Source organism: Micropterus salmoides, unplaced genomic scaffold, assembly GCF_014851395.1.
Source record: "Micropterus salmoides isolate LMB-PRFRI ecotype aquatic unplaced genomic scaffold, ASM1485139v1 Ms_hic_scaffold_15, whole genome shotgun sequence".
NCBI lineage: Eukaryota > Metazoa > Chordata > Actinopteri > Centrarchiformes > Centrarchidae > Micropterus > Micropterus salmoides.
In genome coordinates this window covers 3,879,167-3,951,255 of record NW_024040596.1, presented here as the reverse complement: position 1 = coordinate 3,951,255, position 72,089 = coordinate 3,879,167, and the positions used below count along the sequence as shown (strand labels likewise).

At 40.9% G+C, this 72,089-nt stretch overlaps 2 protein-coding genes across 5 annotated transcripts in view; one reads left to right on the top strand and one right to left on the bottom strand.

The window, feature by feature from the left end:
- gulp1a (GULP PTB domain containing engulfment adaptor 1a) overlaps positions 1–15,015 on the top strand; it is a 78,902-nt gene extending 63,887 nt beyond the window's left edge. For 3 of the 4 annotated variants that reach the window (XM_038720073.1, XM_038720069.1, XM_038720070.1), the window contains 9 exons: positions 3,524–3,595; positions 7,819–7,917; positions 8,061–8,198; positions 8,399–8,515; positions 9,687–9,773; positions 10,650–10,880; positions 11,089–11,227; positions 11,401–11,495; positions 14,189–15,015. In XM_038720073.1, the coding sequence (XP_038576001.1) occupies positions 3,524–3,595; positions 7,819–7,917; positions 8,061–8,198; positions 8,399–8,515; positions 9,687–9,773; positions 10,650–10,880; positions 11,089–11,227; positions 11,401–11,495; positions 14,189–14,260 (1,050 nt within the window). In that variant the 3' untranslated portion in view covers positions 14,261–15,015. The remainder of the gene's footprint in view (positions 1–3,523; positions 3,596–7,818; positions 7,918–8,060; positions 8,199–8,398; positions 8,516–9,686; positions 9,774–10,649; positions 10,881–11,088; positions 11,228–11,400; positions 11,496–14,188) is intronic. The other variant, XM_038720072.1, reaches the window with a different exon arrangement.
- Positions 15,016–16,307: 1,292 nt separating this feature from the next.
- On the bottom strand, positions 16,308–54,316 carry col5a2a (collagen, type V, alpha 2a). The gene is made up of 54 exons (XM_038720068.1): positions 54,071–54,316; positions 37,240–37,461; positions 36,718–36,740; positions 36,571–36,603; positions 36,441–36,473; positions 36,091–36,144; positions 35,099–35,191; positions 34,553–34,624; positions 32,900–32,944; positions 32,723–32,776; positions 32,510–32,563; positions 31,994–32,047; positions 31,395–31,448; positions 31,070–31,123; positions 30,853–30,897; positions 30,570–30,623; positions 30,306–30,350; positions 30,030–30,083; positions 29,689–29,787; positions 29,520–29,564; positions 29,332–29,430; positions 29,171–29,224; positions 28,874–28,981; positions 28,279–28,332; positions 27,967–28,065; positions 27,791–27,844; positions 27,588–27,686; positions 27,429–27,482; positions 27,027–27,080; positions 26,883–26,936; positions 26,661–26,714; positions 26,411–26,455; positions 26,226–26,324; positions 25,593–25,700; positions 25,271–25,324; positions 25,020–25,073; positions 24,676–24,729; positions 24,542–24,595; positions 24,324–24,431; positions 24,082–24,135; positions 23,787–23,840; positions 23,111–23,272; positions 22,598–22,705; positions 22,293–22,400; positions 22,151–22,204; positions 21,963–22,070; positions 21,640–21,693; positions 21,368–21,475; positions 20,285–20,338; positions 20,048–20,155; positions 19,515–19,824; positions 18,945–19,126; positions 18,449–18,691; positions 16,308–17,521 (listed from the first exon to the last, which is right to left on the bottom strand). The coding sequence occupies exons 1-54, from the start codon at positions 54,159–54,161 to the stop codon at positions 17,375–17,377; spliced, it is 4,491 nt and encodes a 1,496-aa protein (XP_038575996.1). The 5' UTR covers positions 54,162–54,316; the 3' UTR covers positions 16,308–17,374.
- Positions 54,317–72,089: the final 17,773 nt, after the last annotated feature.

Here is a 72,089-nt window from a genome sequence, read left to right as displayed (position 1 = left end):
AGACATCTTTAAAATCAAAGCATGTTGTCCGCTTTCACCGATGAGTTGCCTGTCTGGCTAAATTTGCTGAGATCCGAGTACATCACACATCGCTGAAGGAAATGGAGGGAATGAGACGGCTAATGTGCTGAGACTGTGCTTGGCCTATTCTCCCTGCTTTAAAGCATCACAGTTGTTGAAAATAAGCTGAATTTACTGTACAACTGTCTTGCTAGTTAGAACTTTATGTCTCAGGTAAATCCAGAAGTATTTTGATGCATTAATTCAACAAGGTCGTGTGTTGAATCATTTAGATTTGATGGCACTACTAAATCATGTGCAATATTTTCCTCTTCTCGTGATCCCACAGGTTTCCTCCAGCCTTTCTGGAATTAACCCTAACATGAAGTTTGATCTGTGACAGATCCTACAGCAGAATGCAGGGCTGCAGCTGTGAGGACACTAAGATGGTTTTTTAAGATGTTTCTGGCATTTTGTGAGTTTTATAATCTACAGTTAAAAACATTTAATTTATTATTAGACTTTTCTTTTTAACGGAATACTTCAAAGACAACAAGAACACAACTAAACAATAAAGAAGTTACGGATTCACTGTTTCACATTAAGATTTTTAGTATGTAAAGCTTGTATTTAAATGTTTAAATGGACTAAATGGAATTTCAAAAATTGCGAATCACTGCCACCATAAGAGGTCCTGGACAAAACATCATAAATGTGCATAATAATATTAGGCCAGTGGGTTTAGTAGTATGCAAGAGTTGTGTAGCTACACACACACTTGACTTGAAGTGCATGATTATCAAAAACTGTAAAATTCTGTCAGTCAGATCTAAATCCTTCCTTTTACAGGTCAGTGAATTCTTAAACATTTTCTGTAGTTTGATGGAAAGACAAATGTAATTTTATGCTTAATCTGAGCTAAAGTTCTGGGATGTTTACTTTAGTCTATAAGCAGTTCTTGATTTCCAGAGAAAGAACTTTGACAGAATAGTTTAATTTTCTATATAAAAAAATATGGTTGAACAGCTAACTGAAAATGACATTAATGAAGAATTAAAGATAAACATTTGGGAGGGGGTTGGATTTGAGCAACTTCCACATGACCTCAGTTCCTCAGTAAAATCTTTGCCATGTTTGAAAGTATCTATTTCACAGAGAAGAGATTGGACAGGTGTGCTGCTGTGTTTCAGTGATGCGACACTGATATAAGAGCTGGAATGATTAGTCAGAGTATTTAGATAACTGATTCATCATTACAGTAAAACAACCTCTGCTAGTAAACTCAATATTGTTGGGCTTTGGACTGTTGGTTAAATAAAACAAGCTATTTGAATACATTTCAATTTTTAGCGACAAAGCCATTAATAAAGAAAATAATCCCCAGCTTAATCAATTAAATATTTGTTAGGTGTACCTCTAATTGATACTGAGGGGCCATATATATATATATATATATATATATATATATATATATATATATATATATATATATATATATATATATATATATATATATATATATATATATATATCTCTCAAGAAACCACAAGTTTCATGTTTATGCCAAATTGTCAGCATGTCATGAACTGATGAATGATTTGTCAGTCCAGGGGCCAGAGGTGAATTTGCGAGCCGCTGGGATAAGTGTGTCTAACATCAACATTCAAATCACATAACAATCTGGAGTCACTTCGATTGCACATGACACAGATCCTGCCCTTTCTGAAACTGCTTCGGTAAAATCCGAGAACCATTCCATCAGGAGGAGTGAGCTGTGCATAGACGATGGCGTGGAGCTCGGAGTGCAGTTTTCGCTCCTCGCTGTGTCATCTTGATGAAATTTACGACCTGCTGTGGGAGTGTGTTGTCTGCAAGGGTGTAGAATTAGATGGACACACAGCGACCACTGTCCCCAGGAAGGATTTTTGATTGTTTTGATGTGCAGAAAGTTTTGAACATGAGCAGAAAACTTGCTGAAACACAGGAGCTATTAAAGTCCTGGGGTTTATAAATGAATTCATTTATCACTGAGGTGAATAGGTGCCACGTGGGTATTTAAAGGACCCGAAGACGCCAACTTTATACGTGTCCCCTCCAATTTTGATATGAAACTTACGGCCTTGGTGTTCTGTGTGCATATTGAGTTTGGTTTTTGCATTTGAGGGTGCACAGTCCCTCGTAAGCTAAAGGGTGAACTCTCACTGTGTGGAATGAAGGACAGGAGTGGTTCGTTTTCCAGCTGCGTGCACCAGTTGATGGATGAGCCTCCGAGCTTGGTTTACCTTGTGAAACCTCCCCAGTCGTAGCCCAGAATGCACTGGTCAGGAACAAGTGCTTCTCCATTCTATTCTGGGCGTCTGTCAGCGGCTCTCTCAGACATGTCCTTAAGTAGGTGTAGAGTACATTTGTCACAGCGGTGCAGGGAGCTGACACTTTTGTATAAAGCCTCAATCTGTTTTCTGGCTCTCTGATGATTGCCATTGTTGTGTTGTTTCTCCTGCTTCATTAAGAAATGTGGAAAAAAGTCCCATGTTGACACTGGTCGTTCTTTATAATTAAAATAAAAACTCCTCTAATTGAACACCGAGCTTCACAAAATGTCAGTTCAAATTTCAGTTCAAAGCTGCCAACTTCATTAAATGCCCTGAACAACAGTGTGCTGGACAGACAACCATTCCATAAAAAGTATACACAGGGACAATTCATCTGCAAGCTGCAAAAGTAAACGGACATTAGCAAAGGCCAGTCATGGAAAGCTGTACGCAGATTATGTTGTGTCAGAAAGACAGTCCATGTCTGTCTGAGCCATTTGCTGTATTCCAGAGGGAGACATTGTTATTTTGTTTTTCCCCAACCTTTAAGGGGCTGACATCAGTGTTTATGAAGTCTGATATTGGAACAGGCTACACACATTAAGCTCAGGAGGCACTGAAGCAGTGTGTGTGACTGGAACAATTACTGCTGCTGCCGCCAGATGGAAAACACGATGTCCAGGCACAAAGGTTAATGGCTCCATCTGTTGGAGAGTGGCAGAAGTGCTGCTCTTGTGTGTGTGTGTGTGTGTGTGTGTGTGTGTGTGCGCACTTGTGTACATGCATCCCTCAAATGCTTTGTACCATAGCAAATGAAATGGTAGAAGATGGTAAATGAACGTCTCTGAAAGAGGTGAGGAGGAATAATTTAATACAGATGTTATCTACATTCAGTTGAACTTAAGAATAAGAAATACCCGATTACATTTGCTCAAATGTCACATGTGATTGGCGTGCTAATATAAAGGGGTTAATTCTTTAAGCAGATAGAAGTCTGCTGTCCTACAGTTTATGACCAAATTCCATGGTTTGATTTATGAAATACTTGTTTTTCAGGTCCATTGAAAGCATGCTTCTGTCATTTCTATCTTCTCTTTGTTACCTTTATTTGCCATTTATTGCACCAAACACTTCCATATGTGCATTATTCTATAAGTTTTTGTTGTGTTACTGTCATATCATAGATGTATGCCTTTTTGTTCTCTTTCCAGTTCCTTGGAAACACAGAGGTTGAAGCCCCAAAAGGCACAGAGGTTGTAAAGGATGCAGTCAGAAAGCTAAAGGTAAATCCAGTCCTCAGAATAAGCTGTAGCCTAAAGGATAGGAAAGCGTTCTTGAGTTGACCGGATTGGATAGGAGACTCAGAAGCAGGGGAGGTGGGACTGAGTTACCGTCATCAGTTACCAGCAAGGTGCCCTTTCTCAGCTCCCGAGTGTGGATGCCTCTAACTGCTGGATACACACAGCAGTCAACCTTCCCCGGGTAGATTAGTATCTTTATCAGTCATGAAACCTGTTGTTTCTTACCCTGACTATAACATTTCGTCTTGAATAATATAACATTTTTACTTAATGAGTCACTTTATTAGCACACAGGTACTTTAATATACACTGAACTCAGTGACACATCATAAAGACTCTTGACACTTAATATTCTCCACCAGTGGTTCCTAGTATGAAATTAGATCATCTAATTCGTCACTGCCGCCTACATTTGCATATAAATGGGGGGAAAATTGATTTCTTGAAACAATATAAGCCTTTAATACTAAATTACACTGTTAGCATCGATTAAAGCTGCATATATAAACACTGGTTTAAATCACTACGTGTAATGTGCAAGGCTTGTAGTAACTAACACAGAATTATCACCAACTCTGCAGCTCATCTCAGCTCTACACAGTATTTCAGTCTCCTTGAACTTGTTGTTTTAGGGTTTGGCTCACAGGTTCCTCTCACAGAAACCGTCTTGCATTGTTTGCACTACTAATGTTTCATGTAGATGCACTGCCACAAAGTTTCGGTGTACCCACATTTTTCACAGCACCGTTAGCACCATAACAGTATATTATAACGTTCTATCATTTCCCATACCAACAACCACACACACCTTAGTTCTCACAACAGCGCCAATCAGTGGCGAGGAACCGCCAATGTACAGTACCGCGTCATCAATGCTGGTGGTTACCCCAACTTGCACCTCACAAAAAATTTAACAACACGTTGCGGCGAGCAGAGCACAAGAACTGTGATCGGTCAGCTTGGTAACATCGCATTTTCTCCAAGCTTCCAGGACGTTTTGAAGCCAGTTTTCCTAGCGGCCAAAAACGCAGCTGTAAAGCAGTGGATGCTTTCTTTATCACAACCGTCACAAAATGACTCATTTCACTATCAGAGTTTGATCCATTCTGTCGATAACATTTTGAAAGTTTAAAAGAGCTGCACAGTTATTGTTTTACAGGGCTAAACCAGTTACAACGCAGTGGAACATAGAAACGGTGTAATTGCAGAGCAACACAGACACCAGCACAGCATAAATGCGAGGGTACGTGCGTTGCCAACGCCATAGCGTATAAATCTAGCGCTCCTCCTTTTGCTTTTGATTGGCTCGCACCTTCTTCCACAGGTGAGTTTTGGGGAAAGTACAGACAGAGATAAGGACGACAAAAAATTGTCCAGCGAAATGTTTGGTCCATTGGTGCGACCAAAAATTTTATTTGTCTCCGTGGACAGATTTTTGGTCACACGCCGGAGCTTACAGAGATCAGGTTGCCAGAAACAGAACTTGCTGATGTTGCTCTGTGTCTGCTAGATTTGTGAATAGGCAAGCACGCTTGGAACCTCGATATACCAGGCAGGAGGTACGGGTAGAACTTTTCCCCAATGGAAAACCAAAGAAGGCGAGTAGAGTCGGGGCGAGTTGAGCTGGTACCGTGCAGTGGAAAAGGGAGTTTAGTGACCAACTCTACTTTCAGCTCTGCTTTTGTTTCCACCAGCTCCTGAGGGAAATATCAGCTTCTTTAGCAGTTAAATGTTCCATCAAGTTCACCATCTACTCGCTAACTTGTCTGTCTGCTATATAGTGCTGGACAGATGGGTTTTTTCAGAGCTTTTGCTGAAAACAGCCTGCTGCTTCTAGAAACAATGCTAATGAGGCCGGTGAGACCAAAACAATGAGCTGAAAGACGATTAATATAAGAATATTGACTCCAGCAGCTTTAATATTTAATTCTCAATTGTTTTTTCCTACATAAATCAGGTCCTTAGTGACTAAGGACTAGTGATTAAGCCATGCAGTAAAATCAATTGCTTATAAACTTTACTTATCATTACAATAGCAAACGCACAATAAAACATATATGTTTGCCATTTATAAAGCCTGTTATCTTACACATAGGCTAGTGTAACTGTCTAACCCAAATTAGTCACACATATTCATAAATCAGTCACTAGCCTGTGGTCATTGCAGCATGGTTGTGTGCATGTTGCAATGTCCATGAGTTGTAACCAAACTAGCCTTTATGCAGGGAACAGCCACAGCCCGGACCACTTTTCCTTTCTCACAGCTTCTTGGTAACGTGGCTTCCCCCTGCTGCCTGCTGGCCTGTCCTCTGTCTTCTCCTGCCAAGAGTTGAATCTGTGAGGCCACTCGGAGGGGAGGACTGTTTTTCCCAAACCCATAGCTCTATTGTTACATTACATTTGATCTTGAAAGCCGGTTTTAGGACAGGCTTAGTTATCTTTTCAAAGACTCTGTAAGGGAAACGATGGTTGGTAGTTGAAAAATGAGAACTGAGAGACAGCCCTGGAAGGCATGTGCCCATGATTTAGGTAAAATACTGTAGTCTCATATCAGTTAGAATATAAATGCTTGTGTTTTAATTCAAGTAAGATAAATCTCACGCACTTACTATTCTCTCTCCCGGTCTGTTCGTGTTCGTGTCTGCATATGAATGAATATATGATTTTACTGTAAGCTTTTAAGTGTCAGAATGTTAGAAGCTGTAAAAATAATCTTATTGCCACACACACTCACACACACGCACACACACACACTGTCTTCACAGGGTTCCACATTAAAAAGTGAAATCAGACAAACATCTTATTTCATTTTCATGGCTATAGTTTAGGATAATATTAGATACTTCCTCAACATTTAACTCATAATAGGTCATGATAGTATGTATTATCTTACATGTAATGACACAGTGTCTTCACTTTCTTTTTAACACACATTTTCATTGATTATTGATTGAAAGTCATTGCCAAGTCCTGTAAGTATTTATGTCCATTGGCAACATAACTGAATGTTTTTCGCAGTGCTTAAAAGAGTGGCCATTTGGAAAAATCACAGATTTGTAATACTTTGTTAAACAAGAGCCCAAACAATATACTGATTTTAGAGGGGAAAAATTCACAGATTAAACATTTTGTTTAAACTGGGCATTTTTAAGATGACCTTTTTTAAAATCTAGTGATAACAGTTCATTTGAACTGATAATACAGAGGCTTTTTTGTATATTTTTGTATCTTAAAAGTAAGAAGCAATGTGTGAGCAGACATTAGCGAGTAGGCTATGTCACTACCTTTGCAAAAAACTCCTTGACCGCGCATTCACTGCGTCATGCATGCAGTATACATGTGCTAGAGTTAAAAAAGGCAACAAAATCAAGTTAAAAATAAGTGAACTAACAGCACTGACCCTACTAATCTACACAGTTAGACTGAATTGCTAGCCGTGGATCAACCTCATGGCATGCAGGTGGTTTGGCTTTGGAAAGACTGACGTTGCTCGGAAGACGTTAACCTGCAAGCTCATGGCTATAGCTACATATGACGTGTTTGATGTCAGTAATACTTGCACTGGAGGTTTCAGTGTTTTATATTGTTTTTACTTGAATGCTTCAGATTTAAATAAATAAGACCTGTTTCCATTAATGTCATTAGTAAGAAACACTTAACATCCTATTAACTAGAACTAAGCTTGTGCAGCTTGTTAGACTTTTACAAACACATTATGCCAAATACTGTCTAATTATTGTTATTGACAAAATCCCAGAAAATATCCTAATATCATTTTTTGGCACTTCTCTGATTAGTTATCAGCTGTGATCAACCCTCAGTTCTAATACTAGTACTAGTACTCCCTGATCAGCACCAATCAGCAGATCGACAAAGTTAGCGAGGAGCAGAGCAATTAGCAGCTGTGAATGTTGGACTTAGATATGCCAAAAATGTATTTCAAATAAATGCTAATGTTGCTTTGTGTCTGCAAAAGGTGCAAAATAGGTACTTGATTGCTAGCACATTTCTCAACACAACAACTTTTTGAGAGGACATTGTTGTGTTTTCTGCTTGTTCTGCTTTTATGGGTTATGTTTTTGAAAAGATTTGGAGCTAAGCTTCTAGTTGTACTGCTGTGCGTCATTATCATGTGTTTTTTGTTCCTTATAAATATCAGGGAGAACTGATCAAACGTTTCTGTTTGTGATTTCCCTCACTGGCAGTTTCAGAGACATATCAAGAAGTCAGAGGGACAGAAGACCCCCAAAGTAGAATTGCAGATCTCCATTTACGGCGTGAAGATACTAGATCTAAAGACAAAAGTGAGTCCAGATGTTTGAATTTTGTTATTCAGCAGGGGCACCTGGAGGGATGCTGACGACAAACACCACGTAAAGAAAGACATGATTGGTAGTCAACATTCATGAAGTCAGTACATAATGAATGCATTGTGTTTGTTTTCTAGGATGTACAGCATAACTGTCAGTTACACAGGATATCCTTCTGTGCAGACGACAAAACAGATAAAAGGATATTTACTTTTATCTGCAAAGACTCGGAGTCCAACAAACACCTCTGCTATGTGTTTGACAGTGAAAAGTGTGTAAGTGTCTCCTGCTTCTTTTCTTTGAACATGACGTGATTTTACAGAATGTAGAATTATCGTGTGCGTTTTATATTTTGACGCTGTGTCATTTGGATGGATATTTTGACATTATGTAGTCAAACCTCAGGGATTAATTTAACTCTAAATAAGCTGTAGTGACATGCAACATGAGCAAGTCTTTGCTCCCCCTGCTGCAGGCAGAAGAGATAACTCTAACCATCGGTCAGGCCTTCGACTTGGCCTACAAGAAGTTCCTGGAGTCCGGAGGTAAAGACGTGGAAACCAGGAAACAGATTGGGAGCCTTCAGAAAAGAGTAGGTCTCACGTCCAGTTGATTCAACTCGCTTGCTCTCACACAGACTTTAATTTACTTTGAAAACTTGTACCACCATGCTGACACATTAATATTTTCATTAATTAATGAATAGCTTGCTTCTATTGATTTTTGTAAATCATTCAGCGGGGACAATTAAGCTGTGTTGATGAAAATGGCAGTAATGAATATTAATGATAGCAAGCTCTGTTGTTACAGACCCAATCTGCAATTGAATTATTCTGCACCCTGCTGAAACTGTGGAGCTTTCCTATTGGTCTGGTTTAAATGGTGATTAATTAAAACATTTGTATGAATTATATGAGTCACAGGATGTGGTGGCTAAACACCAGTGGATATGGACTAAAATGCATTTGGAATAATTATTATTTGGTGTTTAAGCTACTTGAAAAAGCTTAAAGACTTATTTTCCACATAAAACGTGGTAGACTGGTCATTTAATGAGACACGGATCTACATTCGTTGTACATTCACACACAGTCTTTAATATTTTTGGATTTTTACATCAATGGACAATTTGTTTCTGTATTTAATTTCATCAGAAGCAGACATTCCCATCAGCTGTTTAATTTATTTACTGTATCACAGTATTAATATTGCAGTATAAAATAACATATTGTCCAGTGACAACCATGTTTCTACAAAATGTGGGTATTTTGAAATTTTCAATAAAATAATCAAATATTAAGCGTTCCTTTGTAGGTTGGGACTGTTCTCCTACTAACAAACCATTTAAAATCCCAATGCATTAGATAATGTAAATCACAAAAAAACTGGAGACAGACCTGTTTCATGAGACAGTGTTTGGATTTGTGTTGATATTCAGTTTCTTAGAGAAATTGTGCCCACCTCAGCTTAAAGCAGCAATCAATAAATCAAATGCTCACAACAACAAACAAAACAATACCTGTGGCTGTGTGCTGTAATGAGCACAGCTGGTCTACCTGCCTGTCTACCTGTGCGCACTCTGCCCGTGCATTCACTGTGCATGGACATGTGCTTTGGGGGAGTCGGATGAGAATTTCTCTAAAGCTGAGCAGTTAATTTGGGGTTTTCATACTTGATGTTTCAGTACGAGATGCCATTCTGCAGTCCACGCTTTCATTCGCCGTGGCTTCTAAAATGACCGAACTGATGTTGTTTTTATGCAGATTCAAGAACTGGAAACAGAAAACTCGGAGCTCAAGCAGCAGCTTCAAGATCTTGAAGAACAGCTGATGATAGCTCATGTCCCACCAGTAAGGACAAACTGCACGACACTCACCTCTTCAGTTTAGAGACTAAAGAATAAAATTGATACAGTCTACATAAAATTTTCTGAATTAACTGACTAATATGTGCTACATAGTACAGTACATACCTAAACATTAGCCGCCATAAGTCACTGGTCGTACACGGTACAAGGAAGATTGATTTTATGATTTAACCAGATGAAGTTTTAGTTCCCTATATGCTACTCACCAAAAGCAAATGTTATATAAAAACATGATATACATCGGATGGGTGATGAATAACAAGTCCTAGAAATAAAGCCAGACCATGTAAGTGTGTAGCAGCTAAACCCCTGAGTGTACTGACTTTAACAAGGGTACATTTTATAGCTTATGAATATAACTTTTTATTTCTAAGACTAAGATTATTAGTCACATAGTCTCACTTTAACTGCAGTGTCTGCAGACAAACTTAACAGCTTACCAATGTTACGTGACTCTCACATCATTTTGGGATTCAAATGTTCCACATCAGCCAAAAGTGCACAACCAAGACCATCTTTTAATTACGAAAGTTGATCAAATGTGGGGCATAAGGGTTAAGCTTACGGGATTTTTAAGTGCAGCTTGGTTTGTTGATATTGCTCCTGTGATTAAATGCACCGCAAGCTCGGAATGACCAAACCTACCTGGATGCAGTCAGTGGGGGTCGACGCTGTGTCTGACGCAAAGCAATTACACACCTGATTGGTCTGATGAGGAATGTGATACATTAATTGAGCCGAATGCCATTACTGGCCAAGTGACAGCCTCCTGCAAATGCAACTACCCACACCTCTCCTACTCTACAAGACTGAATAATTTTCTCCCTCTGGTCATTTTCTGTCTGCGATCTTTTCTTAGCCGCTGCACATTAACGCAGCTAATGAAGCGTACATGCTGCAGAGGCCCTCCTCTCTCTTCTGGTGTCACAGCATCAAGTCGCTCTCCTGTCTGGAAATCTCCTCTGTCACGCTCACTCCTATGAGCTCGCCGGAGTCCAACTTGTCCGCCGGGCTACTAACTCCTCCGCCTGCCAAACCCGCTCTCCTTCCTCCTAAGCCTACCGAGGGATGCAGCATCCCACGGCCTCGCGTAAACACCTTACGCTTTTTCTGTCTTTCTGCTCTGTGTGTTGTCACTGTCCCTAAGGCTGAGGTATCTCTGGCTTTTGTCTCTCTTTCACTTTTTGCTGCTTCTTCTCTTGCTTTTCTATAAACAAAGTACAAACATGTTGTTTGCCTATGTCCGAGCTTACACAAGTCTGACCTTGGCTTAATTATTTCCGTGACTTGACTCACAGGCAGGGAGTATCTCCACGAAGCTACAGTCTACAGATGTTTTCGACATGGTTCCCTTCTCCCCTGTGACACCGCTGGTCCCCACACTGTCCAGCAACGGCTGTCCACCACCCCCACCGACCACATTACCACCAGATATAAGTGAGTAGCTACTGCGCGACTTCCTCATCATAACACATACGGGTTTTAATTAGTTCTCCAGCTGACGAAAAATAAAATCTGCAGTTAAAAATACACTTGGTTTTTGTTTAAATATTTGTAGATTAAATCGCTGTCTGATGAAGCTGTTGTTCATCTGCTGTCTGTGTTTGTAGGGAAAGACCTGTTTGGCGCTGAGCCGTTTGATCCGTTCACCTGCGGGGCAGCTGACTTCCCTCCAGATATTCAGTCAAAGCTGGATGAGATGCAGGTGAGCGCCTGTCTGTGTCTGATCCCTCCACATTTAGTTTAAAAGACCTACAACGGAGGCTGGTTCAGCTGTGAAACCCAGCTCCCCAGTCTGTCTCATTATCAGTATCAGCACTTTGAAGATTCAAATTGCCTCTTGCTTAAATGAAGAAAGGCTTTGTGCATCATGCTGAATCATTTCTGGGCAGTTTTGGTCCTAAAGGGTCTGCTGTGGACTGCAAGAGAGCTCCAGTCCCCCATTTATTAAAATGATTAATGTTAAAATAGAAGAAGTTTGTCATACTGTTGTGCATAGAGCAGTAAAACAAGCAGATGTGAGGGATTACCCAATTCTGTATTCCTGTTTAGTTGTTTCTGGAAAAGCTGAGCACAGTGAGATTTCAATGTAATCTTCAGCTGACTCAGTGGTGAATATGTCTCACTTCTTCATTTATATATCAGGGACATGAAACCGGATACACATTCGTTTCAAAATACATTAATAAAAAGTCACTCAGTTATGTTTTCATGATCCATTATGCATTTCAATGGAGTGAAAACAAGTGAAAGTGGCCTAATATGTTTTTATGTAATTGTATATTTGGTCTGGTGAAGCAATAAATTCTTAACATTTTATTCACTATTCAGAAATAACAGACAGCTGATGATCTTGGCTTATCCGGAATAACATGCCATTAGCTTCTGCTGTGTCATTGCTGGCTCGGTGATTCTCAAACTGTGGGGCGGGTGTCTCTGTGGGCGGCGCAGAGAGGAAAAATGTCGAAGGCAACTTAAGCTGGATGATCTAATTCCTGCGGTCAGAACAGACAAATAAGGGTTGTCAAGATTTCTGTTATCATGATTTATTTGGACACAAAACAACATGCATGAGATCTTGACAGATGATGCTCATCAACCAAATACGTCAGTCAAAGTTGAAGTCGGGGAAAATGTGACAAATGTTCCCACCTCGCTCTCCGGCTCTCTCAGAGTGGGGCGTGTCAGCTTTCTCTCTTTTGGCAGCTTGGGCTTAATTTGCTCAACAGGAACTCAGGGTGAGGTGAATGGAATTAGGCAGCTCATGTCCACGGTAATATAATTCCAGTGAAATTACATTCAACAGGACTTGTTTTGTTGCACCTTTAAAACACTTAAAGCAACGTCAGCTTTAAAACGGAAGTTCTGCTGCCTTAAATACGTGAGTTCACTACATTAAACGAGTCTCATGAGTTTTATAATGTAAATTGGACTAACGCAAGTTCACTGAGCCTCACATGTGAAAACCTCATTGGCAGTCAGTCAGTAGCGCTCGCCGTTTGCTTGTTGAGGCTGCTCCTGTTGGACCCACTTTCTACCAGAGTTGGTACAAAGGCAGCAAGTGATGAAGGGGCCTCATCATGGCTGGCATTGTTTCTGTTATTAGTTGGGTTTCTGTCCAACATGTATTGACGGACACGTGTGTTCTTCACGTACAGTAAAGCTTGTCTGGGAGCTCTTTAGACACTTACTGTGAACACTCAGCAGTGAATTCAACTCATCATTTGAAGTCAGAAGACTTCACGTTCTAAAAATAAAACTTTTAAGGTGACCTGACTTGAAATATAAATTAAAAAATACATAAAAGTACATATTTACATACGTTTTTTAATAGAAGATTAGTTGATTCCACTAAATGTCGTTATGATGTTTACAGTGTACTTTTCCCCCAATATTGTTGATTATGGTTGATTCATATGGTTGAGGGCAATTCAGTGGGTTAAAGTGGGATCAGGAAGTACAAATATGAAGCATTTTTCTCTGCTTCCAAAGGCGGAATGAGAAATTGTTTGCGAAGCACTGCTGTAGCTTCAGTTGGTATGGATGCCATATCCACAGCAATCCGTCATTCTCTGTGGGTCTGTGAAAAGCGCGCAATTATAAGGTTTTGAATTACTGTATAATTAGAAAAAATGACTTCTGGAGCTGAAAATCAGCTGCAACTTCTGTGATTCTTCCTGCAGAATAACTGCTGAGCAAGCACTGAGTTTTAGCAGGGAATTGCCAATAGGAGGCACTGTTGCACTGACACACTTTAGTGCCCTAAAACGTTTCCTTCAATGTCTTCTTAATTACTAACAACTGAATTCACCTCTTGTCCTCTCCACTTGTAGCGTCAGAGATGGTTTGTACTCTTTGCTCTGATCTAGCTTCCGTCTGTGTCGTGACTCTGGCTGTGTCTTTGTCTTGCATGCGCTAACCCTGTGTGATGTAACTTCTTCATCTTCCCTGAAATGTTTTCCTTCCCTTTAGCAGAAATGTTGTGTTGTCTTTAGTTAGCAGTTTGTTTCTCAGCTCTCTTGCTCTGTAGTTGATGAGCTGCTGGGAGTTTGCTTTAGTGAAAACCAATGTCACACTGATGCAATTATGTATTTATAGAAGAGAGTGCATTAAAACAATTACAAGTAAACATAAAATTCATTTGATATGAACGAGTTTCACCGTGCTTCTCCCATCAAGGTGCATGCCGTCTTTCTACCTGAGTTTATGATCTTGCACATAACGCATGTTCAGCATTTCATTCTCTTTTACCTTCAGAGCTTTATAGTCTTTTTCTCCATTGGCTCTAATGTAAACATTATTCTGACTTCCTGTTTATCGGTAAATGTCATCTCACAGAGGCCATGTCGGTGTACACGGTCACTAAAGGTCACAGCTGTTCTCTGGCTTTTCTTCCAGGAGGGGTTCAAAATGGGACTAACCTTAGAGGGCACCATCTTCTCTCTGGACCCGCTAGACAGCCGCTGCTGATGCCAAGAAGATGCTCTTTGTCCCGTACTTTAAACTCGTTTGTATGAAGAAGTGCCAAAATCCACTCCACGGTTGAGTCAAGATGTCACAGTTTTCATCTTGAGGTTTATATGCATTTGCATTTAGATTAGATTGGTTTTTCGATATTTCAAGGTAAACTCAGATCCATTGTAGAAAAGAACTATTTTTGTAACAAAAAACAAACATATGGAAGGAGTAGTTTTGAGGTCCTTTGCTTGTACAGGCAATGAGAGATGTAAATAGTTGAATATGTCCAATGGTACACAGAATTTTCCGAGACAGTTTGTGTGTATATGTACCAGATGAATTCTGTATTGTTAACACATTCCTGTGTATGCCACAAGCTGGAGAAGAAAAAAAATGGAATCTGTATCATTAACACAGCTTGTCCATAACATCACATAGCTTATTTTACTCAGCATTCATTCACACATTATGTAGTTAATTAATCCAGTCAGACTATTTTTTTTATAATTACTGACTTTTCCACCTTTTGTTTTTGACAATGACTTCTTGTTGTTTGTTGTTTTTTTTTTATTCACAGGGTTGAATTTCCATTTCAGTATTTACGTGCCATATTTTTGTCATCATTGTAGTCTCCTCTTTTCTTGCACCAGAAGGCACTTTTGTTGGACAGCCTCTGTCCTATATACAGTACTATTCCCTTTATTTTCCTTTTTGGTTGCATTGACTTTGCTGTTACAGTTATTAAAGATAATTTTAATGCAAAAAAATGCTACTAATTAACTCTCATTTATTATTTGCGTGACTTTTTGGAGCTGCTGTGTATAGTTTTTGTGTTTGAAATGATTTTTTCCTTCACAACGCCAGCATTGCTTTTTATGGATATATAGCTCGACAGCCATTTTGTTCATTGTTCCCAGAGGATGAGTGCTGTTTGCTCTGGCGCCACCAGCAGGTCAATGCTTCCACTTGTTCAGTGAAATAGCTTAATATCTACTGGATGGATTGGCTCAACATTTTGTTCGCACATTCTTGGTTCCCAGATGAGAAATCTTGCTGCACCTCCATGAGGATGACATTTTGTTAAATTTAAAATTTGAGACAACTTTTGGATATATTGCTATGGATGGTGCAGACGTGTGCAGACATGTTCCCCGCAGGATGAATGGTCTTAACCTTGGTGATCCCCTGACTTTTCATCTAGTGCCATAATCGGCTCCAAATTTAATATCTCCAGCACGTTGGTTTACGACCAAATACGAGCTAAACTAATTCCCATGTTCGCATTCCTTTGTTTTTAGTGCTAATTAGCTAATGTTAGCATGCTAATATGCCAAACTAAGATAGTGAACCAGGCAAATATTACCTGCTGAACATCAACATGTTAACACTGTCACTGTGAGCATGTCAGCATGCTGACTTCTGCATGCAGTTCAAAGCATTATTGTGCCTAAGTAAAGCCGGGCGGAGGTAGACTCTTAGTCTTGCTCTGGATTCTTGTGTTATTTGTAATGTAGATGAAGTTTCAGGAGCAGTATCACTCTATCGCTGTCCTACTTCTTCACTTGCATCTGTGTTCAATTTGTGGTCCGACCTCACATTTTCTGGGTTTTTGCCTCAGGATTTCACACCCTCACGAGGCTGAAATTATTCTATTAGGGTACAAAGTTTTTAAAGGCCCAAATGAAATCTTCTGAGACAAGAACAGGCAGAGAGAAGTATTTTCAATATTTATTTTCAAAGGATGAAACGCATCTGCTTCCAGTGTGGAGAGCCCATTCCTCCTCCTCCACACGCCTCTCTGCCTCGGGGGTGTTAGCAGGCAGTCAAGCCTTTCAAAAGTTACAAATCTATAATAAATATGCTCAAATATGAACCAAATGGTCACAATAGAATTACTTGAAAGCACACTCATTAAAATTTAAATCAGACAGCTTACATTTGAAACAACTGTGAATGTTAAATACATAAATGTTTTTTTTTAAACTAGAAAAATATGTCTAAAAATGAGACAAACGTAAAGGACCTAACTATACCTGAATTAATATGACAAGAGCTTGGGGGGGATTAACAAGCATTTTGTTTAATTTGTTGCAGAGCAAGAAATACAAAGCAAACAGGCACTCACAGCCACCTTATTCTATAAAACTGATTATAAAAAGGATTTCAAGAGCATATAAGTCCAAGATAATGAACGGGGGGGAACTGACATGCATAAAAATAGATCATTCTGTGCTACCTTTTACTGTACGATATTGAAATTGAAGGAAAAACAATGTTACAAATCACCACACACCACTCACGCGACTCCTCATTCATCTCTCCGTCGTTGACAGAAAGATCTTTATTGGTTTGCCCAAACCCTGCCCTGTACCGCGCGGCCGGGTGAAGTGCACAAGGATCACACTACTTACAAAACAGCACCTGCGAAAAAAGATTTACATGTAGTGTCATGGTTTCTCAGTTTCGGTGACGAGGTAGCTAACACTGAGGAATCAACAGTCTTAGTGTCTTTAATGGTCTACGTGGTCGGTACAGAGTTTAAAAGACTTGGAGACAGACACTGGTTCATCAAAACTGTCTTGAGAAAATACCTGCACCAGTGAACTCATCACCGGCTGTATTTGTTTCCTCAATAGCACCACAATGTAGTTTTATATTCAAACATTTAAAACAAAAAAATTCAAAGACAAATCTGTAAAAAATAGTTTTGGAGGGACGATGCAGCTTCAGTTGGATTTTTCTGGGCCTATAAACAGCAGTTATAGTTACAATTTTAAAGCTTTCATATTCATAAGTCTTTGGCAATGTTGTTTAGTGAAATAAAATTAAAGATCTTTTGACCAAACTACATCATAGTGAGCCTGGAAATGCATGAAGCTTTAAGTCAAACATACACAAGAAGACAGAGGAATGATTTTGATTTTCTCCGAATTTTGTGAGGAAATTCCAAACATTCATCCTAACTTACAAATCTTCGATGTCTTGAACTGGGTTGAAAGGCACAATAAATATCTTGCCACAGGGCCAGAATAGTCCTCAGTACTCGTATGTACAACGCGGCTGATCGCCATCAGCTGTCAGTTCAATAGTCTCAGGATTCTCCCCGACGCATCCATGCTGGTGATTTTACAAGAAGCACACAGGCCCGATATCGACGCCGAACTCTTGCTTGGGGCCACCAATGTCCACAGGGGCAATATCCACAATAGGAAGTCTTGCTGTTTTCTGTGTCCTGTACTCAAACACTGTCTTGCCCCAGTTGCCATTTGCTTGCTGTAAAAGAGACAAATAAAAGTTAAATTAATTCTACTCTACAATGTAGGGCAATACATCTCAAAGAAATGGTGTACATTATTTTAATGACTTGCTGGATGTTGCTTTGCTCTTACTTCAGAATTTCTTTTTTTTGCATAGTAACTGTAGACACTCATTAATTGTTTTATATCTGTCGTATATGCGATAACTCCTACGAAAAGACTCAAACCATCAGTGAATAAATCGCACTAGCGAGTACTGGCTGCGTATCCTAACCCTGATCTTCCTCTGTGCCATTAGAGCTCCATTGTTGTCCAAAAACTATTAAAAACTCATCAGTGAGCCTCACTGTTACCATGAACACACACACTGTAGTTCACTTTGACTCAATCCCACATACCTCGTCCTGCTGCCCCAAATAGTCAACTAATGCGGCAATCTGGCTCATCAGCAGCTAAACTCCTCTATGTTTGCCAGCTAGCTGCCGACTTTGTGGGTCCGCTGTTTGTTGCTGGGCAGTTTGCGAAAGTGAGTTTATTGGATGTTTTCACTGAAAATAGCTGCCTGCTCTTGCTGGAAACGGTGCTGAGAGTGAACCAAAACAGTAACATGGGCCAGGTTAAATTGATGAAAGATGCCAAATGCACCATAGATGGGGAGAATTCCAGTCAGGTGATCATTACCTGTGTACAGCTGCAGTACCAGGCTATTTCAGGAAATAGATTTCCTTTTTTTTTTTTTTATATGAAACTCTGTATTAGTAACCAGTTTTGTAAACATTTTACTTCTCAGAAAGTCTTGAGGAACGGACTAACTCATCGTTGGTTTTGTTCATTTCATGGGATTTGTTGAGAACAGGAAAAATCTAGAATAATGCCAGCCGTACAGCGTCCTTTCGATAGGTAGTAAAAAGAGCAAAGCCACTGTTGAAATGCGGGAACTTACTGAGCAGGAGTCCTCCACCACTGTGTATCTGAACCGGTTGTTTCCCTCTGCTTTGAGCTCCAGATCGTTGGAGCCCTTGAGGATCACAGCTTTCTTTAAGTTGCCCGTCGCCTCGTCCTTATAGCCCACAGAGTTCTTGCAGTGGTAGGTGATGGTCTGGGCTGCCTCTTTGGAGAGCAGGCGGATGAACGTCATCTGGACTGTGACGGAGTTTGCCGACTGATCTTTGTTGCCATAAGCGAACTAGAGAAACAAATAAAGCATTCAACACAGAGCCTCTGAGATGCACCTCTGAAAACACAACATGGCCTTTTCCACCACTTTCCTCCCCAAATTTGAACTGTTTCTCACTCAGTCTGTTGTTGTCTTAATGTTTCAATTACAAGAACAGATTCTTTACAAGATTCTTGTTCCATGAAGCCTTTAACAGCTTCACTGGGCCTTTGCCGTACACAGCCCTGCTTCCCTCTCCCACCATCAAACTCTAACTGCTCACATGTGTTCCGCTGTTGATGTCCGCTCCGAACCACACAGGTTTGTTCCTGGAAGAGCTCCACCACACTTTACGAGGTATGCTGCTTGGGTTGGCAGAGATGCAGGTCTCGCCTGTGTCCATGTTGCAGTGCACTTTGATGGCGTCCTCCACACTGCCTTGGTTTGGATCCACCCAGTACTCACCTGCACAACAAAATGGTACTTGGAATTTTGGACATGTTGCCTTTGGCGACATCTTTGATTTATTCTGTTCTGCTAGGAAATAAATCACTTACATTGCATGTAAGCAGGTTTAGTTCACAGTTCAGAGGCATCATGATAAAATTTCTAGATTTATTACATTAAAGAGAAGCACTGAGAAGATGAACAGGAAAAACAACAGCTAAGATAAGAGTATAATAAAATAGAGGACAAAGATAGAGAAGGTTGTGATTAAAATTCATACTGTACACTAAGACTTGTCACTCCTAATGTGTGTGTCAGTTCTGTTTAGTACATGGAAAGTGTAGGATAAAGATTTCTGTAAGTGTTCTCCACACATAGAGGCCTCTTGCAAGAGTCTGACACTCACCGCTCTTCTTCATGGGGTAGCATCTCTTCAGGTCGTCACATGTCCTGGCAGGATGTTTCCTGCTGCCGTCGGGGCTCTTCATGCTGTCGATCTGGCTGCTGAGGGCCTTCAGGGTGGCCTGAACACCGGGGTCGATGGGCACTATAGTGGAGGAGTTGCTGTTGGGCAGAGCCTCGTCCTCGCTGAACTCAGGAGGAGGAGGGGGGCCGTCGTCGTAATCCTGAGGGCCGCCGAAGAGGTCATCCATGGCAGCAATGGGAGGTCCTGGGGGACCGGGAGGGCCTGCGGGTCCGGGCTCTCCTGGAGGACCCTGTAGATTTAGGAATAGTAGAGTATTTAACTTTTATGTAATATATATTTGTTGTGTTTTTATTTACTGGTCAAAACTCTATCCAGACAATAACAAGCAGGGCCCCGACTAACTGAACATCTGGTGAAATTATTTAATGACTGATTTTTTAACTGAAGCTTTTTATTATTTGAGCACACACGTTGCAAAGTAAGAACTTCCAATATGTGTCATGAGACAGTACCTCTGGTCCAATTTCTCCACTGATTCCACGAGTTCCAGGAGGCCCCATCGGTCCCGGCTGTCCAATGTATCCTTCCTTTCCAGGAGGCCCAATAGGTCCAGGAGGCCCCTGAATCATATTCCAGAAAAGACCGTTTTAAAACGTCGACTCCAAAATCCATGACAAACTCATTTTGTTGTTACAAAAGATGAAATTCAGGAAACCATGTTTTCCTTCTGAAACAAACGTAGCATTTACCCTCGGCCCACTTGGTCCAACAATTCCTGGAGCCCCCTGCTCACCAGTTGTACCCTAAAAGCAAAAGGTGAATATTCATTAGTTTGTTTATGAATATCATGTACACGTTAGATTTAAACGTTTTCCCAGAATGTCCACCGTGCACAGGCGCACCTCCACTTTAAGACTATGACCGGCTGGATGATACTCAGACTTCCATGTTGGTAATTGCACCTCACAGTAGAAGACTATTCCTAAATACAACAGAATCTGAGTGCTGCATAGGTTTCTTTTCTTTATTATGCAGCGTATAACACATTTGTTCTCCATTCAGATGCATTTTTAGAAAAAAAAAAAAAGACAACGTTTTGAGAATATGTGACTAAAACACCCACGTTCCAGTTTCCAAGAGAGCAAATGCGTGCTCAAAAAAGTTGTGTGTCCAAGTAATTCTGACTAAATGAGCAACAATCAAACTTCATTTGCACAGTAGCCTAATCAGCTTTTTCCTCTGAGCGATGGGGTCCTACATGAACACAAACCTTTCTGCCAACAGTTATTTCACGTGATAGGTTTTTCTATTTGTGGTTTTCTCTGAGCTCATCTCACTGGCTTGAAGTGGGCTAGGGGCTCAGTTGGAAAAACTTGACGTCACACGTTTCCACACACCACTCAGCATTTAGCAATACCTAAATCAAAATCAGATGACAGTTGTGGGGCTGTTATGCCGTTGTTGGCAGCACTGTCCATCAGAATTGATCGAACTCCACACACACAGTCCTGATGAAGCAGATTAGCTGAGTTGTAATATTTTACTTGTTGCTCAATAAGGTTTTCAGATTTCGAATAATTTACTCGAGAAACTAAAACTTTAAAAATAAACTTTCTGCAGTTATTTTTGTTGGATGCTCTGCACTGTTGCATTGTAGGTGTGTGAAAAGTTTAGAAAACTGTGTTAAAATAACCAAAGACCATTTAAAGTTCAGTCAGTGCATTTGCACTGATCAGTGCCGTCACGGCGCTAGTATTTTGGAACACAGCTGGCAAAAGTGAAGACAGGGGAGTAAAAGTGTGATCAGATTACTGAGAGCCACGTTAACTTACTGGGGGTCCAGGAAGGCCCTGCAAACCAGTGAAGCCTCGATGTCCCTTCTGCCCTCTCTCTCCATGATCCCCAAGGTCACCCTTATCTCCTCTTGGTCCTTGTGGTCCCTGAATTAGAAATATTGAACACATTTCATGATTGTTTAGAAAGGGGGGGGGGCGTTTTCATTGTGCTTCTGGGCTTATATCGGCTGCCATCTTCATCAGAATCTACAATCCATCTACAGTGTATGTGCGTGTTCTGTATAACATGTTCTTAGTTGGAGACTCACCACTAATCCTCTCTTTCCAGCCGAGCCGGGTGGACCAACTGGTCCTCGAGAGCCCTGCAAGTGAGTGAAACCGTTAGAAGGCCCTTGAGGGAAAGCAGACCTCTGCCAGCACTGAAAAACTCTCCACCTCCTTGTTATACCCAAACACATCATTCCTATCACTCATACACACATTCATGTTCCAACGTGGCCTCTGGGCTTAAAGCAAGTCATGTGTTCTTAGTAAATCGGTTATTGCAGTCTAGTACCCTGATGATTGGCTGACAAACAAGCAAACACACAGAACCAGAACAACAGAAACTTGTAGGAAAAGGTTCCCTTACAGCATCTCCTCTCCTTCCAGCATCACCGGGTGCACCAACAGGACCTGGAGGGCCAGGAAGTCCCTGAGGACCAACCAAACCTTCTGGACCAGAATCCCCTCTGTCCCCCTAGAAAAGCAAAACCCATCAGTTACTCTCAATATGTAAAACACAACACGGGTGACATTTTCCTTCTCTTTGTCTCTTACCCTTTGCCCAAGAACACCATCTTTGCCTGGAGGGCCATCAGATCCCGCAGGGCCCTGAGGACCAGACAGGAAACATTAAGGCAACTGTAAACAATAAAGACACACTTGGGAGATTTTACTGAGACCAACAACTTGTGCTTACATCTGGACCAGGATCTCCACGAGGTCCGTTAGCACCAGGAGCACCAACTGGACCTGGAGGGCCTTTATCTCCAGGTGTTCCTGTGGATCCCTGTTTTCCTGGTGGACCCTAAAAAATACCAAGAGAAACAAGCAACTCACAAAGCAGCACTAAAAGGACCCTTCCACATAATACACGCTAATCAAAATCCATATGAGCCATAGACTGTGGAATACAAGTTTAATATGATTCATCTTCCAAATCAGTCTCGGCATAAAGAAGCTCATCATCATATGCAGCAGAATCAGGACTTAAATGATACAGACCCCAGGTCCTGGAAGGCCTGGCATCCCGCGCTCTCCTCTCTGACCAGGAAGACCCACAATGCCTCTCTGGCCTGTAGTTCCAGCTGGACCTGGAGGACCATCAGGACCCTAAAGCCGACAACAACAGAGCATTTAGATTAAGTCCTGAGGGAGATCCTCGTGTGTCCCAACTTGACGTAACTCCTCAGGTCAAGACTCAGCAGTTTATTTACATCTGAAGGGCCGAGGACACTCGTTTGAGGACCACGAGGTGCAGATTTTAGACAGAGAGGATGGATGGAAAGAGGTGTCAGGGAAGCCATCTACACCCGGGTTGAAAAGCCAAACAGAGGAGGGGGTCTACGCCACCACTACGCCATCAATTCAAATATTGTTACTGCTATAAATGACAATTTTGCAACATACACTGATTTCTTACAATATGCCACATTAGAAATTGTAATTTGTGGTGTAGGTGTAAATTAATCTGGATGAAACTGACAGCTAAATGTCACAACAATAGCTTCAGTTTACCGTGGGTCCATCTTCTCCAGAGTCCCCTTTGTCTCCTGGGCTGCCGGGTGGTCCTGCTGGTCCACGCTCTCCTTGTCTTCCAGGGGCTCCGTGGTCTCCACGAAGACCAGCAGGACCCTCTTTCCCAGGAGGTCCAAGCGGTCCGGGTTCTCCAACTGGACCCTGCCATGGAACGGATAGCGTTCATGAGATAGATGCGAGTAGTTCATACAACATGCTGTCCTGCCTCATATGAGAGCAAAAGTGTTTCTGCACACTTGTGCACGCCTGGCCAAGTGCTGCGTAAAGCGTGCGTGACGGTTGCATTGTCTGTATCAGAAAGTTGAAAAATTGTCCCCAGCGGAGGGGTTCTCAGACGTTGTAAGATGATCCAACAAGCACTTTGAAACATCTGAATGATACTGAGGCCTACATACACATCAATACAATATGTACTGTACAAAGAGGTGGCATGATTAGTTGTTTGTAAGCAGTTGCTGTTGCCACTGTGTCATAAGTTATCTACATATCTAAGTGTAACAGGTGTAAATGTCCACTGTTCAATTTTTAAAGGAATTTTATCAAACTCTGATTTTAGACATTGATGACCATTACAATTTGAAACTTATGACTAATATTTCTTCTTCTTCTGTTACCCTAACTGTGTTTTCCATGCAAACTCAGGGGCAATACTTACAGTTGGGCCTGGTGGGCCAACTCTTCCTGCAGATCCAGGGAAACCAGTGGGGCCCTGGAAGCAGAAGATCACGCAAGGTCCTCAAATACTGCTTTACAAGTTTTATAACAGAATGCAATATCTACTGTTTGAAAACATGACGTGAGAGAAGACAATGTTTGGAGTTCTTATTCAAACACATCAGATAGTAAAATCTGAATAAGGTAAACTGAAAAATCCAGAGCGACACCCCTCCTGTCATCATGGAATCATTTCTACTCCTCATATGACTTCTGTAATTATGAAGCGATCTTACTGGTGCGCCCTGTGTTCCTCTTCCGCCTTTCAGTCCAGCAACACCAACTGGCCCCTACAAAAAATTGCAGGAATTAATGCATCTAAACTTCCAAACAGGGCAAAAACAAAAGTACAAAGGTGAATAATAACACTGTTAAAAATATCAAGTATCGCCCTACATACAGTTGGGTTGGAACAACTACATTTAAACTGATTTCCCATCTAGTTTTTCCATCCAGTATCTTTATGTGTGCAACTCACAGGAGGTCCGTGAGCACCAGCCAAGCCTTGAGGTCCTGATGATCCAGCATCTCCTTTCTGGCCTGGTTCTCCAGGCTCTCCCTTGACTCCGGGTTGGCCGTCAGGACCCTGTAATATTTTGGGTCATATTATAAAGAATACATCAAAACTAGTTGAATCACTTCTTGGAGCATCATTAACATGAACATGACACAAAGTGACCATGAAAGACGACTTACAGGAGGTCCAGCAAACCCGACAGCACCGATTGGGCCAGGGTCACCTCTTGATCCCTGTGGTGGGAGATAATTTATTATACTGGAACACACATGATGGACACTCATCACTGTTATCACTGAACAGGTCTACTCACTGGCATTCCTCTGGATCCTGGGGGTCCATGTGGTCCTTTGGGTCCAGGTTCTCCCTGTAATTATTTCACAAGTTTGCTGACAATCACTTCTACAACCATTCACTGAGCATGTGCCGTCCCATAAATAAAGTATTTTTATGTTTGCAAAGGCAATGCGAGCCAAAGACTGTCCTTCACAAGCTGGAAGATGCAGCTCAGAAAACAAGAAGCAGAAGGATTAACAGCAGAGGGGGCATCCTGGGAGCTGATGCTTTCCTGAGGCAGAATGTGTCATAACCTTGAATCATTGTGATGTGAATAGCAGCCTCTCCTCTTATGTGTCAGAAAGAAAAGAAAGACTCTACCTTTTCACCACTGGGTCCTGCAGGTCCTAGCGGGCCAACAGGACCTGGGGCTCCCTGTTGATAGAAAACAAATCCGGTTGGGGATCTCACACTTAAGCCAAGTCAGAGGACACATTTCTTTGAACGTGTGGTAACAAGTCTCAGGTTTGCATTAACACATCAGTTTTTTCATCCGTGTAAACTTAATTTCCTTGTTTGTGGTTGAGCCGAGACAAAATGTGTTTGCCGTGAGGGAAAGATATTTTGCTTACTCTTGCACCGTCATTTCCAGCTGTACCTTCTGATCCTTTCTCACCAATTGCTCCCTGTACGAAAGAAAGTAAAAAAACAAAACACGTGAGGCTCCTTAATTTTCTGTTATTGGAAGGTGTCTGCACCCGAGTTGGCAACATGTTCTATTCAGTTCAGACATGGACTGACCACTCAGACTCTTTGTAACTTAACAACGACCGTCTTCCAGAGATCGCTAGAACACTGGATTGTATTTCTTGCAACCACATAAATAAAATAATTTTTATAAGATAACATAACATTTTATACAAGAATAAAAATAAAAGATAATGATGAACTTACTCTGTCACCTTTAGGCCCAGGAGGGCCAGAGATGCCCCTCTCTCCTGGCATTCCCTGAAGGCCTGGAGGACCCATGTCACCAAGTGCACCAGTGGGACCAGGGCTGCCCTACAGTGGCAAACCCAACGGTTAGCAGGCTTATTGCTTAAAAGTCATGCAGTACAACCAGACATACTTTGTTTTGTATTTGGGTTGCCCACTTACGTTTATGTATATTTTCTTTCTGTCTCCGTGTATGCTGGTATGACACTGGTAGGGCAACCCAGCGAGGACAAGCTTTCTTTCACTTCCAGATATGTGATATACAGTAGTGTATTATCCTGTATAACTATAATTTTTACACAACGACGGTGTCCGTTATGGAAACAGTCTGGAGTGACTGCACTCCAGACACCAAATACTTTGCTCTGTTTTTAGTTATTTGCAAAGTCTTTACAACCATTGGGCCATTTAGTTGGTATATATATATATACACACACACACACCAATTAATTATCAATAAAATCTCTTTATAGTTTCAAATATGCATCCTACTGCCTTACAATGGTTAGTATGATTCTGCACTCAGTAGCATTATCCTTTAACCAAAAGAATATTTGGATGTACATACAGGTGGATGCCTCTGTAAAGTACCTTTGGCCCATCTGGACCAGGCGCTCCGGGGATACCCTTAGGTCCCTGCAGACCATTTGAACCCAGCTCTCCTCTCTCTCCAGGTACTCCACGCTCTCCCTGAGGAAGACAAAGCATCACTTTGACTCGTAGGTATTCAACTTTACCAACCGCCTAAATCATGTAGCAAAGTGAAATTCACCTACCCGTGGTCCAATTTGGCCCACAGCACCAAGCTCTCCAGGAATACCCTGAAAGAGTCAAACAAGGATATAATTTATGTTGTGTCAAAACTGACTCCTGATCAGCATCAAGCTACTGATTTGATAATTCAAATTATTTAAATAGGAGTCTGGACAGAGAGCAAAATGAAAGAGTAAACTATGTTGAGAGGAACATGCTTCAGTCACCAGTAATTTAACCCAAAGCAGCATGTACAGCTTTTGTCACACTCACTTGGTCGCCTGGTTTGCCAGGTTCTCCAGGAGGGCCTTGATTTCCAGGCAAACCCTAAGAACACAAGGCAGTCAAACACGATCATCAGAGGACTTCTTCAGCACTCACTGAGGTCTAATCCTTTTCCGTACCGCCACGTCTTCTCACGTCTACTGTATCAAAGTCAGTGTTTTTTTTGCAACCTTCTCACATCTTATTACCAACCAAAAAACAATTACGCACCTGGAATCCATTTACACCTGGAGGTCCCTGCTCTCCTCTGTCTCCTGCGACACCCTTTGAGAGGAGACAATAATTGTCTCAGTCATTTGTGATGGCAGTAAAAGAAATGCAAGGAATGGAACAAAAGAGAAATCAGGCACTTACAAGTGGGCCAGGGGGGCCAGCAGGGCCAACTTCTCCATCTTTCCCAGGAGGACCCTGAAGACAAAGTGACAATTAACCAACCTGCCTATTTCACATGGGCATGGAGGGCACCGGAACGCTTGATTTCCTGAAGGTGTGCGAGGGTTTTAGGGAACTTTAAATGATCTAATTAAGGATTTCTGTGGAAAAGTGGATCATTGTGCAGTCAAAGAAAATGAAAAATTATACAGAAAAATGATGCAGAAATGCAAAATGCCAACAGAATGGTCCCTGCAGTGTCTTTATTATGCTGATGTGCTCTGTTTTCTTGCTATGCTTCCTTTTGACAGATCTCTGAATCACCCGCATGAGTTTTATCTAAGTTTCTATGTCATCTGATTCCAATGCAGAATCAGTACTCACTCTTTGACCTGCCACTCCCGCAGATCCTTGTTCACCTGTCTTTCCTGGGTCGCCCTTTGAGTGTAAAAAAACAAACATGTTTGGAATTAGAAACAGAACAGGAGATAAACAGACTGACTGACTATAAATGAAAAGTTTCGAGTAACTCTGCAGCCTTACAGCAAAGCCCTTGGGGCCTGGCACTCCCATGGTTCCCGCGGGCCCTCTGTTTCCAATGGACCCTGCAGGGCCTGGACGACCATCTTCACCTGGGGCACCCTTAACAAAGGAAAACCATACTTTGACTCAATAATGCCTGATCATTTATTAGAATTGAAAGCTAACTATCTGAACTGTGAATGTGATTGAGCACTGTAACCTACCAATGGTCCTGGCTTGCCCTCTGCTCCCTGGACTCCAGGGGTACCCGTGAGACCCTTTGACAAAAAGATAAAAGAATATGCACATAAGCAATGGAAATGTGGGATACAGACATAAACATTGTAAATACAGTGATACAGTAGATCAAAACTAAAATGCCAAGCTCTTCAGTGTTTACCCTTGCACCTGGCAGACCAGGTTCTCCTGTACGCCCAGGGTCTCCCAGAGAACCTTTTGGCCCTGGTGGGCCAGATGTTCCACGATCTCCTTGAGCACCCTTTAGAGAGAAAAATGATTCTAGTTGATGATTAAAAGTTGTAAGTGCCAAACAAAACCCCCACAGCACAAACCTAGTTAAAATCTGTCAATTAACTGCTAATATTAGCGACTATGGTACTATAACACACCTAGCCCCGTTTCTTTAAATAATTACTATAATATAGAGTAGGAGACCAATTTCAAGAGACAACATGTCTAAAATAAAATGTACCTTAGGTCCTGGCAACCCATCGGCACCAGGGAATCCTCTGTTACCAGGAGCCCCCTGAAAAACAGATCATGAGTTAGAGTCATATTTTTATTCTTACACACAAAAAAGGGTAACAATTCCTTACCCAGATAAATACAGTAAATAAACAATCAACAAATTCTGTGCTGGTGCTCCTAAAGAAGTGCCCTAACAGAAAAGATCACACTGGCTGGAGTCATCGGGGGGGCAGCCCCCAATCTACGGCCAATTTACATTCTCCACTTCCCCTGAACTTTCAGACTGTGGCCGGAAACCAGAGCTCCGGGAGAAAACCCACACAGACAACTGGAAGAACATGCAGACTCCCTGCACAAAACACACAGCTGCCTGGGATTCAAACACTTGCTGTAAGGTGACGGTGCTAACCATACGCCATTTCCCATGAGCACTGCCAGTTTAACACACTAATTTGCCAAAAGTGATTCACTGTGCTCCTAATTTTTACCCCCAAAGTGATTTTTCTTTTCTTTCTTTCGTTTACTGAGATCACAGCGGTCCTTAAAGTGCGGCTCTCTGACTGATTAAGGTTACAGCAGGAGACAAAATGCAGACTCACTCTCTCTCCGACGGGACCTGGAGGGCCGACAGAGCCGGGGTCTCCACGTTGTCCTCGCTTTCCTTCTTCACCCTGAGGTCCAATCACTCCCTGGGAGCCTGGCGGACCCTAGAAAGTAGACACACAAGCCAGAAGATGCCATCAAGCTAAGTCTTACCTTTTCCCTTACTTCCATTACATGTCCTTATCTAAAAATGTTATTTTAGCATCAATGCATATTTAACTCATGCACAAATGATGTGTCCCACATAGCAGAGTTAAAACAGAGTTATTTCTACAGTTGTAGTTAAAGCTTACAGGTTCTCCTTTGGGTCCAGCATCTCCTTTAAATCCTGGTACACCAACATCTCCCTGTAACACAAACATACAAAAAACGTGAGTCTCCTGCACATCAAGCGATCGTCACAGTTTATTCAGCAGTAAAAGCGATTCCAGCAAGAAATAGCAAGCCAGTTTACCAGTTGTCCTTTGATACCAGGCTGACCAGTGCTTCCCTGAGGTCCTGGTGGGCCAGCGGGTCCAAGATGGCCGCCTTGACCTTGTGGACCAACATTACCCTGTAAAGAATCAGCCGTGTTATCTGTGAACTTCGTGTATGCTTGTAATAAGTAATGAAGAAGTTGGTTAAATGAACTGTGTAACACACCACTGGTCCTTTGGCACCCGGGCCACCATCTGTTCCCGTGGGTCCCTTTGAACACAAAATTTCTCCAATTAGATCATCAAAGACCACCATTCAGCTCTCAGGATACCACAAAGTAGCCTCATTCATAACTTCCTTATGATGTGATTCGTAAGTAAAGTCATAAATTAACCCTGAGGCCAACTGGTCCAGCTCTGCCCTGATGACCGGTCTCTCCTCTCTGTCCCTGTGGGCCCTCTGGACCCCGGACTCCTGTGGGGCCAGGTTGTCCCTGTGGAATACACCAAGTACAGTTAATATACAGACATGTGACACTGAGACAATACAGTTGTTGGGCTACATTATAGTGAAAAGCCAAATGCAGAACATGACAACTACTGACAATTTAGCAAATAAGACAATTAAGGGTGAATAATTGATTGGTTAGAAACCAGATATTCCGCTTTCTATTAAAGAGTCATTAAAAGATGTCATTAGCATGAGCATACAGCCTTCTTCTTTTCCTGTACTTACCTTCATTCCTGGGGTTCCTGGATATCCAGGTGGGCCACTAAGACCCAAGGGACCCTGTTAAACCAACAACAATGACACTTAGGCTTTAGTAATAAACTAAAATGTGCACTAACAAGACAAATGTACAAACGTGTTGAATGAAATAAAGGTTTAGCAGGTGATGAGCGGTACCCAACCCCTTTCCATGCAAATCAGCATCTATGCTAAACGATGTACGACGGTCACCGACGTGTACAGGAAATCCACAAGGATGAAACACTGTGAATGCTGACTTACCATTGGACCAGGTTTTCCGATGTTACCAGGTGAACCGCGCTTACCCTAAAAGACAAGATCGAATCACTTTGACTTCTAAATCAATCAACTTAAACGCTGACGTCTCTCTGTAAGTGCCACTTTTTACAAACAGCTGACACTGAAGGAACAAATGATGCACGTGTCAGTGAGATCCAACCCCCTGTCACTTTTCAAATCTGTGACAAAGACAAAAACATAATCGTAGAAGCAGATGTTTCTGATGCGTAGTGATGGTATCCTTACTGCTATGCCGCCGGGTCCAGAGCGTCCCCTCTCCCCCGTCATCCCAGCAGGACCCTGTTATACACAGACACTGATAAATTGCTGTCCTCCATTCAATGCAAAAGTTTTATTTGCAGTATTCTGGATAAAGCATCGACTCATTCGAAGTGTGTGCACTGCAGTCCACGTACACTTATAAGCATTAATAAACTGTAAAATCTGTTTGAGCTGCTTCAGGCAACTTACAAGTGTCAGACCTCCTTGAGCATTCACACGCTCTATCAATTTTAAGAATATAACTTACCATGGGTCCAGGTGCTCCCATTGGTCCAGGGGGCCCTGTAGCACCCTATAAAAAAAACACAGTAGAATTTTGTTGTTTAGCTTGTTTAGTAGTGATAAGATGGCAAGGTGGTTTAAAGGCCTTTTAGCAAGTAAAGCAGGTGTCACTAAACTTACTAGAAATCACTTATTAAACCAGTCAAGCAGACTGGCATTCATTCATCATCATTCATTTATACCTTGGATCCAACAGTTCCAGTTTCACCCTTTTGGCCAATTATTCCAGCATGACCCTGTTAACAAAAGTAGAACAGGGGGAAAAAATGTGTTCACCGCCTCCGAGCTGAGTGCATTGACATGTATTCTTCATTAAGCATGTGGAAAAGGAGTTAGCAGCTAAATGAAGTCATTTCACGTTTATCAGAAGGTTTCTAAAATGATCGTGGTCAACAGTCGAGCCAGAAGCAAAGAGCACATGTTACTAGTATCTCATCATTAATAATGTTTTGTCATACATTAAACTCAGTAACATGCCCATAAATGTTTCATTGAACATATACTTACCCTGTGACCCTTCAGCCCAGGAGGCCCAGGCGTACCTGGAAATCCTCTGGATCCCTGAAATATGCGACATAGAACAGCGTTGTCAGTTATCTTTTTCAAAGATACACTAACCAAACACATCATGGGGCAAGGCCGTCAGTTTGTGATGAACAGTGGTGGGGACACAGGGACTCAGTTTAGGGGTGTGAAGAGACACTTAGCTCACGAGACATCACAAAACGGAAAACTTGGCCGAAAAGAAACTGTGTCAAGAAGTTGTGAAAGTTACTGACTGGCGCCGCACGTTTTTTGAGTCATTTCATAATCCTTTTTTTGGACAATGCACATATGTTTCTACTATATTTGAATTACATTGCATGTTTTCTTAATGTGCAAATGAACCTTTCTAAAGGCATTTTCATTTGGTATTTAACTGAAAGCTACATTTCAGAACGTTTTTTAACAAATTTTATTTTTAAAAAGTGGTGGAGACAAAATCAGCCATTTCAAAAAGTAAATGACGCCTATGTCATGGGGTCTTATTGTGTGTAATGTGTATGAAAGACACAAGATACAGTGTGTGCAGTAAAACTGATGGAGGCAGAGGTGTAGAAGCTTACTGGTGATCCAGGGAATCCAACTTCTCCAGGGTTTCCTGCTTTTCCTGCTTCTCCCTGTGTGAGGACATTTACACAATTCAAAAACGTATTTGGCTGCAGAAGGTTTACAGTGAAATAAAAAGCCACCAAATCACACATCCGACATGCTTTCATTATGCCATTTTTCACAATACAGTCACTGACACGTGGACTTCTATTATCTAACTAACCCGCAAAATGAAAACAAAGAAAGATGCTATATAACATGTTTAGAACTGTATGCTGGACTGAAGAAAGACTGAACCTCAAAGAGTGTTTGCAGGGCCCTCATGATACATAATTATAACAACACTCTGACTGTTCGCTCCTTCTAATCATGAAGCATCTCCAGGATCTGCCGCTTCACAATGTTATGAACGCAGCCTGGAACGTCCCATTTATGATTACAGATTTACACTCAGCCCTTTTCTAATCCTCCTGCTGATTACAGTCTCACTGTACAAGAGAAAATGTGATTTGGTCCCACAGCTGACTTACATCTTCCCCTGGCTTCCCTGAAGGACCCTCAGGTCCCCTTTGCCCAGATGGACCCTGAAAAACACAGTCAGATTGTAAGTACCCAGCAACAACGCATCCGTCTGAAAATACATTGCAGTAGAATTAAATGGATCCATGCCAACCCAGCTGTTTGTTAAACCAGAGCAAGTGGCTGGTGATTTGACCACGCATACACAAAACATGAAGTTATACCATATGCCCTGGATCGCCAACTTCTCCAGGAGGTCCTTGTGGTCCAGCTTGACCCTTAGAGGAGTGAGGGGGATGACAAAACATTTAAAAAGGGAGCAAAATGAAAAAGCAGTGAAGTATTATCAGTGTTTTCTGCACAGTGTCAGTAAAAGCTTGATGAAGATGTCGTGGACTTACAGGTGAGCCATTTGGCCCAGGAGGCCCTCTTGCTCCAGCCTCTCCCTAAAACAAACATGATGCAAAATCCAATGATGAACAGCATAAACCACATAAAAAGGCCCAAACTAATGAAATGTGCTCTTTGGGGTTAGAGCAACAGTGTGAGAAAAATACAGGGAAGTGCCAAAGTGATTTAAAGTGTGCACAGAATTATTCCACTCCAGCAGATACGTTGTTAGTTTGCTAAAGTTCGACTGGACTACAAACATAGTCTATAAAAGTCTATTTTAAGTTAAATGTAGCTCATTGACCGTAAAACATTAAAAATGTTCCCAAAACACACAATTCCAAGTGAAACCAGATTATCCTTCTGTTATTGTCTTTATGCCCATTACTCTGCGTCATGGTAATGACATTAAAAGCATGGATTGATTTCCAAAGTCTGCCAAAGTGGAGTGGTTGCTAATTAAAATGTACATTCTAATTTAAAAAAAGAGTGAAGTTATCTTAATCAGAAGTCAGTAGCTGAAAAGTTATATAACTAAAAACAAGATGGCTTAGTTCTGTCTAGGGCTGAGCAATAAAAAAGATTTTTATTTGCAGCTTTTTATCAGTGCAAACTATGAGAGTTAGGCATTTTTCTTCTGCAGACGTTTGCAGTTTTAAAAAGATACAGTAGATGTTTCACAGGTGCTCAGCAGTTATGATATATCTTGCACGTTTCCTTTATTTGATTTAAAAAAGGGAGGGTGTGTTTATGTGTTAAGAAGCTCCAAGATCCCAGTGGTTTTACTGCAGGAAGCTACATCTGGAAGAGTGTTGTTTAAACTGTGAAAGTTGTTTAAACTATAAAGTTGTCTTCTGTAGTTAGGATTAACGCTGTAAAGAAAAAATGGCTTGGCTTGGGATTGAAGACTACAAATGTATAACAGAAAGCCTGTGTTACAAACTGGGGGCATTTGTAACATCCTGCTGGCTGAACTAGACAGGGAGGAGTTGCAAAAGATGCATCAAGCATCATTGTGGCAAATGTATATCTTTGTCAATATATCTTGGCCTCCACTGCACCAATTTTGACCATAAAAAAAATAAAAATGTATATCAACACTAAACACTAAATTGCTGGACTACCCTCATAAAACAGTGTTGACACTGATCAGAAGCTGAGAAGCTTTAACATGCTAAACAAATTTAAATTAAATATTAAACCTTACATAGAACCATTGTAACCAACGTTACAAAGTGCTTTACATAAAGCAGTTATGACATAAAAACATATATAAAAACAATACAAGAAACAAAAGTCACTTCAAAATATACTTCAAATTAAATCAGGGAATGCTCTACGATAAAAGTGTTTTAACAGGGGATTTATGAGTTTATGAGCTCTGATGCTGGAAATCTCATCAAATCAAGTCAGCTTAATTTATATAGCCTGAAATAACAAAATTGTTTCAGAATGCTTTACAATTTGTGCAACACACCTTAGAGCCTTGGAGCATAAAGTAGTTATTGGGAACCAAGTGCAAACATTTACAAAAATGTTCCTGTGGGTCCTTCTTAAATGCTAACTAGCCACTGTTCTCTGCTGCAGAACCAAACCTCATTTTAAAAGATAAATAGTGCATTAGTCTGCTTTTTGGCTGATGGTTTTAAGAAACATCCTCTTACCCTTGAGCCACTTAACATGCCTTGAGGTCCTGTTTTTCCATCAAACCCTTCAGCCATCTGGGATCCCAGGCCCTGCAGGGGAAGCAGACACCCTTTGCTTTAGTTAGCTGTGGTTAATCACTATGTAGTTCATCAGATGGCACAAATGAAAAGCAAATCTGGATCCAAATGATATAAAACAGAGCCCACGACGGACAGGTAGAATTACGGGAAAGCTATTTAAAATTGCATGTACTTGAAGTGAGCGAAAGTACAATTACTATTTTTCAAGGTACCAGGGTATTATTGGTATTATTGGTCCTCTTGTGCGTGAATCTCCACTGAGACACTTCACAGGTGAGCTGAACTTGACCGGCTGATGGTACTGTTGGTACAGCTTTCTTCTTAAATATGGCCCAGCTAAATCACCGTGTGAGTTTGGGTAAGGATGACTACATTACACTTTGATGTGTAGTGTTGGTGTCATGTGTTTGCAAGGGGTGTGATCAGGAGGTGTGCGTAGCATGTGTGTTTGCAGCACGTGGGAACGCTGCGTGCACAACTCACTCCTGGGTGAGTTGGATGGCCTGGAGGTCCTGGTTCACCGGGCTGACCTGGTATTCCAGGCTCTCCGTCATAACCCGGAGAGCCCCGCAGACCCTAGGGAGTAGAGAGACAGAGACGCTGATTCATTAGTTTGAAAACCATTTTATAACTTCACACTGACTCATTATTTTGTTGTGAAAACACTTGTTTTCAGCTTTTATTGGTGTTTCATCAAGTGATTGCTCAATCAGTGTAGCCAAGATTCTTTGCGTTGGCCTAGATTTATGGTGCAACCTGCCATCCCATTTAGATACAACTGATGCAACTTAATATCCGTTTGTTTATGAACCCTGAGCTGTAAAGTAAGTGCGGTAGGAAAACCATTGGCTGTGTACTAATAAATCACCCTCGAAAGGCTCCTTTCCACTGGCTTGTAACTCCACCAGGAGAGGCACATTCATCCATCAACCTGCTACATTTTTGCTTGCAAAGCACATTATACATCCACATTACATTATATTTTGACTGTTAGTGTCTTGCCCTTGAACCAGAAAAAAAAAAAAATTATATTGCAGCATTTTATTTTATCTTGACCACTTTGGCTTGTTTGGCAGCATAGTATATGATAAGGAGTCATTCTCATGGCCCCAGCAAGAAAAAAGCCAAGTCGAGCATATAGTGAGCTTCAAATGGATTATGTAGACATGATGATTTATTTATAGTTTTTTCATTAAAGATATATAAAACCTAATATCAATATATCAGTCTGAATAATAAAGCCAAGACAGAGGTTCTATAGACAAAGGGGGTTAATAAAACTTTGTAACCCATTACTGCTGTGGTTTACCACACGCTATATAACCTCTAAAAAGTAACTATTAAGATGTTTGCATTCATCTTTGATATTTCTGATAACATTAAGCCTGCTTTGGTAGTGTGAGGAATTTGAGTATAATCTACTGACACTCATTTCATGCTAAAGTTCTGCTTTTGTCTGTGGAGACGTGACATACAGGCCTTCCTTTGTGTCCACGAGGTCCTCTTTCTCCTGGAGAGCCGGGCGGTCCCTGTTGTGATGAACAAAAAAGAACCAATAAAAGTCAGAGAGTGATAATATTGATAAGAAACGTCACAGGGGTGCCTAAAATGCCACAGCGACTCCAACAACTGCAGGGCTATCTCACTGTGCGGGAGGCCTTTTAAGGTGAAGTTATGCAGGAGGTAACTGTTACTCTTATGCCATCTAGTGTCAGTTCAGGTGATTCAATATTCACACAAAGCTGGGCAAGCTGTCGTTTGCAGATGCTTCCAGAAACCCTTTTTAGAAGATGCAACAGGTGAAATAAGCTATGAAGTTGCTCACCATAGGTCCGGGGCGGCCTCTGATACCAGTCACCTGCAGGGACATCATCAAACACATAGTTACACCCTGCATTTAGACTCTAATATTGTATGGCTGTTTATATATCAGTTTATATTTAGTGAACACTTACAAGTGGGACATCCCCGGGTTCTCCCTTCTGTCCCTGAATAAACAGATAAATGGGAAAACCTTTCAAACACACACTCCATGACGGTGACAATATCTGCAAACATCATGACAAAGCAGCGACGGCCGACATCACGAAACTGTGGCCTACCTTATAGATCCTGCCGCCGCCTCCTACATTGGGGGAAAAAGCACACGAGATCTCAGTACTTGTTCACCGTACCACAGCTGCACCGTGAGTTTGTCAGGTATGGGTTCGAAAGTCAGCAGTAAATCATCAGTGTGAAAACGACGGTGAAGCCGCTCTGAAGACATTCATTTGTCATCATTAAGCAGGTCAGTCCAGCTAAACAACAGTCAATGAACTCAGTCAGCATGAGTCTATTTATGTGCAGCAGCTTGATGATGGCAGTAATTTCTTCATTGTTTCTGACGGATAAATTGATTATTTCACTGGCAACACAGACACCTGACATATTTCATGGTGATGATTTCATTCATATTATTGATGCCAAATGTGAACTGATTACTTGTTTGTCCCTAATTGGGGCTCTACAGTTGATTCTATAACATGGGTTGGTCTGATTGCGCTCCCTCAATAGAAAGTAGCAAATCAAAAGGATTTCACTTCTCAACCCAAGAAATGGCCACAGAGAGCAGCCTGCTCGCTCACCAAAAGTGTCCTGCCCGCCGGTGCTGGCTGAATCAGTCTGGCAAACAGGGCAGCACTCGCCCTCGGGGATGACCACCTTCTCACAGTTAGACAGCTCATCGCACTGGATTTCATCGCACAGGACCTGGCCGTTGTCGCAAACACAGATCCGGCATGGCTCCGGCTTCCAGATGTCCCTGTTGGTGTACACCTGGCCGTCCGCCGTGCAGCTCATGTCATCTCCTGGAACACACAGACGCGGAGGACACTCTTAGTTTATCAACTTTGTGCCACAGTTACATTAATGGCAAAAGCGAGTAAAGGACAGGGATTTTCTAAACCTTGTTAATCCGCTAAGGGTTTGCCAAACACACCTGTTCTTTATTATGATCGTTATGAGACTTTTCCTAATTTCCAGAGACTGCAGACAAGACAGGACAAAGTGTTCATAAGCAGCAAGTGTCAGCAATTTACTGAAAAAAACAATGTCAAACTATTTTACTAATGAAGATACGAGGTCACAAGGAAGGCATCGCTTGTTCTTGAACCTTTCAACGAGGTAAACAGACAATAAACATTCATTCATCCTCTGTTCCCTCTTCAATTCTATTTCGGGCCGACGCCTGTCCCAGTATGCACTGCACAAAAAGTAGTGGGGCTAACACATTCACCCTAATACTTTTGAGAAAGTCTCAACACAAACACAGAGAGCACCTTCTTTCCAAACCACCATACTGCCGGAAAGTTATTTAATCCTCCTTGGAGCAGCTGCCTCAGGGGGAGTAGTTGCTGAGTTACTGTACTGTTAGATAACACCGCAGGGTATAATAAATGCCAACGAAATAAGGATACATTTTGAATGCTAATAAAGTCCGTATCTCAGATTTAAGTGTTCAACAGCTGCTCCTACCTACAGGAAACACATCTAAAAGAGTCCTGCTGGAGAGAAAAAATATGCAGAGCAAATCTATCCACAGTATAAATATACAGCAAGCAACAGCATGCACTTTCTGTATGCTGTTAAGTTCATTCTACAGTGTGATGTGAAACAAGGTTTTCCACTGTCTTGTGCACACACTGCCAGAGGAAAAAGGTCTGCTGTAGTGAAGTCTCCAGCCGTTAGACGTGACATCATTTCCTCCAGAGGCAGCGTCTGAAAAACTTGACCCATGTTCAAGAAGAGAAAACCGGCAGACACCTGTTCCTCCCAGACGTCTCATTATCTGCTTTGGTTTGAAAGTTTAGACTTTATATTTTTAATGCATACTTCACAAATGTTATTTACAGCTACCAGAATGATGTGGCCCATGGTGCTTTACACACAGCTACATACACTATTCCATACACAACAACCCCGAAAATATTTCTAAATAGCTAAATTCATCTTCATCACAATATGTGCTCATGAAAAAAGAGATGTGAATGCAGAGGGAGGCCTCGGGCTTGGCTTTCACAAGAATCCTGTAAGGTCTCTGTAATCTGAGCCCTCCTCTCTCAGGTCTGCAGAGACAAGGCTCTCAAACCTTTACCTGTTCCTGATACAAACAGCAGGTGGCAGCTCTGAGCTTTAGACAACAGGTAAGTCAGATTAGCCAGCTGCAGGAACAAGGAGGCTGCAGAGAGGGGCCCCAACAACTAATAGAGGTTCATATCATTTTGTATTATTCTAAGAGAAGCTACACGAAGGACTGACTTCGTTCTACCTCACCGTTATGCTGGATGGTTATATTTGTGTTAGACAAGCCTGGGAGAGAGAGTAGCTGTAAATAACATTTGGGAGTTGTTTACATTTTGTCTGAGCGCCAGATGAAAGGAGCTAACTGCAAAATGACATACAAGGAATTGAACTCTCAGTTATAGGACAGATGCACCGGAAGATACAGACAAACAACTAAACTAAGCGAACACAGATGAGCAAACGTTGACAAACATGAATATAACATGTGTCTGATTTGGTGATGTTCTTAGTTGCTCTCTATTGGATGTCACATGGCCTTGACATGACCCAGCATACAGCTCAGCTATGGTACAGTATGCTCGAGGTCAAAGCCTGAACAGAACTGAATTTTATAGGTCATTATTTGAGAGTAAAAGTAAGATTTTTTACATCAACACATGATACACACTAAATCTGTCAAGAGTACCTCACATTTAGTTATTTAAGAGTTACACTCAAAACATGTGCTAAGGCAGAATGTTTCAGAGGTTCGTAATAACCATTAACATTTGTAAAAGTAACAAATAAAATAGCCACCTGGATTATAAATAGTATTCACAGATCTAATATTCAGTGAGAGCGTGTCCCATCAAACAGGTGAGAATCCTGTTACAAGATGAAAGAAAGCTAACGTACTGAAGATTTGGTGATAAATTACCTTTAAACTTGCCTTTAAAAGACATCTTGGGGACCTCTGAAATACCTCCAATTAAAGGAAACTCGAGGCTTGAATGTTGTACCTACTGACGCACCATGTAATCAGACACTCCTCGCTCATTACATCTAATCTCAGCAAGTAGCTGTGGTTTGGGTTATACCCCAGAGAATCAAACACTTTCTGTATCTAGTGTTTCTTAGTTTTCTATTTTCTCCTCTCCATTTTTTATTCTTATTTTTCTTAGTTTTTTAATTCATGACTAAATCTAAAAAATATTGATCAAATGCTAAAATTATGAATATGTGAGGATGTGAGGTAGACAGTTCAGCTCCTTGAATCAGAACCTTTTTCTTTTTTTTCTCAATTTACTTTCCCTGCCATACCAAATAATTAGAATAGCAGTCTAAGGGACGGACTGTATCTAGTGAAATTTATTTCACCCTGTATATTTTATCCGTATCTTATTGATGTGTGGAGTTTGTTTGTCCTATGTTGTCCCTTTAGCAAAAGTACAAGTAAGTGGGAGAGTCTACATGGGTTTTATGCATATACGAATATACGAATTAGGTATGAATCTTTGTGTATATGTACACTCATTTTATTTTACTACGCTTGTCCTTTAATGTAAGTTTTGATCTCACTAGCTGTGATGGTGACGACCCCCAATGTTTGTTGAAAACAGAAAAGTGGGGGAAAAATTATGAAAAAAAAGAACAAAACATTTAAAAAAAAACTGAATCAAATATTTGTGGAAAAATACTAATAAATCACTGATGAAAATAACCAATAGCATTTCTGTTGGGTAACCTTTCTCATCTTGGAAAAGAGTCTAAATAGTGAATTTCAGAGCATTCTGGTATTATTGTGTGGCTCAGGTCTGACTTAACATTCTTCTGTATGAACTCACAGTCACATTCACCAACACAGGGGGCCACAGCTGTAAATGACCCCTTGACACACAACACCAGTCAGACTGTTGATCACCACTAACACCAGTCAGCTGTGTTGGCTGAGGACCGCAGCTTTTATCCGAGCATGTTTTAGAAGACCGGCACTCCAAATGCAACCCAAAGGTATACTTTCTCAGCCGCCCTTGTTCTGTCAGCCGCAAAGTGTTTGACGACATTAAGAATACAAAGTAGTTCAGCAATGACATTTCCGGCCTTTTAACATCCAGTAACATCCCACTGTCTAAGTTGTGGCCTTTCAAAATGAAAACCAGCGCTGCATGGAACGCGAGAGTACATCTCTCTTCATTTGTGGAGACGCTTGGAATTAGTTTTGCCATGAATCTTAATTTTTGGAAAGCAAACTTTTTTTATAACTGCAATGACTTTGTTTCTCAAGAACAAGCTTAGCCCTTTCTTTAGAAATGCTTTTGTACTCATGGCTCCATATATTGTTTCTTCAGCTTTAAAACATGCTGCATCACCTCTTGTTGGAATCTCATTGAGGTAAGTATTATCTTTTCTGTGTAACTTTAGTCCTCTAAATTGCTGAGACAAAAAAACAGCAGGGATGTCTGGCCAAGCCGCCGGCCACATAGCTGGAGAGCAATTTTTCCTGTTGGGTTAAGAGAGATTTCAAACACTGGGAGAGTTTGAAATTCACTGGTAGAGAAGTGTGGTTTTCAGAGTGGTCTTAAAAACCCCACTGCAAGTCAGGAGGAGGAGGAGGAAGAGGAGGAGGAGGAGGAGGGGGAAGTTTACTTTTTCCCCTCCTCTCAGCTAATTCATTGCAGGGTCCACACTTTTCCACAGACGCCATAAAAGCACAGTTCAATCGTGACAGCGGTGAAAAGGCACGGCCCCTTCCGACGTGACTGCTTGATCTTGATTTTCCGCTAGTCAGCTAAAAGGGCCGACAGTTTCCCCTCCTGGTTTAAAACATGGAGTCTGGAGTTCTTAAACATGACTCATGTGTCTGCTCATCATTCAGCACGGTTCACCAGATATCAGCTAGATAACAAAGAACCCAGCATCCTCTCTCTTAAGTCATGGCCCTCATCCTCAGCCATGAGGAAAAACCTGGGAAGCCACAGATGTGATGTAGCATGTAAACCTTGGGAGACACAAAAAGTAGATAGTTTATGGATTTTCCTCGGCTAATATGGAAATACTCATAACACACAGTCTTTGGGGAGAATCTGTTGCAGCCACAAGTCGAGGGGTTAGAAAATGACCTTATGGAAACAATGAGTCACATGAAGCTGGAACTCTCATTTCCTTTCAGAAAAAAAGAGGAGTGGGTCCAAGTGCGGGCCCCAAACTGATGGCCACACTGTGGTCTAATTCTCAGAGAGATAGTACCCGCTGGATGATAAACTGATGAAAGCGGTTCTGATGTTTATTTCCATTCTTGTTCTTCGTTGCAGTGAGAGTAGCTGGGAACCTTAACTACCGTGAGGAGCACAGCCTGATTCCTAGTCCAGATGCAGATGAGTTACAGCTGCTGAGGGGTGGCTCTGCAGCAGCGGCGCTTTCCTGCTCTAAAAACCTTGGTGTCATGGCCGAGCATAAATCTTCCCTCTGTAAAGGACCTTCAGCTCAACCTGGGATCGGTCCGCTGATAAAAGCAGCCTTTCCTTTGCCATATTAGCTCACCGCCTGACTTGTAATGGGATCAAAAACATGTCAACACAACACCCCCTCACCCTATCTGCTTTTTCAATGACTGGCACAGGCATTTTTATTATATAATAACACCCTGCCTGTGTAATACTGGATGGTGGATTTGCTGTATTGTGCTGACAGAGCTTGAAATCTGAAATAACGCTCTAGTTCGAACATGCTCTTCACCTTGGCTTCTACAAACAAAGCTCAGGATCTCGAGGGAGGGGTTGGAAGCTCAGGCCAGGAAAGTTGAAATGAATCAGTAGCTTACAGATTACATGTCTGGGCTTTTCCATCAGCAGCCCCCTTCTCCAAAGGGTCTTCCTTTGAAGGGTTACTAGTTGTTCCCATCCCATGTTCAGCTCTGGGAGGGTTGTGGTCTTGTTAAATTACACCGCCCCTCCCCTCTTCTTCGTCCCTTTTATCTATTCTGCTGACTGACTCCTTGCTTTCTGTTGCTTTGGATTTGGTTAATCACCATCACATAAGCAGAATATATAACAGACAAAATAACCCTTTCTGAGTTTAATTAAATTAAACGTGAAAGGGGAAACATGGCGAAAACCATGCCTTATAGTCTCAATCACCCTTCACTGCCATTGTCATGATATATAAGTGTGACAGCAATAACTGATAGAGTCCTCATAGTTGTTCCAATCAAACTGGTTCTGTGTCTTCAGGCCATATGGAAAATGCAAAATACAGCGTGTGTGTGTTTGTACTCATGAACTAAATATGCCGTACAACAGATGGCGTGCTCGAAAATAAATAATTTGCTGTAATTAGAGAATTAGAAAATATAAGCTGTTGAAATGAAAATGCAAGGTACTAAACCGTGAAAGTTCTTCACTACAAACACCAAAGGTTGGACCCTCTGAGGCTCTCACCAAGGTCAGGGACAAAGTTCAGAAACAGGGCAATCTTCTGTTGTTTCATAATGTTCAGGTTACTCTGTGACCACATACGTTCTTTATGGGTTGGTTGTTGTTCTCCTTTTCCGCATCCGATATGTTACAGACATGTGCAAAAGGCAGAGCTGCTGAGTAAACATATACTTTGCAGTACTTTATTATAACAAACATGGAATGTAAATCCTTAACGTTTAAACAATCAAACTGCTCAATCCTTCTGTATGTTCTTGTTCTTAAACAACTACAGTAAAGTACACTTTCTGGCAGGTCCATCTCACAGTAAAGTGACTTATTCTGCCACAAACACAGAATCATTTTGCATTTAAGCAAAAAAAAAAAAAAAAAAAGATTCAGACAACAATACAATCCAATAGCCTGGCCTTAAAAATAAAGTGTTCAAACTGCAAAACAAACAGAACGAAGCACCAAAATGACTGTTTCACTTGATTAGTTGAAAGTCCTGGTAAACTGTCAAACATGTGGTTTCCATATCCTCTCAAACTAGATCCAGTGCACATGGGTCAAGCTAAATAACACACCCTGACACACTTTACTAAATGTGAATTATGTGCTGCACCACCTGTCTAACCTTCACTTTATGAAATGTGCCTAATGGACAAAAACTAGTGTATGTTCTTGCAATAATGTACATTAAATCACAGGAATCTGTCAGTATATCCGGCCTGGCCATCAGGTCTGACAATATAATCACATAAAACACAGACATTTCCTGTTGGTGCAACTGAGAGCAGACAGGACAAGTTAGTGCAAAAACAGAATATTCTCCACGCTACATGTTCCATGCATGTAATCAGACACATTTGGAAAGTTCCAATAACTTTCTAAATGTGTTGATATCAATTAACAGAATTGCATTTGGCCGGTCCATGCACAGCTAAAAGCAGATCTGCAGCAAAGGAAAATAGGTGACGTCAAACATTCCAGTTTACCAGAGCAGTGCATTAACATATACAAAGGGTCAGAGTGCCCTGGTGTTTTACATCAACTAAGCACATAGCCAGATGTGAAAGAACAAACTGTGGATTCTGTACGCAGAGGAGCTCAGAGGAAAGTTGTTTCCAGCACAATATGCTCCTGCCACGTGACCGAAACAATGAAATGAACTGATGTTTCAGGCCTTTGTAATCAACTTCTGCTGTTTTAGGATGTCTGTCTTTAAACATCTTCCTCTGGCCCCCCCAAAAATGGAGAATGAATTACATTTTGCTTGCTAAAAAATAACATTTGAATATAATGTGACCACGTTGCTTTTGATTATCCACAGACCTCACTGTCAACAATTTTCACTTCAACTATTTTCCACCGGAGAAATAGTCCCTATGAAAACTGTTGACGGACGGTTCTGCAGATTACCCTGAGTAATGGGACCACAAAATGAATTCAATTTGCCCTATTTTATAAGGCAGAAATCTGAAATTATGTCTTATTTCGTGATTTGGGTTAACCAACGGTATAAATTAAGTATTAAAATTGCATGCCGTGCACTGTGAACCACTGTTGAACACATCTGTTTACCCTTTCAAGTGCAGGCCGAGGTGCTGGCACAAAATGTCTGTCCCTCTCTGTCCGCTTCTTGTGGCTTTCTGCAGCCCCTAAATCAGTACAGCAGCAACATGACGCTCATCGGACAACACTGTCATGCACAAAGTTGCAAGTCAACCCGCAGAAATCCAACAAATCCAACACAATCACACAGTGTGCACAGCATATGGACACGACTTCAAGGGTAACAGAGACTTTTCATTTGAACACATTTTTAACAACCTAAATGCTGACTTGTAAAAACCAAACGATGGAATACACATGTTCTACCATTATCATTATCAGTCTTGACTCTTCGGGTCCCAGTTTGAACATTTTCACTTAGGGGTTTGCTCACTTTTGATTGCCAGCGGTTTAGACATTAATGGCTGTGTGATGTGTTATTTTCAGGGGACAGCAAATTTACACTGTTGTACACTCACTACTTTACCATTGTAGCAAAGCGTCATTTCATTAATGTTGTCACATGAAAAGATATAAACAAATAATTACAACAAATGTGAGGGGTGTGGACTTGTTTAAGAGGTGTCCTATATTAGCGGAGAGGAGCAGCCCCAGAGGCAAGAGAGACTTATTTCCTCCCCAGTTTGTCTGACCTCAGTGCTACAGCAGTTTAAGGATGCTGCAGCCTCTCCTCAGACCAAATGGCTGCCGCAGGCTCCTTCTTTAAATCCCACTTTTTCTTTCGCATTAGCCTGCATTTTCTCATATCCCTGTAAAGCTCTCCAATCTCCCTTTCTTTCTCCTTATCCCTATCAAAGCACAGTCTCCTATTGGACTTTTCCTCCACACTCCTCTTTTTTTTCCTTTTCTTTTCTTTTCTTTTCCTAGTGTAACTATTTACAAGTGTGTGTTTCTCTCTCGGTCTTTTTGTCTCTGTCTCCATTTTGTAACTGTTAAAGCTCAGAGAAATGATGCAACTGCTAGGCCAAGACTGACAGACACAAGCCCATCAGGCAAAGGATGTTTTCCATAAATGTCTACATTTTCATTGTGTGAGTTCACAAGCTTGACATTATTTATACTCACATTAGATTGTAAGTTTTAGCTGGTGCTCTTATCCAGAATAACCTCTAACGTCGGCAACAAAATTCCAACATTATGTGACCAACTCCCCTTAAAGGTATAAATGGAAGTAGTTAGGGGAGTGAATGCAGGGCTTCATGCCACAACAAAAGTTTTTTAAAGCAGAAAATTGTATCATGATCTATCCAAAACAGTGCTGGAAGATCCCTTGTTTGAACGTTATGGGACATGATTGTATTTACAGAAAGGCAATTTTACAAATGGGTTACAGTCCAGACACTCAAACACAACGCCAATGTTATGGAGAGGCCTTTGGAAGCACAGACTGAAAGTGTAAAGAAAGCCGTGTCTGAGCAGATCTTTGGACCAAAAAAATCCACTAAACATTTGGAGATAGGTTTGATTTGGCGTTAGTCCAGTATCATCTCTGAAATGGAAACCATGACTTAATTCCAGGTGAACTACATGAACTGTTCCCGGGGACATCAAAACATCAACCATTACTCAACAACAGCAACTTCTAAAGTCTGCTGAGCTTAACCAAAGCATAGAGGGATGATAGCTTGGGCAGTTACTTCTCTAAAGGTACAAATCACCTGGGACTCTCATTGGTTGTCAAATACCTTATTTATAGATAAACAGTGCAGGGGCTCTGCTGGCTAGATACGTGAGCACAGAGAAGAGCCTGAGAGGGGGTCGGCACTGTGAGGCCCCTATCTCTGGTCACATCAGTCAGACTCAAGCCCCCGGGGGACGCACAGAATTTATCACTTTCTCTTTATTGCTAAAGAGAGCCCTTGAAGTTTTCTGCAGCGTGCATTTTTATAAATGCAGGAGACAGACAGAGAGATGCTGAGGTCAGATGGGCATTGTCATGATGCACTTTAGCTTACTGAGGTCACGGAGGTCTGGAAAAGTATTGGCTATGTTGACCTCCTCACGAGAGCCGGGTAGGTAATTGGTGTATGACGACAGATTACTAACAATAAACTGCAGTACAACGTGCCAAAGATATGTCTGAGGTAGTTTATAAACAGTCTCTCCATTATAGTTTATTTATTAACTGTAAATAACAAAGTTAAAGGATTACTTGAAAAATGTTATTTATGTGATTATGCCAAAAAACAAAACAAAATCATCTAATTTGTATAACTTTTTTTTTTTTTTTTTTAAGAACAAGGAATCAATACAAAAACAAGACAGGGAATACATTTACAAGAGTGAAGGATAGAATTCAACCAACTATGGAGGAAATCATGCTGCAATCAAACACAAAAATAAACATTAGATGTACCATTACACTGAAAAAAAACTTATTTCTTTTCTTTAAAACCAAAACAAGCAACAAAACAATGAATGCAATAAGGTACACAGACAAAGTTCACAAAAGGTAAGAGACATTTAAAAAAGCATGGGCTGAGATATAGATGCATCTTTCCACTTCCACATATTTATCAGACATTTACCTAAAATAATCACAACATTAACAGTATCTGAAATCTTTGCATCCAAGTTGACTATAAAAAATAAATATAGAATAATAAGTAAACCAGATGTTATCTATTTTTAATGACAATAATATCAATCTAAAACAATTTAGTGTGAGAACATCCAGTAATGTTAAGCTCTAAGGAAATGCTGTTTAGGAGCAAGTTACATATTCTGCACTTAAGTTTCAATTTATCACTTTAATGCTTCTTGCAAGTTGAATTTTGCCGCCATAGTTTTTAATGGTCAAGGGTGAATGTGTATGGTCCTGATCAGATGTGCTGGGATGCTGCTGCATGTAATGTATATGATTTTTAAAAAATTATGTTGCAGAAAGTCTAAACAGCCTGGAGTACGTCTTTGTGACATTTGAGGAGACAAACTGAAAGATAAAGTTTCAAATTATATAACACAATGTCCATGTTTAGTGAAGGAAATTAACTCCAAATTTTTAATTGTACTTAATTGTACTTATTAGTAAATGCTCTCTCACACACACACTCGCAGTGATCGGTATTTCTCTAATAAGAGAAGTAAGAAGGGAATCATTCCCACCCATGTCCTTGTGACATTATGGCTGAACACCAAACTGCATCAACCAGTGAAGCACTTCTTTACTACCCATAATGAGAGCGCTGTTGCGATGTCATCAGAGCCAAGCAGAGGATTATTTCTTGGCAGATGTGCTGCAGTTTGTTTGCTAAAACTCCTCCCATCTATCAGTAACAGTTGCATACTTTATTCAACATGTCATCCGCAGCTGTGTGAGCCTTAAAAATGTCTCAGACTCCAACCAGGGAAAAAAAGGCTAAACTGTTGTCCTCAATTCTAAAGCGCTAACAAATCGACAGCTGATCTAATTTTTGATACAGTCAGCTACTATAAAACAAAAGGTCCTTTTGCAGAGTTAACATGTTTGTCTTAATGCTGGCAACAGTGCACCTTTCCTTTACATTTGTCCATTATTGTTCGAATTGTTTATGGGCATCTTTTGACCAGGAATCACAACGTTCAAAACCAACAACCAGGGCTGAAAACATGCGCTTTTCCAAAGGAAATTCCAGTTTGACATGACTTCCTGTGCTGGAGTTAGACCAGGCAGTTGCGATGTTCGGGGGTAGAGAATGAGACTACAGTGAAGTATTTAATGATGTATCAAACAATCCTCTGGGCTTCCCTCATTGCCACTTCTTCCACTCTCTTTCACATTCTCTAATTTCCTTTTCTCTCTCTCTCATTATAGATTCCAGCTCGTATCCCCTCTCCCTGCCTTGACTCCTCTCTCTCCTCTTCCTCCACCTTTCTCTTTCAGCCCTCTGTTCTTTTTCCGCTCTGATCTGCCACTGTGCCTGGGCTTTTCTTCCCCTTCAATCCTTCTTGTCTGAATAGATGTGAAATTAAGATGAAATTAAGTTTCCTCCTCTCCGGTCTTATCCCATGTTTAAAGCTTATCCCCCTAAATGCCAGGCCACATCAGCCAAAGGCTTAAAACCAAGAGGGCGCATGAGATGAAAAAGAAATCAGGACTCACGGCCTACGCTTAAAGCTTAGCCCAGGTAAATAAAGAGTGGCATGATGCACTACACACGGCACAGTCACCACAGCAGTCACAAGGTTATTCTGCAGGATACTGTTTTTTTTAAGGAGAACCCATGTGGCTTTGCTTTAATTCTGAAGTATATATACAAAAACGCAAAGTGCTAGTATCTGATGAAAGTTAATGTTAGCTCTCCCACTTCAACTCCATCTCTTTCAGTCACTTCTCTGCAGCAGAGTTTTACCCATTTGGTGAAATCATCTAGGTTAAATGGCAGCCATGAGTCACAGACTACAAGCAGACATTTCCACATCTCGTTGGTCTGGCTCTGTGTGACTAGGGTTTGTTCGGGAACACTGACTGGACATTGCGGCCAGCGAGTAAAGGGCAGCACAGACTCACATTGTGTTAAAAGAATGCACCCTTCACTCGTCTCACTGGACATGTGTGGAGAAATCAGAACGAGCAATGCCTATTTTGATGCAACAGACCGTGGTCCAATGGAGAAAAATGTTCCTAAATACCTTGAATCTCCTTTGTCTTACGTTTTCTTTTTGACCTGCATGACTTCTGCAACAGCACATCTAATTTACCTTGCGCACACCACGTTTCAAGAAACATCATACCCTGTGCTGAGATCTGGCTGCGTTGCATAGTAAAGACTCCAGCGTGAGCCTCTTGGACAATATTATTATTATATGTTTGTACTATGAAAGAAAATTCTACATTCATTTTAATGATTCATTTTGCCAGGTATCCTCTGTGTTTGAAAACTGAATTCATTTCATCTGGTATAGAAATATGGAGTGCATAAGACACATCAAGCAAATCTTGACAGTGATCAGGGGAATTCTAAAATATGTGGTCCAGGCATCAATCATACACAATCAGCATAATCAAATCCACTGTTTTGCTTGTTTCTGAGAAAAGCCTTGATCCAGCACGCCCGAGCTCGCTCATCACGATGCGGCGCCTTTAGCTTTCAACACATACAGTGCTAGAAATGAATTATTTATAAGGCAACAGGCAAATTGATTTTATTACTTTTAAAAGCCTACATCGCTGTAATTCTCACTGCTGCTTCAGCGCCACTAAAAGAAGACCACCTGGATTCAAACATGACCTCAAGGCATTTCACCATCAAGAAAAGTCAGCTGTCCAACAAGTTGTTAAGAGGCCGCATTGCTAACCCTTGTCACCCACCAACACCCATGTAGCTCCACTTGTTCACCCTCTGCAGTTGTAATATACACAACCTAGCTACAACTTAGAATTAAGGCTGGACCGCAACCTGCAATTATGGCTGACAGTCACCATTTTGTGGCATTCAGACAAGCGTAGTGCTTGAAAATCTTTTTAAGAATTTATGAGCAAAAGATCACATCAAAAAAAAAAATTGGGCTTAACATGTTATTAAAATGCCATCAAATTTAAAGCAAAGTATGCAACTACTATAATATTAAGGTGTTTTCTAAAGATTAACTCTCACTCATACATGTAGCTCCTATAATGACAATCACTGTTTATTACTGGCACTGAGACTCTTCATTGCTTAATTAGAAAATAGACTTAACAGCAACTTTAATCAGATTTCGCTGAATCTCCTGGCCCAAAGCACTTCACCGCGGAGAGAGAGAGGTTCCCAGATGGGACACAACATCTTGTGAAATTGGAAGATTTAAAGCAATTACAGCAGGCTTTGATACAGTCACCAGGGGAGAGACAGAGAACATGTTCAGAGGGAGTGCTATATTACACTAAGGCCTGCCAACCTACAGAGGATAAGATCCAGAGGGCAGAAGTCCTCCGGATCTCCTGGAAAAACTACAACCAGCTGCATCAACACTCACTGTACAGGCAAACTGTACTTTCTCAAAGGTTTTAATATGACCGTTGTGTTGGTTTTCCTGTTGTTGAGAAAGATAAAGCCGATCTAGCTATGCTTGAGCAATGAAAGAGGTACTGCAGCATGACTTGTATGAGTTTTAACTAGAATGAAATTAAGACAATGACAGCACTTGGGAAACCCAGCCTGTTCTGTGTTTACGTTCTGCCCTGTCATCCTCCCACACTGACAGGCTGAGAGGATCACAGGGAAGATCGGCGAGTAAGTGCCAATCAAGGGCCAGGAAATCTGTCAGGGGGAGCCGTAATTGCACGGCTTTGGAACAAATAGTTACTTTAACTTGAACCTGTGGAGGTGTTCAGTTTAAAGATACGGGGACAAATGACATCTCCTCAAACTGTTGTTCCACATCTATCCATGCTCAAGTCAAGCTAAAGCAACGTTGACACGTTATGTCTTACATCAGCTATTTAACGTCCTCCCCTTCCAACTATATCTAAAGGCTGAGAGTTAAGAAAAAATATTTTCCAAATACTACCAAAGTGACTATTTTAACATCTGGAAATCATCCCCCCACCCCAAGCCTCCATTTACTGACTGCAATAATTTGGTTTATAAGCAGTTCCCATGGAGCAGTCCTCACAGGCACAAGCCGCATTCAAAATCAGCTCCATCGTCTGTGCCACCAAGACGTCCCAGGTTCACAGCCAGACGCTGCACATCAGACGACTGATAAAACTTTATCTTTCTCTAGCGTGTAACTTGAGACAATGTGCAATCTAGTGAGCCCGACCCCCTTAACTCTGGAAGAAAAGAGGCGTGTAATCAAGTCATAGCTCAAAAATGCGGCATGTGTTTCCAATCATAGCCGTCTGTGGACCTGGTTGAATTCACATGTTTGGACGTTTCAGCTTGGTAGAAAACAGCCCATTTGTTGCATTGTCAGTGATGTGGCAACAACAACTGGAACCAATTTGGAAGACAGAGTGACCTCATGTAGGTTTGTTGATTTGGAACACCAGATTTTTTTGCTTTCTGCTCGTGAGAGGGAAAAAAGTTTTGAGTTGATTTGAGCTATGATGAATATTAAAAACCTGCTGATGAAATGTAACTCTGCTAACAATCTAAAGTAATCCACTGATTTCACACAGCCTGATGGTTAAGACTCTTTGATGTAAGGCGCTAAGTGGCATCTTTGAAGATGTTTACAGCTATGTCAGCATCTGGGAGGAGTAATGTTCAAACTCCACACACACACACACACACACACACACACACAGGCACGATTCTATCTCAGGCTGAAACTGTGTAACTTCTGTTATTGGAGTCAGTGATCTAGTGCTGTTTTTCTCCTTTTTCCATGTTCACATCCCTGAACCTTCCTCCAAATATTGTTTGAACACTGCTGCTTCTTCCATACAGGTTGTAGGTTTTATATGAGGGATGCACTATATTCTTACCCTGGGAATCTATGCTGGCGTCATCATTTCAAGTTGTGAACTTAAAGTCTGCTCCTTGATCTCATTTGCCAGCTTATGTTCTTTTGCAAGCAAACTTTCCGCACATGTGCAGCCATATGACTTTCATTCAGAGCTGTATAAATGCACTGGCTGCAACATTTGTTTTAAACATGTTTTGAGTCTTCAAAGCAACATGTTTGATTTTGTATTGTTGGTTAGATCTTTTTCTGTTCAAACTAGGTTTAAAATGCCCCCCCAAAAATCTGCATATTAAAAACTATTTCATACAATACTAGCTGGTCATGGTGTGGAACAAGCCTTGAAAGCTCCCTCACATACACAAGTACATTGTCTCAAATCGCTGGTGAGACACATTTCCCCTTAGTCTCCAAAAACCACGAACTTTCTGTTGTTTTTATTTGGTCAAAATGCAATAGCCTCATCCACCACTATTCCGTGGAAAGACGCCTGCAAGATCACTGGGCTGTTTCACTTGAACAAATATGGACAGAGCCAATTCCTCTGCTAGGTTGGAGAAGCTGATTAAAACAGAGCCAGTTAGAGCTTTTGAACTACATGAGACAAACCTAAATTAACATAAAACCTTTTCCCCTGGTCATGTCAGAACAGCAGAAAGCTATAGGGCTTGGTTATATCTTCTTTCACACTCAGGTAATATTTAAATCTTGATCAATGTCTATATAATTCAGTAAAAATGAATTTAACTGCAGGGTTACCCCATGTTGTCTAATGCCAGCACTGTTATTAGTGTTAAATTATTTCTTCAATACAGTTAAACAGTAAGAAACTGGTTTTGTGCCCCATGCTACATTCACCAGAGGGTGGAGTCACACAACTGTCTCTGCTTTATGTGAAACTGAACTTCAGAGTAAAGCCAACTCATGTTAGTTAATGATATAATGGAAGAAAAACTTAATTTTCCCATTTGGAAGGACAGCTTCCAAATGGGAAAATTAAGTTAAAAAAAAACAGTACTGTCTGGGCTGCACTGCTTAACTCCACACTCAATCAGGGGCCCCTCAAATGAACTTTCCAGTGCACAGTGTGGCCCATGACATCATATGCAGAAACAACGCAGTCGCTGTGACGACACAGGACATCAAACACTCCAGCTAAAAAAAAACAGAAAAAAAAGGGAAGCGTAGTTCAAGTAAAACAAGAACTCTCAGGTGTTCCAGCCCTCGGTGTTGCCAGCTGAAGACATCAGCGGCCCCACAGTACACCCAGTGACTCAGAGAATCCAACAGCATCTCTCCTCCTCATGTCTCCTCACATCTGCTCTGAATTAACAGGCAAGTCTGTGTTCCCTCAAAGGCGCGTGAGCTCTGGTGCTGAAATTCTTTTTGCAGATGTACAATGTAGTCCGAAGGGGAAGAAAACGGTTGTGGTAACACTTAATGAATGTTCCAAAGTGGTGAAGTAGTGCAGGAGTGCTGCAAAAAGGTGCTCATTTCCCTCTGCACGTTTTCAGTGCCCGAGGGTGACATCACTTGACAGATGTCCACGGGACTGTTTCCTGACACATCGGGCTTGGTTGCCAATCACAGATAATCCGCACTAGGGTTACTCTCCTCTCTTTTAAATCTTCTCTAAGCTAGACAGAGTCTTTAATAACCACGTATGGTTTTGTACCAATTAACCCCAACAGAGACCTAACTTACATCTTCATGCAGTTGCTACATTTCCGGCTGCTTTCCAATAGAAAACAGCAATAGAACAAATTAAGTTGTCATGTAAAAGGAGAATTCACTCTGGCACAAAGAATTCGACACAGGATGTAGGAAAGTAACAACATCTGACCCATCTGTCTAATCTAAAATAACTTCTCCAATAATCAAGAGCACACTTAAAGGAGATCCAAAGTCAATTCCTTCAACCCCCGGCAAGCACAAACCCCCGGCAAGCACAAAGAGTTCCAAGCTAATGTTCAGGCAATTCAAAGGGCAACCATCTTCACACATTAGCCCCAACAGCAATTAGGCGTTAAAATAAACAGCAGAGGGGTTCACTTACCACTGTTCCCGTCTTGACATGTAACAATCAAAACCTGAGCGACGGAGACTACCAGAAAAAGGAAAGTCCGTAAATGCACAAAGCTCATCATGTCTATAAGAAAGACATGAGCCTTCCTTGTGCACAAAGCAAGGGGAAAAAGGATGAAAAGGAGAAAAAAAATGCTCAGGTTATCACTGCACCACCATGAATACAAGAGTACCCCTCCTTGGAAGCAGCAAGCAGACCCAGCCCAGACTGCGTGAGTGCTTTTTTTGTGTAGTTACAGCTTTAAATGAGAAGAATGCTGGCCAGCCTAATTTTCCTCCCCCTTTTGTCAGCCCTCTCCCATAACCATCCTCTCACAGGCTTTTGTGGCTGTGGGAGAACTACACCCATGTTCACAAGTCCTCATACTTCTTTCTGATTCTTTCTGTCTGTCTAGCTATCTCGGGATGTAATAGTCTTGGCTCTCACTCGATGTAAAAGATGGTAGGGGACAGATAAAAGAAATGACTTTGCTCGTTTGGAGATGTCACTGATTTTTTTGCCTCTCTTCAGAAGTGGTTGCTAAGCAAGATCATAAAACTTCTGTTTTATTGCTGTCTCTGGGGCACGAAACAAGACACACAGTAAGCCGAGAGTCCCTTTTTACTGGGCAATTAAAAGTAAGAATAGAGTTTATAACTCTTTTGTTTTATATGAGAAATTGTAGCATAGAAAATTGCTTGTCAATTATTTTGCTTATAAAATCAGATGCATCCCTTCAGTTAAAGTGTCCTAAGTCAAACGTGCAGAAAGAGAGATAAAAAGCAAACTGAAACAGTGTGGGACAGTCACTGTGGGTGGTCATGAGTGTAGGTGGTCATGATAAGGAGTCCAGAGGGTAAATTTAGAGAGAAATCTGAGGTCAACACCTCTTGACTTATGGCGAGAACATGGAATCTGCCTGCAGTGCCAAAACAAGTTTTACATCCGATTAGCTTTGTCAGATTTGTCTAATGCATACGGTCAGTGTGTCTTATCAGCAAGACAATCTGGACCCAAACATTTAGTACAATAACAATGTTACATTTAACTTTCAATGCAAAACAATTTTCTTCCTTTAATAATGGACATGTCATAATCCAATAAGGTGCAAGGTTAAGCCACAGACATATAAAGTTTATTTATTAAAGTCCTAATTTGGCCCTGCCTCTGTTAAATGAGACAAAGGGAGCCTCCCCCATCCTGACCACCCCACCCCCAAAAGACATGAAGGAATCCGTCGTACTTTAGTTCTCTAAGTCACTGAAGAATTCTCTACAGAGCAACTTTTCACTGTTTCCTTCAGCTGCGGTGTGTCATGTTCAGGAACAATAGGTTCTGGTGGATACAAACAAGATATTACCATCAGTTAACGCTTGTTGGATTTTGAACAACAACTCTGGACAACACACTGAGACCATAAAGCCTGCACAAGCAATGTGGTAGTCTACAGCGACTGTTTATACCTTATCCTTAGCTGTAAATTACAGTTCAATAAATAACTTAAATCAAATACACATTTAAAACCATTTGCTAATTAATGTCATTATTATATTCGACTCATTAAAATAACACAGAGGTTTTTCGCCCAAGCTTTGCCACACACACACATCCACATCCACACACACCTGAACCCGAACCATACTGTATGACAGGAAACAGCTGTGTGCCATGCTCACAAGGTGCTAAAAGCATCAGGTGATTGGCTTTCCATCAGACACCGTGTGTGCATGTGTGTTAATCTGTGGGGGGGTCAAGAGACTAGAGCAGAGCTAATGAGAAAAACAGCTGTTTTCTTGGTGGCCCTGCCCACAAACCACGTCAGTCAATTCCTCTGCTGCAAGACTCATAAGAAAATGTCTCAGAATCATTTGTATTTCCCAACTAACTAACTGTAGTTTTCAGGTGATTTATCGAATTCCTTTGATTAATTCCACTTTATGCTCAGCACGATGTGTAAAATGTCTCCCTTGTGAAAATTGAGTTTTTTAAATGTGCACAAAGCGTTTATTTTCACTCTGTAGGTAGCTGGGTAGCTAGTAGCTGGCTACATTAGCTGTATTGGTTTCCAAAGTTATCAACAACTGCACATTAACAATAACCTCTTTACTAATCGCTTCTGCCAAATCTTGGGTTTACAGTAAGGAAGATCTCTTGTGATTGTGTGTACTCTTTCATTATGAGCAAGTATCCAACATGGAAGATTTGTTCAATTTATGCCCCTTAGAGAAATAAATAAACAAAATAAAACATAATACATAGATTTTGTTTTGAATGTTGTTTAAGTGAAATGGAATGTTAGTAGCAACACCATTGTGACCGCTAACATAACAGGCAAAATGAAAATCAGTCATATGTTGTTCACAACTCAGGGGGTTTGCATGCACAGTCTACATCTAGGTTTTGGGAGATCCCCATCAGATAAGCAGCAGATCAATCTACAACTCCTGGTTTCCTTTTACATAAAGGCACAGTTACACACATTATGCTGTCATCACTAACAGTAATTCAAATAAGAGAAGGGTTATTTCGATTCAGATTTCAGGGGTTTAGAGATGATTATCCAGCTCTGCTTCCTGCCTTAGTATGTCACAAATGCCTTTGATTAGACTGTAAAATAAAACTCTCCTTTCTTTTGTTTGGACTGAATGAAATGGTACAGATCGGATATGTAACAGGGTATAAAGTCAAGGTTATAAATATCAGTTTGGCCAGAAGACAGAGCCTTAGTCAAATCTGTACTGTATATTGTGATTCTATAGAGCATGGACTGTGCTCATAAAGTATGTCTTTATGAATTTACCTCAGTGACTTAACATTCATAATATTTAGCCTACAGTCATGCTTCCCCGGTGCCACCACAGCTGACATTTAAAAAAAACTCCAGGACCTGATGCCGTCGCTCCCGTCCTCCATCACAAGAGTGATGGTCCATGTGGGAACAAATGACACAGCTCTTCAGCAGTCTGAGCTGACAAAATCAGATTCTAACCGTCTTTGTAACTTTTTAAAGCAGTGTGGAAAGTCCGTTTTTATCCCATTCCCACAGTTGGTCGCGGTGCTGACCACTTCAGTAGACTCCTTGGCCTCCACGACTGGCTCCAGTCCGTCTGCAGGGCTCATGGTGTGTGTTGTCCATAACTTTAATATTTTCTGCCAAAGAATGTCTGTTTTCTTACATTATTGGTGAGATTGAGATTATTTGAGAAACACAACTTCTTTAGGGACAAAAAAACAAGTTTTAATGTGAGACCCACTCTCTCACGGACAACCCTGTAAAACTAAAGTAATCGACAAATTTGGGTTCTCCTGTTTTGCTCCAACCTGACCACACATGTAAAGTGTACGACCAGCACCAAAGGGAAGGCTTCATTGTGTTAAAGCTAGATGAATGTCGTAATGTTCAAAAAGGTTTCCTGGTAAGTGTTTGTCCTCTAGTAACACTCGGGTAATGCGATAAACATTCCTGCCAATGGTTTCACACTATTTCACTGATCTACAGGTGGCAGTAAAGAAATGCAGCAATGTGCCAACAAAGGCAGGGAAGAAGAAGACTGCTACCTAGTATCCATGAATGTAAACAATGCAGGCTTCAAAAAGTCTCTTTGCAAATATTTTATGAGGAAGGAAATTAATTCGACACATGTTAGACCTCAAGGATACACACAAGTGTTGGTGCAATGCGTCGTCATCTCAGTGCGTCATTACCGACGTTTCAGACAGCATGACAAAGCGCAATTATTTTAAACGTACCCTTCAGCGTCCGTATGAAATGCCACCATTTGCTATGTCGCAGCAACACAAAGGAGGCTAACCCTACCGGCTAGCACAGCTGTAGGGATAGCAAGTCAACATGCATAAAGTCAGTGACTTAGGTTTACGCAGTAACATTTATGATCGTTATGGTAAGGGTAGGGGGATTCAGGGGGCTGTCAACACCTTTAACATGAATGTAGCTAGCGCTAGCTAGCTAGCACTTCTGGGTCTGTACGAGACACCCCAGAGCATCTCCCACAGACGCACCCTGAGCGTCTCCCACAGACGCTGAAGGGTACCTTTAGAGTCAAATAACTACGCTTTGTCACTTTTTCTGAAAGCGTCGGTATTGGACGCCCTGAGATGAGAACGGTCTGGTTAGTGAGTAACACCGAATGTAATCATAACTTTTGTTTGTTTACAAGAAAAAACTCCACAGGAGCCCTTTAAAGCTTAATTGAGTTCACTATCTTTAAAAGAAGGTAGATATTATAGTTGATAGAAAGATTTGATGTAGAATTAATAATTTACAGATTATACTTACTAAGGGGTTGGTATGCCTTCACAAATCTTATAAATTAGCTTTTAATGTTCGCATTTATTCATATATTCAGTATGCTCTAGTTTGTTAGATTATGAGCCGGACCAGGTGAAACATGGATAGTGTTTTGAATTGGTTACAGTTCTTTGGTTCCAAGCAAAACACACGAAGCCAAGAATCAGAAGGCTCATCAACGCTGTTCTTCTGGTACAAGTCTGGGTGGGAGTTTACATTTGCCAGATCAAGTTTGAAGGTGTGTGACGGCAGTGTTTGTTTTTGATAAAGCTGTTGTGGAAGGTTGTTATTAACTCTGCTATTGGCATCATCCAGCATTTCACTCCTCCCAGAGTATTAGATTCCTCCTGTTGGCAATTTTCTGGGTTCTGTGACTGTGCCTGAATTGCGTCACAGCATATTTTACACATTCTCCTCCTCTAGTGTGATGTTAAAATGTCCTTGTAGCTCAAGTTGATGACTGCAGCAGTTACAGAAAATGTCTGCTGGATGTGACGTATGAGACAGGCAGTTCACACTTTTAATTACACAAATTACTTTTAAAAGTTGAAGCCAAGTCAGTTCACATTTCTGAAAGTTGTTTTCCAGTGTTCATTTTTGGTCTTTGCGCTAATGCGTGTTTTGTTCCACAAAACGTAAACCATGCAACAGCTGTACATTCTGTGCTCCTTTTTCAGATACCCTAGGTTTACTTGGATCTGATGCTATTGACAGATATGGGGGTGCTTGTTTGGTACGATCCCAAATAACCTTAGCTTTGGACTGAATAAGAGAATGGAAATAATTTGCAGTGTCTAAGTCTCCAAGGCTACGCCTGCCAAAATACTGCAATAAACAGACTCTGCAGCCAGAGCTCACACACCATCAGTGAGCTCACCATTCCTCTGACAATGTAGGCATCCATAATCAAGAACCACTATCGTTTCTACCTTGGATTTTCAATGATCACATTTGAGTCCGCAAGAGTGAACTCCTTTTACTTGTTTCTTGTAAACTAAACTGTTGGATTGGACAGGAGGAATGTTGGAGCAGATGGAATGCACATGGTGCCTGTTGTAAAATGCAGACCTCCATGTTGTATATCAGAGTATATGATGCTGTTCCACAAATGATCAGAGATAAAAAGAACCCTACAGGTGGCCTACATTCTTGGTAAATATTTGATGCAGTGTTCCCATAATAATCCTGTTAATAAAATCTATGTAGCGCTTTTCTAAAACTCCTTTAGAGACCATTATCAAATAAATGGAACATGGGTTAAAATTTAACACTGGGTGCTGACCATTATCCCTGTCACCAGACAACAATATTGGATCTTTCTCCACGACACATGATGAAAAGTGGAGCCAGTGCGGAAGTGCCACCTTGCTGACCCAGCTAGCTAGTTCCACCCTCTCATCCAAATCTGGTCACTTCTGCTTCCCGTTTCAAGTACCAACCAGCAAACAAATACCAACACTCCTTCATACCCTCAACCTTTCTCACTGCTAACTAAAAAGTATCAGGATCAGCTAGACCGTGTATTGTGTTTTTACTTCTCCTTTTGACATTTTTGTGATTTTGTGTGTGTATTGTGGTATCTGTGTTTTCTTACTGTTTTACTGCTGCAAAACAAATTGCCCCTTTGAGGACAAATAAAGTTCTACTTGGCTTGACTTGAAAAAAACAAGATTCTGACGATGAAAATGCCAAACTCAGGCCTCAAAACAGTCTATAGTATAGTCTACAAACCGCTAGGTGACGTCACGGTGACGTCCACTGCTTTTATACAAATGTCTATGGCTGAGCCATTAACCACCATGAATTTATAGTATGTAGTGATTAGTAAATTAATGTCTATATGTAAACCTGTCTATATGTGGCATTTGTTAAACACTGCTGTGTTTAGGCAAGATGAGATATAAGCATGAATTACATTTTCTATGTTTGTAAAACACTGGTAAGATTTCATTGTGGACATATTATTGTAGATATATGTTTGTATTTTGACCCTTGAGTTTTGTAGTTAAACCTGTCAATAACAATCACACCAAACTTGTGCTTTGTTGACTCTGAAAGAGCTGAATGGACAGCCAGAAAGCCTTGACAGAATTCTCCCAGGCAAATGTAAGCTGTGAGTGGGCTTCCTACGGCGGAAAAATATCCTCTGCGCTATCTCCTACTTGTCCTTCAACAATCCTCCCTCCACTCTGACTGCCAGGGCTGTGATGACTTTCCCCTCTTTCCTAACATGCAGTTTTGTGGTTTTGGCTTCATCTGTTAAAGTCATCTCGCCCTAACCCCCCCGTCAATCCAAACCCAGATGGCATTTGAGGCCAATAAAATTGAAAAAATAACCGGAGACAACTTGAAACAAGAACATCTGATTTTCTTAACAGGACAAAACGCATGTCCAAGGTACAAAATGTCCAACACAAACAAACATTAACAATATTAAGATAGATTATATATCTTTTTTCACTATGTGTTCTGGTGAAACAACCATGGGCCTGTCATCAGGAATTATATATCTTTTTTGTAATATCAATCAGCCAGATTAGGACAGATCCGTCCTCCTGATTTCCAGTACTTTCCTCTATTTTAAAGTGGGATTAACAAGCAACTAGGGATCAATCCATTTTGTATAACAAAAGCAGTATTAGTACTTTCATTAAAAAAAAACAATATGATTTGATAAGTTTGCAATGGTTTTTATAGTATGAATCTTTTGAGTTTAACACTTTATTGTTTGAAAAGTTAACATCACTTATTGGTTATTGGTCTTAAATTATTATTTTCTCACTGTAATTCAGGATGTAACTGTTGTCACCTAATTAGCTTCTTTGATCATGTAATTCAAAAGTCATCTGGATGACAGGGCCATGTTGTTTTTAGCATGAAGAACATTTCCGTCTAGCATGTGCGAAGGACACTTTGTAACCTACACCAGGGGCCCTCCTCAGTGCCCACATATGAACGCCGTCGGCTGCAGTGAACCCAGGGTCGACTGCCTTTGCCCCAAAGAGAAATGAATTGTTTCCTCAGTCTTCCTGCTGAACTCTTGACGCAAGGGCACTGTATCAGTATCCTGAAGAAAACAGACCAAAGGAATGCTTAGCAACGAGTGCATCGTCACAATTACTGCATCTCTGCTTCAGTCAGTCAGTTAAAACAGTGTGGAAATTAATTGTGTCCTCCTCTGTTTAATAAAAAATACATATGTTTTCCTAGCTTCATAGGAAGTTTTATATTATTTAAAGAAGAATTTGTTTTATTGCTCTAGAGTCAAGCCGTTCTCACTCCCCAGTATTTACATGTGGGCGCATGGTCAAGACCCGTTGGCATCAGATTGTTAGACACAGGGGAACCCCTTAGCATCATAGTTCAATGTAACACGTTCTCACTCCCGACTGGTCACATATTGGCGCTTGGTCAAGGCCCTTTCGCATTTTAATGCCCTGGATATCTGTTTTGCATCATTTGTAGATGTTTAGGGCACCGCAGTCAAGTTAGCAATGCATAGCAACAACAAATATTCAAGGTCCGGTAAATTTAACAACAATACATATGCAATGTCTGGTTACACTTTCAAAATATAATGCTAGTGTTTCAAAACATCGCCATTTTGAAACGGCACATTGTTGAAGTTGTGAAACGTTGCAATTTGGTTAGGTTTAGGCAAAAAAACTACTTGGTTAGGTTTAAGCAACAAAACTACTTGGTTAGGTTTAGGCAAGAAAACTGCTTGGTTAGGTTTAAGCAAGAAAACTGCTTGGTTAGGTTTAAGCAAGAAAACTGCTTGGTTAGGTTTAAGCAAGAAAACTGCTTGGTTAGGTTTAAGCAACAAAACTACTTGGTTAAGTTTAAGCAACAAAACTACTTGGTTAGGTTTAAACAACAAAACTGCTTGGTTAGGTTTAAGCAACAAAACTGCTTGGTTAGGTTTAAGCAACAAAACTGCTTGGTTAGGTTTAAGCAACAAAACTGCTTGGTTAGGTTTAGGCAACAAAACTACTTGGTTAGGTTTAGGCAACAAAACTACTTGGTTAAGGTGAGGAAAAGATCATGGTTTGGATTAAAATAACCGTATGTCAGTTAACACGTAAGTTAACTAATGTCACTTGCGTAACTTACGCAATTTACGCAACTTACCTAACATAAAAAATATTGTTGACTTTTTGTTTCACACAGGATACAAACACCACTCTCCTGGTTCAAAGTCAGGGTTCTGGCCCTCCATCCACCCCAACCACCTCTTTACTCAGTCTTTTCTGTTAAATATCATATACCTACTTTTACAATCAGAAACTGACGCTACAGGGCTTCCCCAACTATGTTTAACTATGACACTATAGGGATCCCCAGTGTGTTACAAACTGACGCCGATGGGTCTTGACCATGCGTCTATATGTGACAAGTCAGGGAGTGAGAAGAGGTTGTTCAAAGCCCAGTAGCGTCACATTTGGACGCTAAAGGTAGGTGATATTTAGCAGAAAAGTCTTGGTAAGAACGTGGTTGTGGTGGACAGGTGGACCAGACACTGAACAGGAGACCAGTGTTCGTTTATCATGTAAAAAAGTCAACACTGAATGTTACACAAGTAATATTACTTAAAGTTAACTGACGTAAGTAACATAGTTATTTTAACCCAAACCATGATCTTGTCCTAAACTTAACCAAGAACTTTTGGTGTCTACACCTAACCAAATTGTGACATTTGACAATGTGCCGTTTCAAAATTATGACGTTTTGCAAAGTTAACAAGTACTTTTATTTTGAAAGTCTAACCGGACGTTATTGCTGCTACGTTGACTGCAGAGCCCTACACGTCACAAAGCAATGTTGTTTTGCGACGTGTAGGGCTCTGCAGTCAGTTTAACGCCCAGTGCGTTAAAAAGTAATGCCAACGGGTCTTGACCAAGTGTCCATATGTGACGAGTTGAGTGAGAATGTGTTGCTAGAGCTGTACTGTACATTCACTGACCATGTAAGTCAACATGCTCTAGTTTCAGGGTGAGCCATTAAAATAGCTGCATTTTTGCTGTTTTTGGGGGCCCCTCAAAGGAAGTGGAATGGTTACATTATAAAGCTGACATGTGCAACAGTTGCTTTTTTTACACATCCAGCAACATTAGCAATTACTTTGGCGTCATGTTTCTCCCTACATGTCAAATGATTCAAAATTATTCCTCTTTTATCTCTGTTTGGGTCACCACCAAAATCTGAGAAACATGTCTGGCTCTTTAGCTACTATGTGCTCCACTGTGTTCACCAGCTAGGCGCATTGACATAGCATCACAATATGAAAGTCTTTTTGTTGGGTGTGTTACCAATATATTAGTGCATCTTTTTGAGATACATATTCCTGCCAAAGGATTTGCAGTATTCCACTATTCTATGTGTCTGCGTAATGTGCAAATAAATGTAGCAATGCACCAGCAAAGGCAGTGAAGAAGAAGACTGTGGACATGTAAACAAGGTAAGTTTCAAATGCTAAAACAAAATCAGCTTTGCAAATAAAGGAGATGCATTCAACACGTTAGACCTGAAGGATAATCACAGTGTGTTTTGGTTAGTAACACTGAACATAACATGAGTAACAAAACTCCACTAGGCACCTTTAAGGGAGTGCACCTCTGAGCTGGCCAAAGTCAAGCATGTGTCCATTTAACCTCTATTTTCACTCCCCCTTTCCCATTTCTCCTAACAACAGTGGTTCTGACTTTGTAATGGTGATGAATGCTCCTAAATAGACTGTCAAACAGCTATCAGAACAAGTCCCAACAAACTTCCCAAACAGAGCAACCAATGGGAGTGTCGGGTGACAAATGAGTAAACGAAGCCATAACACAGCAGTCATCAGTCACAGTTTCAGACAAGCTCCTCCAGGCGGACAGCGAGCAATCTGGGGAAGGGATTTCCTCAGTAATGTGGGAGGACTAAAATGGAAGTAAGCAGAGAGTGAAAAATAAATTCACTTCAGAGGACAGTATTATGGAAAAAGACATCCATTCCCCAGTGTGTGTCAGTGTCTGGGTGTAGGCCTATATCACATCATGTGCTGTGGATCATTATTGTAACCACATATTTATGATGTTACATTGAGATATATTGAAGGAACCTGCCTTCTGTCTGCAAAATGGATGAGACTTAGCATTTGTGATGATGACAATATCTCAATATCATAACTGAATGTGAAAAGAAGTTACTTTTAGCTTATGGGGGACACAAATGTAATAGATTCATTTCTTATTCTGCTAAAACTAGCTTAGCGTAGGATAGGAGGTTGCACTAGGGTTGAGTATCTTCAGCTAGTCGGTGCTTTGCTTCTTTAAATGAGCAGGAACGACCAGAGAACTGGAACAACTGGAGCAAATAAGTGGTGTAAATGTTTTCAGAGTAGCCTAATGTCTAACCACATGAACATTTGGTTTTACATGGTTGTGGGGAAATGATTTGCACCTTGTGGAAAATGTGAGGAGGACTGAGGCCACTGAGCATGAGTCATTGGCCAGCTATCTTTGAGGGGGATGGAAGTCCTGCCTTTGAGCGCCGGACTCAGACATTTGTTTACTTTCCAGACAGAGGAGTTGAGAGGCACAAGAAGGGGAAAATGGTGGGCAGAAACGTCACTTAACACATTTCAATGTTGCAAGTAAGAGTTTTCATCAAATATTCTTACACTTAAAGGTTGTTATTGAAAATCCTCTTTTTAATTTGCACAGTGTATGAACAGAAGGTGTATGTCTACACAAAATAGCTTTGCACTGTCTTGAAAGACTGAGGACACTAAACCTTGTAGCAATATTAATAATGCTGCTATTGGACAGATTTTACACACCACTGCACTCAAACTTGACATGTGTTTGAACTTTCAGAGTGTTTTAAATAAAATTAAATAGGTCTAGGTAATCAATTATATAAATTGCATGATAATGAGTCCCCTGCACTGACCTTAACTACCTCAACAGCTATAATACAAAAGCTTACAGGAGAGGTGGTGATAAGTGGATAACACACATGCCTTTGGTGTGAGTAACCTGGGTTCAAATCCCAACTGTGACACATCCACCATTGTGTCCCTAAACAAGACACTTAACCCCTAGTTGCTCCAGAGGTGTGCAACCTCTGACATAAATAGCAATTGTAAGTTGCTTTGGATAAAAGTGTCAGCTAAATGAATAAATGTAATGATAGTGCATGAAGTTTCAGTTTTTTTCTCCCCAAAAAGTGGTTTGTCTCTGTGGATGGAGTTCTCATGAGATCATAGCTAGTCAGCGGATGTTAGTGTCTGTTAAAGAGATGAGATGCAACAGACTGAGAAATTATGACTACCTCTCAGGCGATCATACAACCCTGGATCAACTTTGGCGGTCCTCTAAAACCACCACGAGGTTGAAACTTTTGGTTTTAAATTACATATATTGACAACTGTTGGATAAATAGCTGTGACATATGCTACAGATTTTCAAGTACCCTCAAGGATAAATACTAATGACTTTGCTGATCCTCTGATTTTAGTGCATTAATCCGGTCAACATTTGAATTTTCATTTTGGTTCATGACCACATACCTGTAAAATGAATAACATGTCCATCATCCTCAGCTGCACTTTGATTTTAATGCTTATTAGCACTTGTTAGCATGCTAACAACGGGCAGCACGCTGGAGCAGTGGTTAGCACTGTCGCTTCACAGCAAGATGCTCTTGGGCTTAAACCCTGGTCGTTTCGGGCCTTTCTGTGTGCAGTTTGCATGTTTTCCCTGAGTCTGCGTGGGCTTTCCGGCTTCGGCTTTCTCCCATCGTCTAAAGACATGCAGGTTAATTGGTGACTCTGAATTGCCCTTAGGTGTCCATTGGCTGAATCCCAATCACAGACTCACGGACTGTGAGCTCCCAGCAAGTCCATGAGCGTGTATGAGGTCTCTCTTGTAGACTTTTTGAGCCCTAATTGCACACTTTCTGTAAGTCCGCATCTCTGCAGATTTTGCCTGAAGGAAATTACCCACAGTTCATAGAGTTGTGACGTTAAACATGGGGTAACCAGGGGAAGCCTGCGTTAAAAAAAAAAAGATGGAAGGAGCAACTACAATAAAAAGTGTTTAATGCTGTTTTGATAAAAATTAGTAAACTCATTATTTGAAAATTAGTTATTTTTTTAATAATTAATTTACTTTGGAATATGTTCAATTCAGACAGTCGGTGGTGAAGAAAGTAAAAAATGTTAACTTAAAAGTCCCAAATCCAGTCAGTGGTCAACGTATAATATAATGTGATATGTTGCAAACTGCTGTCCTCCCATTATACCATTGCAGACCCTTGCAGCCTCTTGCACTTATGCACTCACCAGGTCATATCAGCTAAGTCTGTGAGGGTTCAGGTGCTAGGCTTTAGGGTGGAGATTGGGATTGGGCCTTTTAGCTTGCTGATGTTAGCACAAAGTGCCTAAATACAGTCTCACAGAGCTACTAGCATGGCTGAGGATTCTTAGTTTTGTTGAAAGAGAATCACAAGAATGAATACTTTAACAATTATAATAGCAATGGATGACACATTACCATTAGTCAGCAGACCCAACACTTGCTGCTGTGGATTTTTATAATCCCAGAGAGTTAATAATAGTTTGTTTTTTTTACGACCTCCAAATCTTTTGTCTTGCAAAATTTCCACTTATAATATATATCAAAAGCTAAATCAGAATTGCAAAGCCTTAACTTTTCCAGCCAACATATCGTATCTAAAAGCCTTTCACATGGAGCAGGACTGAACTTGTGTGTTCGTGTATGCAGCGGAAGCTTCATGCAGGCTTAAAGCACTTTGCATGGCCGCGGGGCTTTGCAGCATGGCTGTCAATCTGATTGGAAACTGGCAGACAATTTCACCGTTTGCCATGCGTGCTCTGATGTTTGATGGAGGCTCAGATTTGACTTGAAGAGAAAAAGAAATGCTTGAGCTCATACTTTTCAGCTTAATCTGACACACTGTGTCCCACAGGCATTCAGGAATTAGCCATGCAGGGAGAGTTTAAACAATGATAGAGGTGAAAGTACCAACCGATCAGGGAAAGTCAGCAAAGCAACAAAGCACTTCTTAAATCACTGTTCGTGTTAAGAGGCACTCATGTTATCAAGAGAGGGTGAGGCACCATGCAAAGAAAACTGTGGCTGCTTGCTGCGATCACACTCTCTCGGTCACTTCATAGTGATCACAGAAGATAGGCTTCCAGTTGTGTTCATTATGTGAGTTTCTCACTTGGTACTTTCTTTTTCATGCCTCTAGGTCACCAGTGAAGTCTGATGTAACTGCTGTGGATCCAAACTAACTGCAGCTGTTCTCCACAAAGGAACAAGTTAAAAGCCTTATTTGATACTCAGAGTATACATTTCCTTTTAAATAAACTTAGTACTCTCCTGCTCTGTCGTTCTCATGTCTGTTTGCTTAACCCTGGAGACATGCCCCCTCTGGTGACGCCTACATCTGACTGAATCTAGCCAGCGTGATGTGCTTTGATGCAGAAATGTATACAAGTTCATGATCAGGTAAATAAAATAACATACTCCACCCACATATGAGCATAATTATCACTGACTCATATAAAACAGTGGGACCCACCCTCTTAACCACCAAAACTGGTTTTACATTCCATTTTATCTCAGAAATATGAAGGATTTGAATGTCTCACTTCCATTTTGAAGGCATACTCTGCACAGAACACCACTCCAATTAGGAGTATTTGGTGTAATAGCAAAAGCAGTTTTCATCCAAGCCCCTGCGACCACAAACTGGGGAGAAATTCTGCATACGGAGGCAGAAAACGTCCAGGCTTCATGGAGCTTGGGCAATAAAGCCTTCTCTCCTTTCAATGCACCGAGGAAGGGGTCAAATGAACTTCATAGTCCCCGGGAATTTCTTTGGAGATGCAATAAAAATAACACCTCGAGCTACACCTTTACATCTGACTACAACACTCCGTGATCACTTTAGTAGTTGTACAGAGAAATGAGATATGTTGCTACACATTTTTTGCACTAAACCTTTTTATGTCGACAATGTTCTGACACAACTCTGATAGCATTAAACTAAAATTATGAGAGAATGTCTGAACCATAGCGATTTGTTTTTGTATATTTTTTTTTTTTTTTTTATCTGGAACTAGGAAAGAAAAGTTGTCAAAGGAAAGGGAAAGAAGCTGGAGCCTGTTTCTTATGAGAAAGTTTTAGTCTGCAAAACAGAGATAATCACTAGGTATTAAAACAAATGCATACTCTGGTGATGTCACACTTTTATTAGGATGTGAGCCTTTTCTTTCCACAGCTGGGGGGGGGGTTAATGGCCCTCATATTCCAGTCGCTACAGATGGGTAAACCACCCCTGTGTGTCTGGTGAGTGGGGGTCTCCTCCAGCCCAAACTGGAATGTACCAGAGTAATTTATCACTCTGAGGTCTATGAGTCAAGAGGAACGATGTATAATTTCCTTAGGGGAAAAAGAACCAGAGTTTAGGAAATCTATGTGAAGCATTTCACAAGGACAAGTTACAAAGCGACCTTTGTACAACCAAAATACCATCAATGCAAAAGGAAACTCTTTATGTGGTATAGTTATATCGGAGTTATCTCTGATATAACTATAAAGGGGACCCTGAAACTACATCTTAGCCTCAGCCTGCGAGTAAGTCATAGTTATACAAAAGATATAATGCTATTCCAAATAGCATCAGTACGAAAGTTTTCACCTCAACCTCCCTTGACTCCTATGACAACAGTATCTGTTATATTCTTTGCAACATGCCTGCCGCGTGCCTGTGCAGACACCCTTAAATGTATACAGAAGCCTTAAAGCAGAATGACTCTCCTTTGCTATAGAGCTGAGTGATGGAGAAGGAAAGCTAACCTCAGGCAGGTAATGTTGCAAATACCTGATAGGTGAGTAATGACAGCTCTTCAAAAAGTCATTTATTCAACCGTGTGGGGTTGTGGTTGGTGCAGGCGAGGCGTGTTTGCCTGCCTCGACCCTGCCTGCAGTGATCCGCGTGTTCGTCTCTTGTCATCTTCTGCTTTGTGAGACACTGATGATGTGTTGAGTTTCCTTCCCAAATATTCATGGAGTACACCTTCCTCATCTTGTACTGACTTGTAAAGCTTCAAACAAACAGAGAGAAGCTCAGCGTGTTGTTTTATCTTCTATGCAGATAAATCAGATTTATTTAAGTTTAAAAGTAAATGTGTTCTCTGCATTTGAATGACTTCACTTCAAATGGAATATTCCCTGATTTAATTACAGACATTTACACAGCGGACCTGTTTTGACATCATTACAATTAACAGTTATTAACTCATAATTAAATATGTAATTTTCAGCAAAAATTATACATTTTTGTGGCATAGGCCAACATTTATCACATTACATTGTTGGTGTGTTCACGACTGATATGAGTTCTGCTAGAATGAGTTTGGAGTGAAGCCAGGTTCTTCACTTTGCAAGTCTGACATGTTCTGAAGGACTGTCTCTCCACAACTCTCCTACTAACCCTAAGAAATAATAACAGTAAACATCATATGCAGTATCTTCCCAACAGGTTTATCTACACGCAAACATACATATAAGCATGCAGACATGCAACACACACACACACACAATAATCTACCCATGTGCATGCATAGATTCACATTTATAGATGTAGTATCTGCAGAAAAAAATGTATCCTCTTGCATGTACACGTGCATGCATGCCCACAATTGCATGTATGTGTACATGCACAACAGAAAGAGCCCAGTACAAATATGTGCTCTTCACTCCCGCTGTCCTGCTGGGACAATGTCCTGGCAGCAGTGGATTGACTGGTCAGTGCACACTCACTACAAAATGTTATTATTCCCAAAGTTTCCAAAAATACCAAATATGTCAGACTGACTTTTGGGGAAATTCATATAAAATGATGGACAAGAACATTTGCATTGGTTGGAATGGTGCAGCCATAAAAAACATGGAGTCTAGAGTAGAATTTTTATATTCTCAGTGTAAACATCAAACAGCTTCAATGAGGAGCTAGATGAATATTTATGTGGCACTCCAGATTCCCCTCAAACTCAAATACTGCACATATTAAAATCACAACTCAGGAATTAAAGCATCATTTGGCCAGGTGGCTATGACACCGGAAAGGATATTTATTAATCTATTTATGTCTCAAGGCTGTCTTTCCTTTTAGATGTCCACTGTTCCCCTAATATGCCTTCCTTGAGCCTAGACATGTAAGTAACACATATTTCCATGCTTTCAAAATGTGCGCTTGAAACATTGAAACATCCACAGTGGACACGTCTTCCACCTTGGAGCACCTTAACATGTTTTTGCGGGTCTCTTCCTTCCAAATACAGGTCGTGTTATCCTCCTACTCATAGCCTAAACTGACGAGCTCGGCTGTGTTTGTTTTTTCGGTGTTTTATCAGAAACCATTTGTTTTGTAATAAATACATAAATTATGCTGCGGATGTTTTTAAACCAAATACAGAGAATATTTAAAGTCATGTTTTTATTTTATTTTTGATTAAATGATGTGTACTTTGAGCTTGTGCTGTGAAAAGGTTGAGAACGCACATGCGCAGGAAAGGAGGGATCAAGAGAGAGTGCAGAAGGAAGCCCCCTATTCAAGATGAACGCTCGACGATGCCCTCAGTGCTCAGAACTGATCACTACATCAGACTGCAAAGGCTGAGCTAATTATCCTTGTTTCCTGGAGACGCAGGGACCCGGGCTGGACTCCCCGAGTCTGGCGAAGGATGAATCAGTTTAACCTCTGTAAAGTTTAACTGCTGAGTCACATTCTCTGGAGTCGGTTACGGTACAAAGGCATAAGGGGCGGAAATATAGTACAGCAACATGTGGAGGGTGTGGGGTTAGTCTGAGGTGTGTGCTGCATGTGTGAAGTCCATTTTAGGAAGACAGCAGCACAAAACAGTAATGCCAAGAAAGATTTCTCTAAAGTGACGCTATCATCTTCTTCTTCTTCTGTTCAGCACGAGCACTTCCTAAGACTGACATGACAATTTCCAGTGTTTGGTGGCTGCTAGATAGAGGCTGGATCAGCTCCTTGTTTAGCCTTGTTTAGCCAGAGCAGATATTGGTGTAGTTTGACACTGTTTACACAGTTCCTCTCTGGCAGCAGGCCATGTTTTCCTCTATGTAGATGTGTCTGGGTTTGTGTTTATGCAGGAGTTGGGCCTTTATACTGCCATCCCAATAAAAACTGTCAAAATCCAGCAGATGCCTTGATGTATGGCTCACATGTGGGGGAAAAGTTGCACTTTAAAGTAGCTTTCGGCATTGCACATCAATGTCCCCTACAATTTGGGTTCACTCATAAAATACACAGAGGTCAACAAATGTTTCTTGTTATGCCTGGACTGACATAAGCAGATACATTTTAAAGATACAATGAGCAATTTAAGTGGCCATATACTAAACAGAGAAAAGGCAGCAGGTTTTCAAAGAAGCCAAAATTAAAAGTGATTACATAAAAAGAGAAAAGTTTCTTATATTGTCTTTTTTTAAGCACTATCCCTCAGTTGATAATAGAAAATGAAACTTAATCTCCTTCATTTGCCTATTTTTATGGCTTTGCCACACATTTAGTCATTTTCTCTATTCCCTATTTCCCCCTCCAAATTTCACAATGTATTTTTTCTCATATGACACCAATATGTGTCCATATGTCCAGGGG

Bases quoted from the DNA above. Each gene is read 5' to 3' on its own strand.
- col5a2a (XM_038720068.1), bottom strand. From the start codon at position 54,161: ATGATGAGCTTTGTGCATTTACGGACTTTCCTTTTTCTGGTAGTCTCC. The intron at 30,084-30,305 runs GTAAGTCAGCAT...TTGGTTTAACAG, and splicing joins TCGGAAAACCTGGTCCAATG to GGTCCCTTGGGTCTTAGTGG. The intron at 21,694-21,962 runs GTAAGGGAACCT...ACTCACTTGCAG, and splicing joins CTGGAAGGAGAGGAGATGCT to GGCTCTCGAGGACCAGTTGG.